Here is a 72,089-nt window from a genome sequence, read left to right as displayed (position 1 = left end):
TTTATATATCCAGCCTGTTAACTCGCTTGACAGTTAGTTACTTTTAATTCTGACCAAAGAATAGAGTGGATGTATTATTTATAAACGTATAAAAAGCTGTGCTGGCCCTGAGTTTCGCCACATACACACATATACACACAAAGACAGACATATAGGAACAAAAAAAAAAGGGTAAAAAGTGGAAAATAACAATTTGAAAGTCGAGCTTTTTTCGCCACTATTTTCTCTGGGTAAAAAATGCCATATTTATATTTGTCAGTTGTAAAAACAAAATTTATATATAAAAAAGGGAAAATGGTCTGTAATTATAATTGTTAATGAGCGACAATTTTTGCTTTTTTTTAGAGATGAAAATATTTTTTATAATTATTTCTAAATGTTCGTATAATTTGTAAAAATATGTGAAAAAACAAATAAAAGCATTTCATTTTAACAAAGAAAAATAAAAATAAATAAAGAAAATAATGAGAATGGAAAGAAATATAGATAAATATGTGAACAAATTAAAACAAATAAAAAAAATTAAAACAAATTAAAACAAATAAAAACAAATTAAAACAAATTAAAATGTAAATTAAAATATAAACAAATTAAACATGTAAATAACTAAGAAAATAAAAATTCGTCAGAGAAGTGAGAGAATAGTCAGGAAATTTTATCAAAATTATTGAAAAAATTAAAAAAATTTTAAAATTGATAAAAAAATTCTAAACTTTGGTGTCTATATTTGAAAATTTAATAATTTAATTCTTTGGAAACAATCATAAAATTATAACTTAAGAATTATTTTGTATATAATTTTATTTCAAAATTCCAAAAATTATTTAATTTTAGTAAATTTGCGTTTACAATTTTTATAATTAATTGGACTTTAAAAGGTTTCAAATTGAAGTTTCAGACAATTTGTATTAAAGTTTAATAATTTTACTTATTTATTTGGTAATTTTACTTAAAAATTCCAAAAATAATTTAATATTACTAGAGTTGCATTTACAATTTTTATAAATAATTAAATTTCCAAGTTTCAAATTAAAATTTTAGAAAAAAAACTTAGAAAATAAACAAATAAAAATAATTTCAGACAATTAAATTGTATTTGCTTCATATTGTACTACTATACTACTATACTACTATTACTATAGTACTACTAAAATTATTGATTCAAATTCAATTTAATTGACTCAAATCAAAATTATTTGATGCAAGTAAATATTTATTTCATTCAAGTAAATATTTGGTTGATTCAAGTAAATATTTACTTAATTCAAGTAAATATTTATATGATTCAAGTAAATATTTATTTAATTATTTGATTCAAGTAAATACTGATTTAATTCAAGGAAATATTTATTTAATAATAGACAAAAAATTTCTGATTTGAAACAAAAAGCAAATTTATTTGATTCAAGAAAATATTTATTTGATTCAAGTAAATATTTATTGAATTCAAATAAATATTTATATGATTCAAATAAATATTTATTTGATGCAAGTAAATACTGATTTAATTCAAGTAAATATTTATTTGATAATAGACAAAAAATTTCTGATTTGGAAAAAAACAAATTTATTTGATTCAAGAAAATATTTATTTGATTCAAGTAAATATTTATTGAATTCAAATAAATATTTATATGATTAAAGTAAATATTTACCTATTTAACCCAAATAAATATTTATTTGATTCAAGTAAATATTTATTGAATTCAAATAAATATTTATATGATTAAAGTAAATATTTACCTATTTAACCCAAATAAATATTTATTTGATTCAAGTTAATACTGAATTAATTCAAAGGAATATTTATTTAATAATAGACAACAAATTTCTGATTTGAAGCAAAAAATTTTTTTTTCAATGTATTCTTAAAAATTAATAAACAAAGAAAATTTAAGAAAAAATCAATAAAAAAATCCAGGAATTAATTAATAACAATAAACAGTCATTTTTTTATTTTTTACTATTAACTAACAAAACTAAGCTCGAGAAATTTTTAACCTATTGTTAGTGAACAAAATTTAAAATTTAATGAAAATTATTATTTTCTAAAAAATATGATTTTTCAAAACGCAATTTTTCAAAAATGCAATTATATTTCGAAACAATTTTTAAAAGTAATGAAATTAAGTTCTTTCAAATATAAAATTTATTTAAACGAAGTTTGACAAAAATTTTAATTCAATATTTTCGGAAGCCATAAAATTTTTATAAATAAAACATGTTTTGATTCTTCTGTTTGTCCATTAGGCGAAACAAGAGAATCAAAACATCTTTTATTTATAAAAATTTTAATTGTTTTAATTTTTTAAGTTATGTTAGCTTCAATTATCTGCAAAAAAAAATTATTAATTACAATGTTTGAAAACATGAATTCTTTTTCGGAATTTCAACATTAAATTATTCAAAACTTCAAATAATAATTTTTTTTAATTATTTAAAAACCAATTTTTCACTGAAATCGCAAATAATTTTGATGTAAAAACTTTTGAATTTTAATTATTTGTAAAAATTACAAAACTATGCAATTCTTCCAATTCTTCAAATATTTTCTAAAATTTTACCTGAAATTCTTTTTCAATGAATTTTCATTAAAAAAAAATTGTACAAGATTTCAATTATTTAAATAAAAAGATATAACAATAATTGATTATTTCTAAAAATTGCAACTGTAACTTCACTTTTTGGTTTTTTTTAATTTTTTGAAACTAATTAAATTAAGTTTTATCATAAATAATAATACAATTATTAATATATTATAGTTAATCTTTAACGTCCGAGATTTTTTATAAAACAAGATAAATAAAATTGTTAATATAATTATTCCTTATAAATTAATTACAAACATTATTAAATTAAATTATATATTATCTTAATTTTTATAATTTTCTATAATTTAGAAAAAAAAATACTTTTAAAAATAAATCAATCATTTTTAAATTCGTTTTTCCTGTTTCTTTTGAATTTTTTTTAATACGAGAGAAATTCTCTTACTAATTTAATAAAATCAATGTCACAATGGAATAGTAGATTCATTTATTTTTCTTTCATTGCATTATACTGGTTGGTTTCTGACTAATTTAGAGAGAGGGATAGAGAGAGAGAGAGGGTGAGAGGGTGAGAGGGAGGGAGGGCCAAAAAAAGAAAAATAGCCCAAAAAACGATGTGTGAAAAAACGTCTCTCTATTCAATCACTCTTGTCAGTTAATGCCAGTAAAAAAGAAAAAAAAACGAGAAAGGGGTTCAAATTGAAAATCTGTAATCTGATATATTATATCCTATATATATCTATATATACATTTAATTCTTTGTACCCATTTATATCTATATAAACAGTTATATATATCTATACGTACATTTATTTCTATTTTATACACATTTATTTCTATATTTTTTCATTTTAAATTTCGAAATTTATAATTATACAATTATACATATTTACATTTTTCCTCTTCTATAAATTTACATAATATTAAATTATTTTCCAATAAATTTTGAATTATTATTTAGCTAATTTCAATTGAACTAAATTCATTAAAATGAATTTTCGAATTAGAAAATAAATATCTTGAAAAAGGAAAAAAGTCTCGAACTTTATTCACATTCATTTAAAAAATTGAAATAAATTAAAATTGTAGTCGTTAATCACAGGAGGACAATTATTTTTGTTATACAAAGTTTTTTTCCATAAGGATTTGGTACTTAAAATCTATTGAGAATAATAGGTTTCAAGTAGTATAACCTAGTTTAGTCAGATAGACAAATGTTTGCTGTAACAAATACTTTGCCTGTTAAAATTTGATGAGTCTGTCCAATTATTTACTGCCTTGTATCCAATTATGAATCAGGAAAAATACTTTATTTTTATAATTTAACAGAAACAAATTTTTTTCAGTAGTATAACGAATTTTAGTCAGACATAATTTTTTTTTGGTTGTTAACATTTAATAACATACATAAATAAATGATTTTTAGTAGTAAGAACAATTTAAAGCAGACAAGTTTCTATTTTAATAAAAACAAAGGTTTCAATGACAGTTTATAAGTAGTATAAGCAAGTTTATAGTCAGACAAAATTTTTTTTAAGCAGTTAAAATTTGATAAGACAGGACAATTATTTTTTTCCTACTAAAATCCAAGGAAATCAGGCCAAATACTTTTTTTCCGATAATTTAGCGGACTGAAACAATTATTTTCAGGCCAAATACTTTTTTCCGATAATTTAGCGGACAAAAATTTTTTTAAGCAGTTAAAATTTAATAAGACACGACAATTAGTTTTTACAAAAATTAGTTCCTACTAAAATCCAATTGAATGAGACAAAATAAAATACTTTTTTCTAAAAATTTTTCAAAAACAAATTATTGTCAGTAGTACAACAAATTTTAGTCAGACATAAAATTGTTTTTGATTGTTAACATTTGATGACAGAAATAAATAAATGATTTTCTTCGATTAAGGACAATTTAAAGCAAGCTAATTTCTATTTTAATAAAAAAAATTATTTGAATAACAGTTTTTAAGTAGTACAACAAAGTTTATAGTCAGACAACAATTTTTTTTATCAGTTTAAAAAATTTGATGAGACAGGACTTTTATTTTTACTAATGAGAACAATTTAAGTCATCAAGTTTCTATTTTAAGGAAAAAATTGTTTAAACGACTGTTTTTAAGTAGTAGAACCAAGTTTAGAGTCAGACAATAATTTTTTTAGCAGTTTTTAAAATGTGTCGAGACAGGACAATTATTTTCAGTAGTAAAAACAATTGAAGTCGTCAAAAATCATTTAGTAAGGTTTCGTTACTTAAAATCTATATAGAATTTAACTCAAAAAATATTTAAAAAATTGTATTTTGAAGATAAAAAATGGTCTTTACTTTCTTTCTCAGAAATTAAAAAAATTAAATGAATTAAAAAACAAGTTTTTTTCCTTATAAATTCAACTTATTTTTGGGCTTAAAATCAAAATAAGGCAATTTTAGGTCTTGAAATTAGTTTCCTATACTGAGAAAGTTGGTAAATATTTGGACTAATGTAAATTGTTTTAGAGTCAAAATCAGGCATTAGACCAGACGTAAATTTTACAGTGAAATTTAAAAATACTAATTTTTTCAGTAGTATAATTAATTTTAGTCAGACATAAAATTTTTTTTTGTGTGTTTACATTTAAGGACATAAATAAATGAATGATTTTTGGTAGTAAGAACCATTTAAAACAGACAAATGTCTATTTTAAGAAAAAATTGTTTAAATGACATTTTTAAGTAGTAGAACCAAGTTTATAGTCAGACAAACAATTTTTTTAGCTGTTAAAATTTAATCAGACCGGAAAATTTTTTTTTCCTACTAAAATCCAACTAAATTAGACAGAATAATTTTTTCTGATAATTTTCCAGAAACAACTTATTTTCAGTAGTCCAACAAATTTTAGTCAGACAAAATTTTGTTGCTGTTAATTTTTTGAGGACTTTAAATAGATAAATGATTCTTAGTATTAAGAAAAATTTAAAGCAGACAAATTTCTATTTCAAGTTAAACAGTTTTTAAATTATATTTTTTAAGTAGTAGAACTAAGTTTCTAGTCAGACAATAATTTTTTTAGCTATTAAAATTTGATGGAACAGGACAATTATTTTTTATTTTTTTTTCTACTAAAATCCAATGAAATCAGACCAAATACTTTTTTCCGATAATTTCCCGGATAGAAACAAATTATTTTCAGTATGAAAAAACAGTTTCAGTCAGACAAATTTCTATTTTAAGAATAAATTTGTTTAAAATATTTTTTTTAAGTAGTAGAGCCAAGTTTCTAGTCAGACAATAATTTTTTTCAGCAATTTTAAAGTTTGTCGAGACAGGACTATTATTTTCAAGTAGTAAAAACATTTTAAGTCATCAAATTTCTTAATTATATAAATTTAAAAAAAAAAAAATTTTCCAATCAAATTTTTTTTCAATCAAATTTATTTTTCATCAAATTTCTTAATTATATAAATTTAAAAAAAAAAAAATTTTCCAATCAAATTTTTTTTCAATCAAATTTATTTTTCATCAAATTTCTTAATTATATAAATTTTTCAAATTATTTACAGTAGTACAATAAATTTTAGTCAGACATAAATTTTTTCGGTTGATAACAATTGATGATAGAAATAAATAAATGATTTTTAATAGTAAGTACAATTAAAAGTAGAAAAATTTCAATTTTAATAAAAAAATTATTTAAATTACAGTTTTTAAGTAGTACAACCAATTTTATAGTCAGACAACAATTTTTTTTATCAGTTTTAAAATTTGATGAGACAGGATTTTTATTTTTATAGTAATAAGAACAATTTAAGTCATCAAGTTTCTATTTTAAGGGAAAAATTGTTTAAACGACTGTTTTTAAGTAGTAGAACCAAGTTTATAGTCAGACAATAATTTTTTTTAGCAGTTTTAAAATGTTTTGAGACAGAACAATTATTTTCAGTAGTAAAAACAATTCAAGTCGTCAAAAATTAACTTCAAGTTTTGTTAACTACAAAAATGTGAAAAAATTGTATTTCGAAAGAAGAAAATGGTCTTTACTTTTTTACTCTCGTGTATTAAAAGAATAAAAATGAATTAAAAATTAAGTCGTTACTCGTAAATGGATAGTTTTCTTTAAAAAAAAGGCTTTTTTTTGAAAGGGTTCAGTATTTAGAAACTTTTTCGAACCCAGTTTTGAATTATAAACTGTAAAAACAAAGTCTTAAAGTACTTAAAACTAAAACGAATTTATTTTTTCAACTCATTTTTGGGCTTAAAATAAAAATAAGTCAATTTTAGGTCTTAAAATTAGTTTCCTACTGAGAAAGTTAGTAAATATTCGAACTGATGTTTTATAGTCAAAATCAGGCTTTAGACAAGAGGTAATTTTAACAGTGTATTTTTTAATCTAATGTGACAAAAATGTATAAAAAAAAATTCTCATTCTATTAAAATAAATATTAAATAAATATTACTTTAGTCCACTTTAGACTAAAACCGTTTAGATTAGAAACTTTTTTGACTTGAGAGTATTACTTTAAGTCCTATCGTTAAGACCAAAAACCTTTATAGTTTTAAATTTAAAAAGTAGGTTACATTTTAATTATTTTAATTTCAAGATAAAACCAGTTTCGAATTTTGTTTTTTCCTTATATAGATAGATACAATATACGTATAGTACAATATAAATCTATATACAGAAAAAACGTGCCTTCATTGAAAAGAAAAATTGCCGTCACCTCCCACTCTCGTGTTAATTGTCTCGAAGGAAATTAGTGAAAGGGGTTTAAAAAAAATTAGGAAACCACCCCAACTCTCTCTTTCTCTATATACATATATACTATATAGATAGAGAGATAGATAGCTATAACAATAAGATGCGGTGTCGAGATAATCTCCCGTCGTCTACTTTGGGTGCTGTCTTATCTGAAACCGGCCCTGATTAAAAGTACACGAGCAAAGTGGAGAAAGGACGCACGCGAGGCAACGGCGACGAAGGGGCATATAGACGCTAAGGGAGCAGAGGAAATTATTGGAAATGTATAGTATATACCATGAAAATAGAGAGAGAGAGGGGGGGGGTTGAAAGAAAATCTTTTGTGCGCACAATCGAGAATCATGCGCACGTGGTTTAGTCGTCTATGACATTAGAGGGGAGAAGAAACTCGAGGCATGCCATCAACCCCTGCACTTTGTGACGTAACTTGAGAGTGAGTGGGAGGGGGGCAAGGAGGGGGGGGGGGTAACATTCAGCCACTACATACAAGAAGGGTGAATGTTAAAGCGCAGGACCGTCTACAATCTTTCTTTCGCCTCGGGCAATTTTCCCGCGTACAATATACACCCCACTCTCAAACCTATTCCCATTATTCAAAACCTTCTCTCTCTCTCTCTCTTTCTCTCTCTTGCTCTCTCTTTTATTGTCTCTTTCTTACTCACCCACATTCGCTTATACTGAATCTCTCTCTTTTTCTTGTATTCTCTCTCTCTCTCTCTCTCTCTCTCTCTCTCTTTTTTTTTTCTCGCATAGTCTCTGCTTCTCTATTTCTCTCTCTCTCTCTCTCCTTTTCTCGCTTATTCTCTGTTTCTCTCTCTCTCTCTCCTTTTCTCACAAACTAGAGACTTTGCGAGAAAAAGGAGAGAGAGAGAGAGAGAATCTGTGCGTTTGTGAGAAAATGAGAGAGAAACAGAGAATACGCGAGAAAAGGAGAGAGAGAGAGAGAGAGACACATTCTCGTGTCTGTATCTTCTACAAAAATTCTTTCATCAAGCTCCAGTTGTAATTTCATCGCTTCAGGATTCTCTTGAGCAGAATCCTTCATCATCAATTGTAGATAGAATCTTCTCTCTTGCATGTAGAATTTCTTCATCGTCAATTGTATAGAAAATTCTTCAATGCATCTTTTCAAATCTTTTCTTATAATACACGCGTATAGTGAAAAATTCTTCGTTATGATTTTTGCTGCTGCTCCTGATTTTGTCTCTCTTTTTTTTTCTTTTTTTTTTTTTTTTTTGAAGGGAGGGGACAATAAAATTCTTTTATATATTATTATATAAGTGTAATGAATTAAAAAAGAAAAGTATTTTCTAAGAAATAAATTATGTAATTTTTATTTAGAAAAATAAATGAGAAAAAAATAATAATTAATTATTCATTTTCATTCATTCTGACCGCTCTCCGCTCTCCGCAGTTTGAAGTTAGTTTCTGTGTACATGCTTCTGTTTTTTTTTTCTTTAAAAAATATTGTTTGATAAATCGAAAATATGCAGGTATTTTTTCATAAATTATAAAATAAAATAATATTCGATATTATAAAATTTTTAAAGAATTATGATTAACAAATAAAAAGTACCATTATGTTTGCTATATATGCTTTTTACTATAAAAAATTTCGTTTAACTGATCTAAATTATTACCTGTACAAATTATTCTCCTTTTTATATTATAAAAAATACTAGAAAATTGTTAATTGTTTACAAATTTTTATTTAAAAGTAAAAAATATACCCATTTTATGCATGATTTTTATTTCTCAATAACAATATTGTTTAAAAACTTATTTTTATCTTTTGGAAAGAAAAACATTAGATATTCCCGTTTCTTAATATTTTTGTAGAAAATTCTCAAGCATAAGGAAATAATTTACATCAATTCTATTACTTAATTTCAATTGTATTAATAAAATTCAAAGTTATTTAAAAATAGAGGAAAAAAATGTTTATAAATTATATTTGTCAATTGGAAAATATCATTCAAAATGAAACAGAAAATTTTTGAATTTTTAGAAAATATTGAAAAAAATAATTTTTTTAATTGTAAAATTATTTGCAAACAATAGTTTCTTTTTTAAATATTTTAAATATTTATAATTATTATTATTTTTCCGTAGGCATTAAAATTCTTCAAAACATTCAAATTCAATCCGTTTTAAATTAATCAACTTTAAAAATATTGTTATAAAACATAAAGATAACGATTACTTCGAGTCGAAGACTCGGAGTGATCGTTATCTTTATGTTTTATAATAATTAAAAAGGATCGAGTGTTAAAATCATTATTTTATATTATAAGAATATTGTTACTGTAACTTTTTAAAAATTATTTTCATATTCTATTTTTATCTAAAATTTAAACTAAAATTCATTTTGTAGTCAATTTTTATTAGCAATTTCTACGAGAATTCAATTATTTTTTAAGCAATTTGATTAAAATTTTATTAAAAATAATTAAAATTCAGCAATGAGTTTTATTATATTTTTGAAAATAATTTAATTATTGAGAAGAAACTTATAAAAAATTTGTAAAAATTTGAATTCCTGGGAAATTTTTAATATTTATGAAAAAAATTTATTAAAATTGTTTTTAAATAATTGTATTCTTTTGGATAATTTTATTAAAATACCAGACATTGAAAATGATTGAAATGAGGAAAATTTTTTAAAATAATTGAAATTTTGACAAGAATTTAATTAAAATATTTGAAAATAATTGAATTTTGAAGAAGAATTTTTTTTATTTATGAAGATAATAATTTTTATTGAAGTAGTACGAGTCAATGCGAAGTCAGACAAATTTTTATTTGCAGGAAGGAAGTTTGAATCAAAAATTGATGTTTTTAAGTAGTAAAGACTATGTTCAGTCAGGCTAAATTATTTTCCGGGTAATAATTATCAAGCTTGTAAAATTTATTTGGAGTTATTTATTTAAGTAGTAGAAGTCAAGGCGAAGTCAGACAAATTTATATTTTTAGGAAGGAAGTTATTGATGTTTTTAAGTAGTAAAGACTAGTTCCGTCAGACTAAATTCTTTTTTTTTGGGTAATATTTATGAAACTCGGAAAATTTATTTGTAGTTATTTATTTAAGTAGTACAAGTCAATGTGAAGTCAGACAAATTTTCAGGAGGGAAGTTTTTAATAAAAATTCAATGTTTCTAACTCTAAGTATAGTAAAGACGAGTTCAGTGAGGCTGAATTAATTTTTCTGGTAATAATTATAAATGTTGTAAAGTTTATTTGCAGTTATTTATTTAAGTAGTATAAGTCAATGAGAAGTCGGGCAATTTTCTATTTTCAGGAAAAAATATTTCAATCTAAAATTAACAGATTCCAGTAATAAAATTTATGCTTGCGAAATTTATGTAAGTAGTACAAGTCAATGCAAAGTCAGACAAATTTCTATTTTCAGAGAAAAAGGTTTTAATCTATAATTGCGATGGATTCAAGTAGTAGAAACTACGTCAGTTAGGCTAAATTCTTTTTTCTGCTAATAATTATCGAGCTTGTAAGATTTATTTTAGTAGTACAAGTCAATCAAGTCAGACAAATTTCTACTTGCAGGAAAAAAGGTATCAATCAAAAATTTATTGATGGATTTAAGTACTAAAGTCTCGTTCAGTGAGACTGAATTCTTTTTTCTGATTACAAGCTTGATAGTTATTAACTTTGTAAAATTGTTTTAAGTAGTAAAAGTCAATGAGAAGTCAGACAATTTTCTATTTGCGCAAAAAAGGTTCCAATCAAGACTAATGGTTTTCAAGTGATAAAATCTAGTTCAGTCAGACGAAATTCTTTCTTCCGGCAATACTTGACAAGCTTGTAAAATTGTTTTAAGTAGTACAAGTCTATTGACTTGTACTACTAGAAACAATTTCACAAGCACGAATTTCTGTTTTCGGGACGTAAGCGTTCCATCAATTCTAATGGTTTCTAAGTAGTTAAATCTAGTCTAGTCAGACAAAATCCTTGCGCTTGTAGTGATTAAAAAGCTTGTAAAACAAAATTCTGTTTACAGAAAAAAGGCTTTCAAACGCAAAGCTGTTTGTTTTTTTAGTACACTGAGAAAACATTATACTTAATTCAAATAGAAAAATAATTTTAAGTGATTTTGTTTGATCGTTAAATTATAGATTAAAACCTTTTTTCTGAAAATAAAAATTTGTCTGACTTCTCATTGACTTGTACCACTTACATAAATTTCGCTAGCATAAATTTTATTACATGAATCCATTAATTTTAGATTGAAATCCTCTTTCCCGAAAATAGAAAATTGCCTTACTTCTCATTGACTTATACTCCTTAAATAAATAACTACAAAAAAATTTTCCGAGCTTCGTAATTATTACCCAAAAAAAAAGAATTTAGTCTGACGGAACTAGTTTTTACTACTTAAAAACATCAATTTTTGATCCAAAACTTCCTTTCTGAAAATATAAATTTAAATTTATTAAATTAATTATTAATTTAAATTTATTTTATTAAATAATTTTTTATAATTTTAATTATTAATTATTTAAAATATAAATTTTATTATAATTTGCCTCTCCTTGACTTCTACTACTTAAATAAATAACTCCAAATAAATTTTACAAGCTTGATAATTATTACCCGCAAAAGAATTTAGACTGACTAAACATAGTCTTTACTACTTAAAAACATCAATTTTTTATTCAAAACTTCCTTCCTCCAAATATAAATTCAATTATTTTCAAATATTTTCATAAAATTCTTGTCAAAATTTCAATTATTTTCAAAAATTTTCCTCATTTCAATAATTTTCAATGTCTGGTATTTTAATAAAATTACCCAAAAAAATACAATTATTATTTTTAATAAAATTTAAATCAAATTCCTTGAAAAATAATTGAATTCACATAGAATTTTCTAATAAAAATTGATTTAAATATGAATTTTAGTTTATTTTAGATAATAATAATAGAATATGAAAATAATTTTTAAAAAGTTACAATAACAATATTCGTATAATATAAAATAATGATTTTAACACTCGATCCTTTTTAATTATTATCAAACAGAAAGATAACTATCACTCCGAGTCTTCGACTTGAAGTAATCGTTATTTTTATGTTTTATAACAATATTTTTAAAATTGATTAATTAAAAACGGTTTGAATTTGAATGTTTTGAAGAATTTGAATTCTTACGGAAAAATAATAATAATTAAATATTTAAAATATTTTTAAAAAAAATTATTGTTTGCGAATAATTTTACAATTAAAGATATTCGTAAATAAATTTAACAGAATATTTTTTTCAATATTTTTTTCTTTATTTTCTAAAAATTCAAAAATTTTCAAGTTTATTTTCAAATAAATTTTTCAATTGACAAATAAAATTTATAAACATTATTCTCTTTTATATAAAAAAAAACTTTGAATTTTATTAAAGCAATTCAAATTAAGAAATAGAATTGTTGCAAATTATTTTCTTATGTTTGAGAATTTTCTACAAAAATATTAAGAAACGGGAATATCTAATGTTTTTCTTTTAAAAACCAAAAGATAAAAATGAGAGTTTTTAAACAATATTGTTATTGAGAAATAAAAATTATGCATAAAATGAGTATATTTCCTACTTTTTAATAAAAATTTGTTAACAATTAACAATTTTCAAATATTTTAAAATTTTAATAAAATTCTTGTCAAAATTTTAATTATTTTCAAAAATTTTCCTCATTTCATTTATTTTTAATGTCTACTATTTTAATAAAATTACTCAAAAAAATACAATTATCTAAAAACAATTTGAATACATTTGTTTCATAAATATTAAAAATTTCACATGAATTCAAATATTTACAAATTTTTTTTATAAACTTCTTGTCAATAATTCAATTATTTTCAAAAATATAATAAAACTCATCGCAGAATTTTATCTATTTTTAATGCAATTTTAATCAAAGTAGTATAAGTAGTATAAACTATTTGGGTCAGACAAATTTTTATTTAAAAACTATCAGGTTTTGAATTATTTTTTTAAGTAGTAGAAAAAATTTAAATCAGACATAAGAACAAATATTAATTTTCGAAACAGTAAATGATTTATCAGAAAAAAAAGAAGAAATTCTCCCACAAGAATTCTAGAGAATTCAATTATTATTTTTCAAGGAATTTGATTAAAATTGTATTAAAAATAATTGAAATTCTGCGATGAGTTTTATTTTTTTTTTTTTTTTGAAAATAATTGAATTATTGCCAAAAAGTTTATAAAAAAAATTTGTAAATATTTGAATTCCTGCGAAATTTTTAATATTTATGAAAAAAATGTATTAAAATTGTTTTCAAATAATTGTTTTCTTTTGGGTAATTTTATTAAAATATCAGAGATTGAAAATAATTGAAATGAGGAAATTTTTTGAAAATACTTGAAATTTTGACAAGAATTGTATTAAAATATTTGATAATAATTAAATTTTGAAGAAGAATTTTTTTTATTTTTGATGATAATAATTTTTATTGAAGTAGTACGAGTCAAGGCGAAGTCAGACAAATTTGTATTTTCAGGAAGGAAGTTTTGAATAAAAAATTGATGATTTTAAGTAGTAAAGACTATGTTTAGTCAGACTAAATTCTTTTTCGGGTAATAATTATCTTTTTTGTAAAATTTATTTGAAGTTATTTATTTAAGTAGTACAAGTCAAGGCGAAGTCAGACAAATTTATATTTTCAGGAAGGAAGTTTTGAATCAAAAATTGATGTTTTTAAGTAGTAAAGACTAGTTCCGTCAGACTAAATTCTTTTTTTTTGGTAATAATTATGAATTATAATTTTGAAACAGAAACAATTATTCCTTATATATTAAAGGAGAAAAAAGCTATCAATTTAAGTTAACAGTAGTATAAGTAGTATAAACCATTTGGGTCAGACAAATTTTTATTGAAAAACTATCAGGTTTCGAAATCTTTTTTCAATAGTAGAAAAAATTCAAGTCAGACGTAAGAACAAATATTAATTTTCGAAACAGTAAATGATCTACCAAAAAAAAAGAAGAAATTCTTCCACAAGAAAAAATAATAATAATAACAATTTTCCACATTTGTAACGGACAATTTATGTATGATGGCCATTATACCAGGGAGGTAATTGTGCAATGAATAATATGTGAAAAAGGAGGGGCGAGAAGGGTGCCTCAAGTAGCCCTTATAAATCCGTGCCTGGGTAAGACGAGGGTGAATGGCAAGCGGCCATCACACATCAAAACTTGTTCCCCACCCAAAATTTTCTCCATCCAAGTATAACTTCACCAATACAGACAATTTCATCTCCATACACTTGAATTTTATACACACATTGGATTCTATACACAAATATATACACACAACTTGTATATACACACGTATACAAGTATGTATGTGTACATTTACTATATATATATATACAGAACCAAAGTGGTGACGTTTCCTTGTTGGCCATGCGCTGGCACAGAGTTTTGCGCCGATTCCCATATAGTCAGAACAAAACTTGTGTGTTATCCGCATGCGGGCAGGTGGACTCGGGGAATCCCCGAGCATTGATGCCAGTCTGAATGGCTTGAGCATATCTCGCCACGTTGCTGGTGACGGCCGTGACGGCATTGGCGGAGATAGGAACGATCGGTGGGCGTTGCGTTTAGAGGGTTGTCGAGATACACTTTGCGGGAGATTTTCTTCTCAGTTGTGCAGTGGCAGCCGTTCAAAACACAACGGTCCTGTTCTCTCGCCCCTTTTTTCTCTCACAAAAAACTCTCTATCTTTCTTTTCGTTTCTCTTCATTCTCTCTCTCTCGATTTTTCTCTATATTTCTCTCTTTCACTCTCGGGTAATTTAATCGTTCGACAAAAATGTTTACTCGAGGAAAAAACAGTTCACATTGAAAAAAAAAGTTTACATTAAAAAAAAGTTCGCATTTAAAAAAAGTTCACATTAACAAAAAGTTTACATTAAAAAAAGTTTCCATTAAAAAAAATTCACATTAAAAAATGTTTACATTAAAAAAAGTTCTCATTAAACAAAGATAACAATAGTTAACATTAAAAAAAGTTCTCATTAAAAAAAGTTAACAATAAAAATAGTTAACATTAAAAATAGTTAACATTACAAAAAGTTAACATTAAAAATAGTTAACATTACAAAAAGTTAACATTACAAAAAGTTAACATTAAAAAAAAGTTTACACTAAAAACGTTTAAATTCTAAAAAAGATTGTATTTCAAAAACAAAGTTACATTTAAAGAAGTTCAATCTCCGGGAAAAGTTTACATTTAGAAAAAAATTACTCTTCGGGAAAAAGTTTACATTAAAAAAAGTTCACTCGCCGGGAAAAAAGAAGTTTACATTCAGAAACAGTGGACATTGGAAAAAAGTTTACACAGTAAAGTTTACATTGCAGAAAAAAGTTGACATTCCGAAAAGAAGTTTACATCTCGAAAAAATGTTTACAATCCGAGGAGAAGTTCATGCTGCGAAAAGAAGTTTTCACTACGAAAAGAAGTTTATGCCTCGTAAAGAAGTTTACATCACGAAGAGAGTTTAAATTCTGAGAAAAAAATTATCACTGCGAGGAAATTTACACTCCAATAAAATTTACAATAGAAAACGGTTTAAAACTGTTTAGAATTTAAAATAAAGTTTACGATTTAAGAAGAATTAACAATTCGGCAAAAATTTACCGGAACGATTTACAATTTGGAAAATTTGCATTTTCATATTATTTACTGGTAAATTTACAATTTGAAAAATTTACCATTTTAAAAAGTTTACAATCTGCAATAATTCACTAACAACAAAAACAATAATTCAACGAAATTTTCAATTTGAGAAAATTTACAAAACCAAAAAGAAAAAAGAGTTTCCAATTAAAATTGACAATCCAAAAAATTTTGAATCCAAAGCATAAAATAGTCTAAGAAATAATTTACAAGACGAAAAAATTTTAAATACAAAAAAATCCAAATCCAAAAACATTTACAATTAAAAAAATTTCAAATCGAATAAATTTCAAATCCATAAAATTTCGAATCGAAAAAAAAATTCCGAATCGGAAAAAGTTACAATCCAAAAAATTTCGAATCCAAAAAATTTCGAATCGGAAAAATTTACAATCCAAAAAAATTTGGAATCGGATAAATGTACAGTTTAAAAAATTTCGAATCGGAAAAATTTACAATCTAAAAAAAAGCGAATCTAAAAAATTGAAAAACTGAAAAAATTTCCAATAAAAATAAAGTTACAATTTAAAAAAATAATTAACAATCGAAAAAATTTGACAAATTTCAAATAATTCAAAATCGACTAAATTCTTAATATACAAAAAATAAAGAATTGAAGAAAAAAATTTTTTGGAATAAAAAAAAATTTGCCTTTTTTTTGCAAATTGGATACTTTTCTCTCTGTGATCATCTACAGGAGGGGGGGAGGATTTTTTTCGGTGACCCCCTTCCCCCTTATCCCCAAGGGGTGTGATAAAGGGTTAATTATAAAACCTTTTGATGTAGACAGAATGACGGGGTTCTTTGACAAAGTGAAACTAGTGACATTAACAGGAAGTGAAAATTCATATAAAGGAAATAATGTGAGAAATGTGACTCAACGCAAAATTGAGGGACCTTAAAATTTTCCAATTCCCCCCCCCAACAAAAAAATAATCGCGATTATGAAAAATTATTAATTTTCAAAAATTTTAATACCTAGTGGAAAATAAAAATTTATACGAGATTATATCAGTGAAATATTAAAAATGACGTAAATTTGGTAAATTCAAAAGTGTCACCTTCATGTTCTCTCCTTTTTTTTAATCGATTTTTTTCCGTTTTCATTTTTGTTTCGATCACAAAAAAATTTCGGATCAATTTGAGATTACTCGACGAAGAATGTCGAATGAGGGTAAAAAAAATAAACTTAAGTGTCGAGTAAGGAAATTAATATTTCGGACTAAAAAAATATTTGACGAATAGAAAAATATGTCGAATTTAAAAAATCCGAACAAAAAAAAATGTGGCGAATAAAAAAACGTGTCGAATAAAAAAAAGACGAACAAAAAACAACCGAAAAAAATGTGTTGAATAAAAAATCGTGTTTAATAAAAAAAACGTGTCAAATAAAAAGAAAGTCGAACAAAAAAATGTTTCGAATAAAAAAAAAGCCGAACAAAAAAATTTGTCGAATAAAAAATCGTGTCGAATAAAAAAAAACCCGAACAAAAAAATGTGTCTAATAAAAAATCGTGTAAAATAAATAAATATGTCGAATAGGAAAATGTGTCGAATAAAAAAATAAGTCGAACAAAAAAACGTGTCGAATAAAAAAATGTGTCGAATAAAAAAATAATTCGAACAAAAAAATGTGTCGAATAAAAAAATAACTAGAACAAAAAAATGTGTCGAATAAAAAAACGTGTCAAATAAAAAAAAATGTGTCGAATAAAAAAAATTAATATTTCAAAATAAATGAAGAAAAAAGCAAACGAAAAATCTAGAAGAGAGAAGAAAAACAATGTGAGAGGATAATTTTTGGATGCCTAAACATGAGAGAAGACGGTGTCTTTTTGGTGGCGGGTGTTTTTTTCCTTTTTCTCATGTGTCACGCGCTCGCCATATCATCCAGCACGCCTTCAAACAAGTTTCAACTTCCGGAATACTGTGCTTGGATACCGCGTATCGAGGGTGCAATAAATTGCATTTTCCACTCCCCAAGGAACCATTCCTTGAGAATGAACTTCACGCAAATCGCGAGCGACTACGTGACTACGTTGAACATTGCCTGCGAAACGTTCATGCCCCAAGAAGCAGAAGACGACGACGAAGAAGACGAGGAAAAACCGGAAACCAACGTCGACGAGTTTCTTCGACTCTGGAAATTACGATCCCTAAGAATAACCGGTTGCGATTTCACCAACTGGTCCCAAAATGCATTCGCCCGTTATCGTGATCTACGAAATCTAACAATCATTCACTCCCACCTGAAATACTCCATCCATGGTTATCAATTGGATAAACATTCATTTAAATCAATCCCCCAAATTGAGATCATCGATATCTCGTCAAATCGCTTAGAGAAATTGAATAGTGACACTTTTTGTTCTCTCACAAATCTTGTTGTTCTGAACATTTCGCGTAATAATTTTCCCACAATTCAAAACTTGGGTATAAGTGATTGCTCCCTTGATATAAAGACACTTGATCTCTCCCACAATCTTATAAAAACACTGCCTGTGAACGCCTTCTCGAAACTGAAACGTTTGAACGTACTCGATTTATCGGAAAACGAGATAAACGTAATTGTGGATAGAGCCTTTCACGGTCTGCGGTCCTTGAGGACTTTGGATCTATCGAACAATAGAATAAGTACCCTGCCCGCTCAAGTGTTCAAGGAGATGGTGAATTCACTGAAAGAATTGAAGATGGGCAATAATTCCATCAGCTATGTTCCAAATGGTTTGGTCGCGAATATGAATCAACTTGTCGCTTTGGATTTATCAAATAATCTCCTGACTAATAACGGTATCGAATCTTCGGCATTTTCGGGTTTGATCCGTTTGGTTCTACTCGATTTGTCGAATAATAAAATTGGAAAACTGGACTCCGGTCTGTTTAGAGATTTATATACTTTGCAGATTTTGAATCTACGGTACAATGATATTGGAGGGATACCTAGTGAAACATTTTCGGCAATGAGTAATCTGCATAGTCTCGAGATCTCCCACAATCGTCTCGAGTACCTTGATGCGCATTCACTGAGCGGTTTGTTTGCATTGTCCCTCTTGAATATGGATTTCAACCTGTTGGAGGACATTCATCCGGACGCTTTTCGCAATTGCTCGAGTATACAGGATCTTCACTTGTCGGGCAATATGTTTCAGAGTGTGCCACTTGCACTCAAGGATATGCGATTGTTGCGTACACTTGATCTGGGGGAGAATTCCATAAGGCAATTGGAAAAATTTAATCTCGAGGGTATGGCAAATTTGTATGGTCTAAGATTGATGGGCAATGAAATTGTGAATGTTAGTCAAGAGGCACTTGTCGAATTGCCAGCATTGCAGATTCTTAATCTTGCGAAAAATAAGATTGTCTTTGTTGAGGATGAGGCGTTTGGTAGTAATCCAGCATTGCAGGCTGTACGTTTGGATGGAAATTTTCTGCAGGATATAAGAAAGTCTTTTTTGAATGCAACGAATTTATTGTGGTTGAATATTTCCGATAATCTTGTCGAGAGTTTTGAGTACGATTTTTTTCCGGAACGACTACAATGGTTGGATTTGCATAAAAATTTACTGACCAAGCTGGGTAAGGCCCAGGTTTCACATCTCCAAACACTCGATTTGTCATTTAATAAATTAACCCGAATTCAAAAGACGAATTTACCAACTTCTTTGGAGTTGGTCTTCCTGAATGATAATTTGATAACAAGCATTGGGGCGCAGACTTTTTTCGCGATGGAGAATTTGACTAGAGTCGATCTCTACTCGAACCAAATAGTTCGTTTGGAGCTGTCCGCTTTTCAATTGGGTAAAACAAGGGAAAGAGTGCCTGAGTTCTACATTGGGGGGAATCCGTTTATTTGTGATTGTACCACAGAATGGTTGCAGAGGATAAATCAGTTCAACTTGGGACAGCATCCAAAGGTAATGGATCTGGAGTTGGTGTACTGTAAATTGCCGTACGATCGTCGACAATCGTTCATATCGCTTTTGGACGCAAAACCCTCGCAGTTTCTCTGCAGTTATAATACTCACTGTTTTGCTCTGTGTCATTGCTGTGAATTTGACGCTTGCGATTGTGAAATGACATGTCCGATGAATTGCAGTTGCTATCATGATGAATCGTGGTCGGCGAATGTTGTCGACTGTTCGAATTCGGCCTATCAAATAATACCGGGAAGAGTGCCGATGGATGCCACTGAGGTTTATTTGGATGGTAACAACTTTGGTGAGCTGAATTCGCATTCTTTTATTGGGAGAAAGAATCTTGAGATTCTCTATGCGAATAATAGTAATATAGAGGTTATCAGTAACAATACTTTCAGTGGTTTGAAACGACTAGTGACCCTTCATTTGGAGCATAATTGCCTGAGGAATTTTTACAGTGCGGTACTGGTTCCGATCGAAAATCTCAAAGAGCTGTATCTTCAGTACAATTTCCTGGAATATTTGGATGAAGCAACCTTTAAGACCCTAAGACACCTGGAGGTGTTGCATTTGAATAACAATCACCTGAAGAATTTTGCCCTTTGGCAATTGGGTGGTAATCCGTATTTAGTGGATCTGATGTTGTCGGGCAATCCATGGAATTGTGATTGTAATTATGTGGATAGGGCGGGCAATTGGATGTTTCAGAACAAAGAGAAGATTAGCGACTGGAGACAGATAACGTGCTCATTGGGAATTCCAATGATTACACTTGTTAATGGTTCGGTTGTCTATTGTGCTGCTTTAACTAACACATCATCAACGATCAAAGTACGTCCCTTTGGCGCTTATATGCCGCTAATTTTGGCAATTGGTGTTCTCGCGCTGATAATAATTGCTCTTATTTGTGGTGTATTGAGGCATAATCGTGTGATACGCGCGTGGACAACGAATCGCTATCGATTTCGTACGTGCTATAAAACGGCGGCATTTGAAGATCGTCAGAAGCCATTTGACGCATGCATTTCATATTCGGCGATTGATGAACAATTTGTATCGGGTGTATTGGTGCCGGGTTTAGAATCAACTTATAGATTGTGTTTACATTATCGTGATTTGGCCGATGGTAATAATGGTATGATGAGTGCAATTGCCGAGGCTGCTGAATCATCGAGACGAACAATATTGGTATTGTCGGATAATTTTTTGCAAAGCGAATGGATGAATTGTGAATTTAAAATTGCATTGAGAGAGGCAATTAAACGTAAGGAGAGTTCAATTATTTTATTATTGGTTGGCGATGAATGTCCAAGGGATTTGGATAGGGAATTGAAGAAAATTATTTCATCGCACACTGTTTTAGTGTGGGGGGAGAAATTATTTTGGCGTAAATTGAGATTCGCGATGCCTGATGTATTGACAATTCCGGCACTTGAGAGGCCACCGTTACTACCAACGCCGCCACCACCGCCTCAAATTCGTTGGGCATAGAGGAGAAAAGCAAGAGAGAGGAGAAAATAAAAGAAAATAACTTTTCAGCAGGTAATTTTCATCTTCTTTTATTTTTTTCTTTTTTTTTGCATGACATTTCTACTTAAGGGAGAGAGAGGAAAAAAAAGAGAGAGTGAGTAAGTGAGTGAGTGAAAAAAAAGTAGAGTAGAGAGAAAATTTTTCCCCCTTTTTAAAGAGTGCTAACGATGCATATTTCTGGGTTAACAAGTTGTAAAAAAATGCAAACTAAAAGGCCACTTTTTGTTTTCTTTTTCCTTTTTTTTTTATTTTCCCTTTTTACTATATGAAAATTCAAATCTTGAGACGAGAATTTTTCTGCTCGAGAAATGGTCGAAAGGATAAAATGTTACAAGAAATCTTTTTTTTCCCTCTTTTTGGTGTATTTCAAGGAAAATTTTGTTGCAATTAATTTTATGGATGGTAAAAGTCACTTGGAGAAAACGAACTCTCTTTTATAATTTAGTATTTCTTGTGAGTGTACCGAAACAATTTATTTAAGTACCTAGACTCTTAATTTCGAGAATAAAATATTTTTATTTATTTTATTTCCTTGATTTTAAAATTTTCTTAATCTTTAAAAAAATATTAGATTCAATTTTTTTCTATAATAAAATATAGCAAACTTACATATAGTAATAAAATAAGTAATAGAACAAAATTTACTTGCTTTTGGAAAGTATTTTCTAAAAAATACATTTTTTAGAATTAAATTAAATTTTTATGATAATAAGTTCGTATATCGTAATTTATTTTTAAAATATATTGTTTTAAAAAATATTTTTTATTTATTTCACGACTTACTATCATAAGATTTATTTTCATTTTAAACGGAAAAAATTTCTTCAAAATGATAAAAATTAAAATTAAAAAAAATTAAGAGTAATAGAATAAAATTTGCTTTTTTCTTCAAAAGAATATACTTTCCTTAATAATTATTTATAAAATTCTATATAATTATTATTTATGAAAATAATTAAATAAAAAGGAAAAATTCTTTCGAAATAATAGAAATAAATATTAAAAATAGGAAAATGAAGTAGGAATTAAATTTTCTTTCTTTTTAAAAGATTATATATTTTTTAAAAAATAATTTATTAGTTAATTAAGAAAATACCAATAAATCATAAATAATATACTATTTAAATTTATTATTCGGTTATATTTAAAATTTAAAGGAAACTAAGTAAATATAAGAAAATAAATAAAATTGGAATAAAACTACTCTTTTTCTAAAAAAAAATTTATTTAATAATAAATAATAAAATAAAAACAATGTTACAACTCAAAAAGTTCACGATTGAACGAATGTTTTTAATCTTTTATGAATTCATAAAAAAATGAAATACTCGCTTTTAAATTTTTTATGACTTTTTCATAGAAAAATTCTGTTAAAAAAAATTCATATAAAAGTACTAAAAAAAGATTCACGACAAACTATTGATAATTTATTTATATTTATTTAATTATTAAACGAGACAAATTTTTTTTAATTGCTACGAATTATAAGTTTTTATTTCGTGGAAATTTGAAAAAAAACATGTGTCTTATTAAAATTATTTTAAACAGTTTAATAATAAATTAATTGATTCGTTGATTGTATTTAATAATTTAGTGCAACTGATCTTATTTCCCCAAAGAAATTAACGTTGAATTTTTTATTAACTACAAAAGCAGAAATACTTTATTTCTGGATAAAAAAAACAAAAAATATTTAATAAAAATGTAAACAATAAATAAATAAAAAATAAATTGTACAAATAAATAACAAGAAATAAATAAAATAGCAGTAAAATAATAATAATGACAGTAAGAATACTAATAAATAAAAATACAGTTCAATTAAAAAAAAAATTGATTAATAACCTAATTATACTATAAGAAAATTTGCATATTTTAATATCTCGAAAAAAAATTGATGAAAGGCGCAATTTGTCTTTCAATTTTTTTTTCTTTTTCTCTTTTGGTTTTGGTGTATATGCGAGATTATTTAAATTCTGTTGAGAGGTGAAAAAGTACCCGGATTTGCTTCTTAAATTGCCTTTCTTGTGGAATAAGCCAAATCCGTAAGCGAGAGTTCAAATCTCCCCCCCTCCCCCTCCCTCTTTTCCTATGGTCCCATAAATCTTTGATGAATTTCACGAATAACCTGGGAGTATATATATAAACTCGTTGTTGACATGTTGAAATATTTATTTCTTGAAAAACCACCAACAAAAAATTCAAACACTAAAAGAAGTCGATTTTTGTTCAATATCAAATATTCAAACACTGCCAAAGTAGAGGAGAACGTTATTTTTATATATCATTTTAAATTCTGTCAAACTTTATCTTTTTCATCCTATACTCTTTTTCTTCTCTTTCCTTTTTCCACAATATATTTTGCTCTTTTATATTTATACCAAAAATTTTGTTTTTTTAGTTTTGAATTCTTAAATTCATAATTTATTTCTTATTTATTATGTTTGTGAATAAAAATAATAAACGTGAATTAAATTTTAGTTTTTTAATTTACAATTAAAAATAGTAAAGAAAATTTAAAAAATTCTAAACTAAACATAAAAATTGTAAAGGTAAATTTAAAAATTGCAAACTTTAAAAAAAAGTTTCGAAGTAAATTCAAAGAATTGTGAACAAAAATTAAAAAATTAGAAAAATGAAAAAACTCGTAAAACTAAAATTTTTCTATTTCCACATTTACATTTAACTAAAAGAAAGAAAGAAAGAAAGTAAAATTTTTTATTATTACGAAGTTACGTTTATATTAAAAAAAAAAAAAGAAATTATAGAGGAAAAAAAATTGCGCGCCTCTAAAAATTCTCTTTTTAATTTTTAATGGATATTGTTGGAAAATTTAAGTAGAATCGCTTTTCCCTAGTTAATTCTTTCAATCTTCATTTTTGCCAGTAATAAATTATTCTAAGACACTGTTCTCTCTTGAGAGCTTGCTGAGTGACTATTTTATCAAGAAAACTTTCACAGCTAAACTTTTTCAAAACTTTTCAGTCGAAAATTCTCATATAAGCCAATAATAAATTTATAATTCTTTAAAGCTATTAATTTTTATCTCCCTCGGGGAATGAAAAACATAATTATCAAAAGATTACCATATTTTTCAAAACTAAAAAATGAAAGAAAAAAAATAGAAACCTCCTAAAATAAAATATACCATAATTGTGTAAACTATTTATATTATATTGTTATTATATTATTATATTATTATTATTATATTATTATTATTATTATATTATTTATTATTATATTGTTATTATATTGTTCCGAAGAATTTTATTATTAATGAAAATAATTGAAATCTTCCAAAGAATTTTACTTTTTATGAATATAATTGAATTCTTGAGAAGAATTTTATTAAAATTTTTGAAAATAATTGTAATCTTCCGAAGAATTTTATTATATTTATAAAAAATAATTTAATTTTTGCTATATATTTTACTTTGAAAGGATTTCTTGATAAGAATTTGATTCAAATTTTTTTAAATAATTGAAATTCTGCAAAGAATTCAATTATTATTATTTTTTAAAAAATTGAATTTTTTATAAGAATTTGTTTCAAATTTTTGAAAATAATTGAAATCTTCGAAAGAATTTTAATTTTTATGAAGATAATTGAATTCTTGCGAAGAATTTTTTTGAAAATTTTTGAAAATAATTGAAATTCTCCGTAGAATTTTATTATTTAAGAAAATAGTTGAAATCTTCAAAAGAATATTATTTTTTATGAATACAATTGAATTTTTAGGAAGAATTTTATTAAAATTTTTGAAAATAATTTAAATCTTCAAAAAAATTTTACTTTTTATGAAAATAATTAGTGACTTACTTTTTGTTCTTGAATTAGTAAATGTTACTGATAAATTAGTAGAAAATATTAGTAATTATTAATAGAATTAGTTTTTTACTGAAAAAAAAATTTATTTGATTCAAATAACCGTTTAATTGACTATTAATCAAGTAAATATTTAATCAAATAATTTTTATTTGTGTCAATTAAATGGTTAAATTCATATTTGCTTCAAATACTGAAATTATTTGTTCAAGTACCATTTAATTGACTCTAATAAATATTATTTAATTCAAGAAAATATTTTCTTGATAATAGTCAATTAATCGGTTATTTGATTCAAATAAATTTCTTTAGTGTAGTTTATTAAATTAGTTAATCACTAATTCAAATTTAGAATGTATGTAAATTAATAAATATAGAAATATATAAAAATATGAATTTTGATTATTCACATAAATTAAAATCTGTACATTATTATTATAAATTCTATAATTTGTTATAGTTGTTACAAAGTTATAAAGTACAAACAGTATTTAAATCAATTTTTAAGGGTTCGTGAATTTATTTCAAGGGTCCAGTTTCATTGAAGGTAGAGATTATTTTTCAATACGTTTATTATACGGGCTTATAATCCGCTTAATCGAATTCAATCAAGTTTCATGGAAATCATACGAGTTATATAATATTACTATTACTACCTATATATATATATAAAACAGATAGAGAGGAGGGGGAGGGGGGTGCAGAGAAAGAGAGAAATAGCGTAGATCCGGTAACGTTTAATGGTGAGAAAAATTTAAATTATTCGAATAATTCATTTCATTTTGAATGAAATAAAGCGTTTATTATATTCTCTGTAAATTACTCGCCGAAGAGTTTGAAAAATTTTTTTTTTATATATATAAAAAAACGGAAAAAGTGTGGTAAGCGTTATCGACAGGTTTATATTTATATATACATATGCAAGTATGAATGTATATGTACGTACATGTTACTCATGTTTTTAATTACATTTTCTTTTATACGATATTTCCCGACGTTTCTATGACTAAGGAAATTGATTTCATTTTTTATTTTTCTCTCATATTATTTTGTCACGTGAATTCGAAAGTATATACGTATATATATATATGATCTGTGTGAAATGCAATAATTTACCTAGATTTATGATATTAAATTTTGCTTTTATTAAATTTAGTAATTAATTAATTGAATGGAAATTTTAATTTATTTCTTTATTTATTTATTCGTTAATTAATAAATTTAACATTCCATGTACTTATTTGTGAATTTATTTACTTACTCGATTATTAACTTATTGACTAATTTGTCTATTTATTTGTTTATTCACTTTATTTCCTTATTTATTTTCTATTTTTCTACCAGTTCAATTACTCACTCTTTTACGTATTTATTTATTTCATTATTTATTTATTTACCTATTTGTTTATTTATTTTTTTACCTATTTGCTTAATAATTTATTTATTCACTATTTATTTAATTATTATTACCTATTTGTTTATTTATTAATTTATTCACTACTTATTTAATTATTATTACCTATTTGTTTATTTATTTATTTACCTATTTCATTAATAATTTATTTATTTATTCACTATTTATTTAATTATTATTCCCTATTTGTTTATTTATTTAGGTATTTGCTTAATAATTTATTTACCTATTTGTTTATTTATTTTTTTACCTATTTGCTTAATAATTTATTTATTTATTCACTTCTTATTTAATTTTTATTACCTATTTGTTTCTTTATTTATTTACCTATTTGATTAATAATTTATTTATTTTTATTTATTCACTATTTAATTAATTATTATTCCCTATTTGTTTATTTATTTAGTTAATTTTTTTTACTTTTTATTTACATATTTAATTACACACTTTCTAATTTATTTATTCTTTTATTTATTTACCTATCTATTTTGTTTATTAATTTATTCTTTTTGTTCAGATATTCACTTAATGTTTGTTTTGTTTTTTTATTTACTAATTTAGTTACTTAATTTTTTAATTTTCTATTTTATTTATTTACCTATTTGTTTAATTAAAAATAAACGAAAAAATTCTCTAGACTGAAATATTGTAACAAAAATACAATCATCTGATATAAAAAAAAGATTTTCTCTAAATAGAAAAAATAAATTATAAAATGAAATAAAATATAATTTTTTCAGAGATATTATTATTATTATTATTATTATTATTATTATTATTATTATTATTATTATTATTATTATTATTATTATTATTATTATTATTATTTAATACAGTTCCTCTCGTATATTTTAATGAATAAACGTAATTTCCGGAATGAAATTGAATTACATATTTGTATATATATGCATTTTGAGAATATCTTTGTAAACATAAATTGTTCTATGGCTGTGTTGTGCTTAAAAGATTGAAAGCGGATATTGAAGATAAAATATTTGCACAACATGGAAATCAATTCTATAATGTTTCTATCTATATTTAATGTATACATTTCCTGTCTAATGTTCAGTGAAATTTATTTTCTAAATATAAAAATAATAATTTGAATATTTCACTATTTTTTAATTATCGATTTGTGTTTTTCTTTATTCCCACTCTGAAAATAAAATAAGAAACATCGAATGGTGTTGAAAAATTAATTTAATTTCTAAACTAAACGTATAATTTTAGAATTTTTTTTCTCAGTCGGCAATATTTGTTTTTTGGTCCACTTTGAACGAAAATTAAAAAAAGTGTTAATATTAACTTCAATAATAATAATAATAATTGTATTAATAATTTAATTTCAATATTACTTATTATACATAATTCAATTCCTTTCGGCCTTTGAACGAGATTTAATTTTAAATTAAATTAATAATTTAAATTTTAAATTAATAATAAAAATCATATTCTGAATATTAAATTTTTTTTCACAAAAGACGAAAATAAAATAAAAAAAGTTTCCACTTTTTTTGTTCTATTTTAGTCTTTTATTATTTTCATTTCAAAGTTGTAATATAAATATTTAAGTGTTTTTAAACATTTAGTAATTTTATTCCACTTTAAATGAAAATTAAAATAACGCATTTTTATTATTAACTTAATTTTAAAATATAATAAAAAATTTTATCAGTACTTTTAATTATTAGAAAAAAATTTTGTTAAGAGACGAAAATAAAATGGAACATTTTATAAATTTCATTGCAAACTTTTGAATTTGAATAATATAAAATTAATTGAGAATTTTTAATTATTCGGTAATTTTAATTTCACAGTTTTAATTGGAAATTAAAAAAATGCGTCTGGATTAAAAATTTTATTTTCAAAATAATAAAACTTTTTGTTTGGAGAAAAAAACTAGTAAAATTTTTTTTTTGTAATCAATTTCCTCCACAGTATAATAATTAATTCAAGCCAAACAAGGAATTGCAAAATCAACAAAAATTCTTTGAACGGATGTTATAACATCGCTTTTACGTCTATGTATGTATACATATATACATTTATATGGGCGATGGAAAGCAATTTTTTTTGCCACTGTTTTTTTTTTCTGTTTCCCCCTCTGAAAAGCGTGGACCAAAAAAAAGGAGTGTAAATACAAGTGAGAGAATTTTCATCTGCAATAGAGTCGGGCATTTTCTTTATTTTCTTTCCTCTTTTTTTTTTTTTTTTTTGTCCAACGCGTGGAATCTGCATTCGCGATTATATACTCGGAAATAATTCGAACTTGGAACTTTGTGACCGGCATTAATGAATGTTTTCTGCACATCTGAAAAGAAGGGAAAGAAAAAGGGGGGTGAGAAAGAAGGGAGGGAAAAGGAGAGAGAGAAAAAGAGTGAGAAAAAAGGGAGATGAAGAAAATGAGACACAAAGAGAAAGATTGTTTATCAATTGAAAAAAAATTATTTAAAACAACGTCATAACAATTATTGATGAAAATTTTATCAACAATTTTATAAACAAGTTAAGAATATTGACAACAATTTAAATTAAAAAAAAAATATTTCCTTCTTCCACCAATTTTTATTTTTCTGTTCTTTTAATAAATATTGTTAATCATTTAAATTACATAGTTTTCTCGAGAGTATCAAATTCATACTAAAGTGGATTAAATTGATGCAAAAAATTTAGATCAATTTTTAATTTGAGGCATAGTTTTGGTATCAATTCGTTTCAATTTGATACTTTTAACTCTACAGTAGGTATAGAAAAAAGAAAAAAGATTTGAAGAAGAAGAAGAAAATATTTTTTTCAACAATTAATTAATTAAATATAATGTATTTCATTCTTTCATTCTGTCTGTCCACACTTTGAAATTAGTTTTTGTGTAGGCTTTTGGTTTTTTTCTAAAAAAAATATAAATTTTTTTTTACAAATTTTCATTGAAAATGAAATTGAAACTTTGTAAATTTTTAGAAAATAAAGAAAAAAACTTCAAACCTTTTTAAAATTAAACAACATATAATAATTAAAGATGACAGAGTGATAAATAATTATTTTATATTATAAGAATATTATCAGTTCGTAGAAATTATTTTCAACATTTCAATTCAATTATTATTTTTTACATTTTTAAACTGAAATTCTTCTTTCAATCAACTATTTTTATTAATTTTCAAAAAAGTTCTTTGAGAATTTTTAATCCCTTTGATAGCAATTAAATTTTACGCGAAATTTTTATAATTCGAAAGTTCTTCAATAAAAAATATATTGAAAAATAAAAACTTGAAATAATTTAATAAAGAATTAAATTATACTTTTTCAAAAAAAATTAATTCTAGAGAAATTGTGAATTAAAATTATGAAAAATTATTATTTAAATACAAAAATAATGAATATATTAAACAATTGAATGTTTCTTAACATTATTCCCATAAAGAATTTTATTAATAAATTTTTAAATAATTGAATTCATTTGACAAATTTTACATAAATTTTAATTATAAGAATAATTACATTTTTTGAGGAATTCGATAAACATTATATTAAAAACAATTTAAATTGGGCTATGAGTTTTATTATTTATGAGAATAATTGAATTCCTAAAAAAATATTATTTATGAAAATAATTAAATTCCTAAAAAAATGTTATTATTTATGAAAGTAATTGAATTCCAAAAAAAATTTTATTATTTATGAAAATAATAATTGAATTTCTAAAAAAATTTTATTATTTATGAAAATAATTGAATCCCTAAACAAATTTTATTACTTATGAAAATAATTGAACTCATTTTATTAAAATTTTCTTAAATTATTGAATTCTTTTGAAAAATTTTATTAAAATTAAACTAATTTCAGAAAAGTTTGAATTATTAAAATTTTTTAAAAATCTAATTTTTTGAAAATAATTAAATTCACTTGAGAATTTTTATTAAAATTGAAAATAATTAAATTTCAGCGAGGACTTTGATTATTTTTGAAAATAATTGAATCCCTGTAAGAAGTTTTGTTATTTTTTTAAATAATGAAATTATCACGAAGAAATTTAGAGGAAATTGGAAAATTGTTTATAATTTTTATTGTTTATGAACATATATATGAATGTTTGTGTAGAATTTTATAAACATTTTTTTAAATAATTGAATTCTTTTGAAAAATTTCATTAAAATAGTAGTTATATAAAAAATCATTTTGAATTGAGGAAGAATTTTGTATTTAAAATAATTGAAAGTTTGCCAAAGAATTTTATTAAAATTTTTGAAAAAATTGAATTTTAGAAAAGAATTTTATTATTTATAAAGATATTTGAAATTTTGACGAGTATTTTTTTTTAAGTTTTAAACATAATTGAATTTCTGCAAATAATTTTATAACTTTGAAAAATAATTAAATTTCTGCAATAATTTGGAAATTTTCAGAAATTCAATTTTTTTTTTAAACTAAAATTCTTCTATAAATCTATTATTTTTAATAATTAATTAAATATACATTAAAAAATTTAAAATTGTAACGAATTTTAGAAAAATTTGAATTATTACAATTTTTTAAATATCTAAGTTCTTTAAAATTTTTTAATTAAAATTATTAAAAATTGAAATTTTATAAAATTTAAAATTAAAAACTTTTGAAAACTTTTTGAAACTTTTTTCTATTTATGAAAATTGAAATCGCAACTCTTTCAAAATTCCATTAATTTTGAAATATTTATGTAAAATTATTAATTATAATAATTTATTTATTTTATGATAGTTGTTCAAGATGTAAGTTATTTAAGAAGAAATTTTTGTCAGAAATTGAAAAAAAATTGAAGGTTTTTTATTTGAATTCGTGGTAATTTTATAGTTTAGAAAAAAAAAGATACAAAAATTCAGAATTTTTTCATGAAATCTAAAAAATTTAAATTTTGTCAGTATACTTTTAATAAAAATTCCTGACGTATACTCTGAATTCTCTATGTCAGAATATATAATAATTATAATTATAATAATATTTTTATATTATTAAAACTATATATTCCAATTCATATTATTTATTTTTATGAAAGAAAATTTGAATTAGACATTTTTACGTTCAATTATTTTTAAAATTGCTAATTTTATTTTAAAAAAATGAGTGCTGGTATCTACTATTTAAAAAAGTAAATAAAAAAGTTAGCCGCTCGAATTGTTGCTAGTATATTAATAATATTAGTAAAGAAAATCGAGTGTTAAAATAATAAAATATCTAATAGCGATGAATAAAAAAATAATTACTGGGTAAAATTACTAAAAGAAAAGAAAAATCGAGAAAATATGAAACAAAATAGCAAAGTATCGCTTACTCCAGAGGATAGAAAATATTTTTCGCATAAATTCCACTTTTTTTTTCTCCTTTTCTACAACACGCGCGAAGGATAATTAGCAAAGACATGTGTGTATTAACTTTAAGTGGCGGACATTGTCGGACACATAATAGACCGCAAAAGCAAGAATGGAAAAAAGAAGCAAAAAAAAAAAAAAAATAAATAAAGAGAGAGAGAGAGAGAAGGAAAGAGAAAAACTGAAAAAGACAGAACAAGAGAGTTAATCTCGTTGTCGAGAGTTACGTAAATGTTTAAATAAGGGATTATACCGAATAATCGGACAAGTCGCACACTTTAATTGGACACGTGACTGACTATACCATCAGTTTTGCTACGAGAGAGAGAGAGAGAGAGAGAGAGAGAGAGAGAGAGAGAGAGAGAGAGAGAGAGAGAGAGAGAGAGAGAGAGAGAGAGAGAGAGAGAGAGAGAGAGAGAGAAGAGTGAGTTTTGGGGGCTTAAAATAATATTTGATGGTATAATGTATATATATTCTATACTCTTTGAAGCAAATAAATGCAAAAAAAAGGATGGAAAAAAATATGAAGTGAATTCCAGATCGGCGTGCATGAATGCCATATGTTGCCAATGCAACACTCAATGGCTTGTAGGATCGATATTGCGAAACGACCGAACATCGGATGAATGCCCTGATAGCACAAAGCGCCCGTAAATGTCCCCCAGACATCTCTTTGGATGAATTCCAGGGACATTCAGGGGACGTTCTTTGATAGTACAAAGCGGCCGCGCGCGGCGACGACGGCTTCCCCCGTTATATATATGTATATGTATATATACAGACAGTTCTTTGGAAAAGCTGTATTCTGCGAGAGACTTTTGCAGGGACCAAAACTCTCCAGTTTCTATCTAGTCGAGGCGGTTCTTGATTTTTCTCAACTATAATTTCCTGCTTTACACAAAAGGTCCCAACGCATTCTCTCTTAGTCTCTCTTTTCCTTTCCCCTCTATCTCTCTCTCTCTCTCTCTCTCTCTCTCTCTCTCTCTTTCTCTTTCTCTCCAATTTTCTCTCTTTCTCTTTTTCCTTTTATCAGGCTTCAAATTCATTTACTAAAACCAACTATTTACTACTTTTATTAAGATTTTATTAGGATACTTTTTTTTAAGATTTTTAACACTGAAAAGTACTTTTTTCTTTTTACAGAGAGGTTTCTATATGTGACGCTCCACGAGAAAAGGGACCTTATGACAAGAGTAAATAAGGTCCTTTTTCTCATGGAGCGTCACATATACTTAGAGTTCACTGTAAAAAGAAAGGTACAAATTTAGTATACCAATTTTGATATTAAATCATAATTTGTTTTAATTTTATAAAATTAAAACAAATTACGATTTAATATCAAAATTATGTTACTAAATAGGTTGGCTATTATAATAGCGACATCAGCGTTAATTTAGAACCTTTTTTTTACAATGCTGCTACAGCTACAGATCAGGGAATTTAGAAAAAAGTCAAGGAGAGTAAAATTAGTCAGGGAAATAAGGAAAAAGTCAGGGATTTTTAATAAAAGTAGTGGAAAAAATTACATTTTTAAAATTTATAAGAAAAATCTAAATTTTCTTATCTCTATTGTTTGCCTCTCATAAACTATAAAATTACCACGAATTTTAACACAAAACCATCAATTTTTTTCTATTTCTGACGAAGCTGAAGTCCGCAACGTTTTAAAAAGCAAAAAATCAAAAAAGAATTTTTCTTTTTAAGTTAAATTTATCTCTAATTTTCGTGTTTGTTAATTTTTAAGAAATTAATTGTTACTTAAGAGACAATTATTTTAAAAAACATGATTTACAATCAAAAAAAAAAAAAAAGTCGCATTATTTATTTCGTTTTCGTTTTTAAAAACGTTGCGGTAATCAGCCTCATATTTTTGACAATAATTTCTTTTTAAATAATAATAATTCTTGGAGAACTATCATAAAATTATTACATAGAAATTATTTAATGAATAATTTTACTTAAACAGGTATTTCAAAATTTATTGATTTTTAAAAGAGTTACGCTTATAATTTTCATAAATAGATGAACTTCAAAAGGTTTCAATTTGAAATTTTTGAACTTAAATTTTTAAAAATTTTAATAATTCAAATTCTTCTGAAATTAGTTAAAATTTTGTAATACATATTTAATTAATTATTAAAAATAATGCATTTATAGAAGAATTTTAGATAAAAACATTAAAAAAAAATTGAATTTTTTGGAAAAGTTACAAATTAATGCAGAAATTCAATTATTTTCAAAATTAATAAAATTCTTCGTAGAAATTCAATTAGGTATGTTCAAAAATTAAAAAAAAAATTCTCGTCAAAATTTCAATTATATCTTTATAAATAATAAAATTCTTTTCTAAAATTCAATTATTTTCAAAAAATTGTTAATAAAATTCGTGGGAAAATTTGAATTATTTTCAACAAAAATTTTTCACAATTCAATGATTTTTGATATAACTATACTATTTTAATAAAATTTTCCAAAAGAATTCAATTATTTACAAAAAATGATAAAAAAAATCCAACGCAAACATTCAATTATTTTCATAAACAATAAAAATTACACACGATTTCAATTATTTTCCAATTTCTACTAAATTTCCTTCGTAATAATTCCATTATTTTAAAAAATAATCAAATTTCTCACAGGGATTTTATTAAAAATCTTCCCAAGAAAACAATTACTTTGCAAAATAATACAATTTTTAAGAGAAATTCAATTATATTAAAAAATTTTAAAACAAATTTTTACAGGGATTTAATTATTTTCGTAAATAATAAAATTCTTTTTATAAATTCCTCGAAAAATGTAATTATTCTTAAAAATTTTATTAAAATTAGTCAAAAGAATTTAATTATTCAAAAATTTTAGAAATAATTGAATTTTGAAAAGGTTTCAAAGTAAAATCTTTGAAAATCTGAATTATTCATACTTTTAACTAACAATTCTGTATAATTAATTTTTTTTTTATTATTTCAAGTTTTTATTTTCCAATAATATTTTTAATTGAATTCAATTATTTTTAATGCAATTGTAATCAAATTTCTTAAAGAAATTCAATTATTTTCAAAAATTTGTATTTAAATTCGTGGAAAAAATTTTAAAGAATTGAATGATTCTAATAAATAGCAAAATTCTTTGCGGGAATTAAATTATTTTCATGAATAATAAAATTCTTTAGATAAATTCAATTATATTCAATGTAATTTTAATAAAATTTCATGAAAAAATTCAATTATTTTCCAAAAATTTTTATTACATTCGTGGAAAAAATTTCTAAGAATTCAATTATTCTCATAAATATATAAAATTCTTTGCGGGAATTCAATTATTTTCAAAAATAATATTTTGACCGAAATTTAATTATATCAAATACATTTTTCATAAAACTTTTCTAACACAAAATCAATTATTTTTAATACAATTTTAAATTAATTCCCCGAAAAATGCAATTATTTATAAGGATTTTCTTAAAATCCTTCGAAAGAAATCAATTATTTTAAAAAATTTTGATCAAATCTTTATAAAATAAGAATTCAATTTTTAGAAATATTCAATTATTATTTATTATAAAATTATTATATAAAAAATTCTGAGAATTACTTTATTAAAAAAATGTTTCATTTATTACAGTTTTTGAAAAATCAATTATTTTCAATAAAAATTTTGCTAAATTTAAATTTAAAAAAAAATATTGAATTCTATACATCAAAAATTTATAACTTTAGTAGAAAATTTAAAATATATTATTTATTATAATTATTTATATAAATAATGAGAATTATAATATTAATGATATTAATAATAGGTATTAATAATTTTTCAAAGTAAATTAGATTTATGGAACAGATATAATTTTAAAAATTTCGAAATAAGATACTACGAATTATTTGATTTTAATATAAAATAGCTATTATATGCTTAAATTATTGGAACTCGTATATCAGCTGAATATATTTATTTTCAGTTATTTAATTTAATATTAACGAGGAAATTAATTATCACAAATAAATAATATATCTACCGAGGAAATAATTGAAATTAAATACGTTATATATATGTGTATAACAAACAGTATCAAATTAACAATAAATTCAATTTTATTTAAATACCAATATAAAATTATATGAAATAATGTATCATAAATTTATAATAAACAAGATAGTATAAAATAATTAATTGAAAGGGTAACAATATATTTTAAATTTGTTATTAAAAAATACGTAAAAATACAAAATAAGGAAATAAATATCTAATTATAAAAATATTTGTAAATTTTATGAATTTAATAAATGAAAATAAATAAATTCATTAAATAAAAGTAAGTTATTATATATGTAAATATAATAAATTTAAAAAAAGTAAAAAATAAAAAAATATAAAAGTTAAAAAAGAATAACAGAACAATAAAAAACAAACAAAAATAGTTTATTCAATTTATTTATACAATTTCGAAAATATCTACAAAATGATAGATACCAACTAAAGAATTAATTTCCATCGTGTGTACGATATATATCCAATTTTTTTTTTCATTTTTCGCCCTTTTAAAAGCAGGAACTTTTTAAAAACAATAATGTTGGTTTGAAAACGAAGAGAAAACACGAAGTGTATATAGTTATAAAAGGGACACAAAAACATTCTGTCATGTTGATGGTAAAATCAAATGTGATAAAGTTTATTGACATTGGCGTTTATATCAACAATGAAAGGTGAAAGGTTTTGCTTTGTCACTATGACAATGGAGCTATTTTTAATGACAAAAAACTTGTCGACACAAAATTATTTATTTATGTGCTTTTACAAACAAAACAAAACAAAAAATAACAAAAAAAAAGAAACGAGTCAAAGAGAAAAGACCGTATATCACAATATTATTGTGTGTACATTTCTATTACTGTTTTTTTCTGTTATTTTTAGATTTTCTCACAACATCGAAAACTTTCTCAAACACAATAAATTTTTCCAAAAAAAAAATAAATAAAATAAAATATTTTCACCATTCAATGTAATAACAATAATTTATTTGTCATACATTTTATACATTTCTTTACCATTAACTATACTTTTTACCATCAATAACAGAAGAATAAATTCTCACCCTATTTTTGAATTCAGATAAAAAATTTTATTCTCATCGAAAATATAGGAAAAAAAATTTTATTCTGTTTTTGAATTCTGATAAAAAAAAAATTTTTCTTATCGAAAATATAGGAAAAAAAATTTTACTCTTTCTTTGAATTCGGATAAATAATTTTTTTCTTGTCAAAAATATAAGAGAAATTTTACTTATTTTTCACTTTTTGAAATCGGATAAAATTTTTTTACTTCTATCAAAAAATAGGAAAAGAAATTTGACTCACAATTTGAATTTATGGGTAAAAAAAAATTTTGAAAAAGAATTTTTTTATTCAGATTGGGGAAAAAGTGAAAAATAAACTTTAATATCAAGTAAAAAATTTGTTTGCTTTTATTAAATTTTCCTGACATAAATAAATTATGGGAAGGAAAAAAAATTAACGTTGTTTAATGTTGTTCCTTCAACATGCTATGAATATTTGTGCGCACTAGATGCGAAAATTAATTATCGAGCTTCTCGTAATGCATATATACCCACACATACATTGTTTGTGCGCATTATCAACAAACATGTCAAAAATTATTTTTTCAACTCCTACGGAAAATTTTTTAATCAAAAAACATAAATTCTCCGTGCTTTTTTTTCCTTTTTTTATAATATTAGTAAAAGGAGAATAAACAATAAAATCTGAGTTGAGCGAATAAAATTTTTTTTTAAACAGAGCAAATAATTGAGATTCTTTTTCTTTTTTTATGTTATTTTATGATAGAATGTAGTAATTTTGAAAAACATTGGAAAATAAGGAGGAAATTGAAATATGGAAAAAGTTTTGGTTTGAATAAATAGAGGAGATAATTTTTTTAAGGGAATTAAACATTAAATTCGAAAAGTATACTTTACTGCGGAGAATATTTTTGTAGTTTTAAATTTTAATTTTCAATTGTTAATTTATTAATTTTTTAATTTCCATTTTTCATTTTAATTGTTAAATTTCGAATTTCATATTCCAATTTTCTGATTCTCAAATTTCTATTTCCAAATGTCAATTATCAAATTTTTAATTTCAATTCTCCACTTTCAATTTTCAATTTTTAAATTCCAATTTTCAATTCCAGTTGTTAATTTTCTAATTTTTAATTTCAATTTTCCATTTTCAATTTTTATGTCTCAAATTCTAAATATCAATTTTCAAATTTCTAATTCTAAATGTCAATTATCAAATTTTTAATTTCAATTTTTAATTCTCCATTTCTCAAATTTTCAATTCCAGTTGTTAATTTTCAAATTTTCAAATTTTCAATTATCAATTTTCAATTATTAAATTTCGAATTCTAAATTCTAAATTCTAATTTTCAATTTTTCATTTCTCAAATTTCGAATTCCAAATGTCAATTATCAAATTTTTAATTTCAATTTTTAATTCTCCATTTCTCAAATTTTCAATTCCAGTTGTTAATTTTCAAATTTTCAAATTTTCAATTATCAATTTTCAATTATTAAATTTCGAATTCTAAATTCTAAATTCTAATTTTCAATTTTTCATTTCTCAAATTTCGAATTCCAAATGTCAATTATCAAATTTTTAATTTCAATTTTCGATTTTCAATTTTTAATTTTCAATTTTCCAAGTTTTAAATTCCAGTTGTCAATTAAAATTTTTTTATTTCAATTTTCCATTTTCTATTTTCAATTTTTAAATATTAAATTTCAATTTTCCATTTTCAAATTTCAAATTTCGAATTTAAATTTTGAATTCTAAATTCCACTTTTTAATTTTCCATTATTTAAATTTCAAATTATAATTATCAATTTTTAAATTTCGAATTCTAAATTCTTATTTTTAATTTTCCATTTCTCAAATTTCGAATTTTAAATTCTAATTTTTAATTTTCCATTTCTCAAATTTCGAATTCCAAATGTCAATTATAAAATTTTTAATTTCAATTTTCAATTTTTAAATCTCAAATTCTAAATTCCAATTTTCGTTTTCTCAAATTTCAATTACCAAATTTTTAATTTCAATTTTCAGTTCTCCATTTTTAATTTTCAATTTTAAAATTATGAATTCTAAATTCTAATTTTCAATTTTCCATTTCTCAAATTTCGATTTCCGAATGTCAATTATCAAATTTTTAATTTCAATTTTCAATTTTTAATTTTCCATTTTCAATGTTTAAATCTCAAATTCTAAATTCCAATTTTGGTTTTCTTAAATTTCGATTTCCAAATTTCAATTATCAAATTTTTAATTTCAATTTTCAATTCTCCATTTTTAATTTTTAAATCTCAAATTCTAAATTCCAATTTTCGTTTTCTCAAATTTCGATTTAAAAATGTCTATTTTCAAATTTCAATTTTCAATTTTTTAATTTTGAATTCCAAATACCAATTTTCAATTTCCCATTTTCCATTTCTCAAATTTCGAATTTCAAATGTCAATTTTCAAATATTAAATTTCAAACTTTAAATTTTAATTTTCAATTTTTAAATTTTGAATTCTAAATTCCAATTTTCAATTCTCCATTTCTCAAATTTCGAATTCCAAATGTCAATTTTCAAATATTAAATTTCAATTTTCCATTTTCAATTCTTAAATTTCAAATCCTATATTCCAATTTTCAATCTTCCATTTCTCAATTTTCGATTTTCAAATCTAGATTAGATAATTGACCAAATTATTTACCAAAAATAGCTACGATTTTATAAAATTAAAAAAATATATCAAAAACCGTTTTATTATAAAAAAACCAATAAAAAAACAGTGAGAAAAATAATAAAACAAAAAATAGTACCAAAAACAGTAAAAAAGAATATTATACAGCTAATAAAATAAAATAATACAAAATAAAATTAGCCGCAATAAAATATAAAATAATATGAAATATTATACAGCTAATAAAATATACAACGAAATGAAATACCAAAAATAGTGATACTAAAAGAAAATATATATAATAAGAAAGAAAGAAACAAGTGACAGGTTAAAATTATTGTATGAATGAGATGAGTATACGGTATAAAAAAAAGTGAGAGAGAGAGAAAGAGTGAAAGAGAGAGAAAAAATAGAAAATTGCGAAAGAGAAAAAAATATAATTTGCCCCGAGGTGCTTTAGAACTTTTCTCTTTCATTCTTCGTTGAAATATCATTCGTAATTCGTAATGTTTCTACAGTATAGTATAGTAGTATTCTGTTTCAATATTCTAACCGTATCCTGCTAGAAGTTCCTCTCCTGGAAGTAAATTCCTATGAGGAACTCATTCCAAATTCATACATAAATTCCATATCCACCATCTTTTGTGAAATGTAAAAGAATGTGTAAGGATTTTAAATGAGTTCACAAAAAGGACGAAGTACTTTAAAAAAAAACTCATATAATATTATGTAAAAATTAAAACATATTATTTTGCCTAGTTAAATGAGAAGTCAGTTTCTTTATTCTGCTGAATTTGGGTGAAATTTATTTATTTACATATTTTTCTGTATTTCTATTATACTTATATATTTTTATAAATATTTCTTGTAAATATTTTTTAATAAGTATTATTTATAATTATTTTCATATATTTGCTTTTTTATATTTTTTTATATTTATTTGCATTGAAAGTTTAAACTTTATTTTCTAAATTTAAATTAGTAGAAATTATTTTATTCGACATTTCCCCTATTTCCTGAGAGAATTTTCTCTTTGTCCCAGAATTTTGTTGAAAAAATATTCTGATTTACTGTAAAAATTATTAAATACACACAGTTCAATTTATAAAAATTGTTACTTTAACTTATCAAAAATTATTTTCAAGATCACAATTCCCCCAAAGATTTAAATTTTCAAATACAATTTTTTAACTAAAATTCTTCTGTAAACGAAATATTAATTATTTGAAAAATTTTTCAATTAAATATGTATTCAATGATTCAAGTAATTTTAATGAAATTTCATTAAATAGGTTAATTAATAAATAAGCAAATAAATATGTAAATAATAATAAATAACTAAAAAGCTTAAGTAATAAATAAATTAATTAATTATAAAATAATAATAATAATAAATTAATTATCAAATAAATATATCTAGAAGTTATTTAATTATTACTGAAATAAATTAGTAAATGATTCAATAAACAAATTAATTAATATTAATTTAATTTAACTAATTATAAAATAATAAATAATAATAATAATAATAATAATAAATTAATTATCAAATAAATATATCTAGAAGTTAATTAATTAATACTGAAATAAATTAGTAAGTGATTCAATAAACAAATGAATTAAATAAAAAAAATCGATTCACTCGAATCCACTCTATAAAATACTCGGGAAATAATAATTATTTATTTATAACGAAACTTATCACTATATTCCGATAAAAAGGAGAAATTTTCTCGATGCATACAATTAATAAATTATATATTAGAGTCTACTGTATCGGTTCTAAATTTACACTCCTCCCCCCTTACCTCCCCCTGTCCCCCTTCAAAAAACCACAATGTAACGTCTCAAATCACTGAACTATATAGAAAACGTGATTTAAATGTAAAATGAAGTTTAAAATGGAAAATGTTAAACGACACGCGGTGGTTGACGTTTGAAATCTGAATATTCACGTCGAGTCGAAACCAATTTGAAAATAAAATTTTTCAGAACGCGAGATTTTTATATAAATATATAAATATGCCTATATATATAGAGAGATAGACGGCGAAAAAAAAAGAGTCAAGTAAAAGAAAAAAAAAAATGCACCTGGTGTTTTGCCTTTTAGTCTACTATACACAATTCACTGAAATGCATTATTTGACACTGTTACAATATTAACGAAAGGAAAAAAATATATTTTTTCCGTTTCAAAAACGCCGCTGGCAACATGAAAAATTTTTAGAACATAAAAAAGAATAAGTAATCTCGAAAAAAATTAATCTGCGCAATAGAAAAAAGAAAAATAATTTTTATTAATTTTTTGCTTCTAAAATTAAACTCATAATGATTGTGATTTCTTCATGTTTCTATAAATAATTAAAAATAATCCAGTGACAAAATTATTATTATTTTATATAAAAATATTGTTATTCTAATTTCTTTAAAATTATTTTCATCATTTAAATTCAATTATCACTGTTTTCTAGAATTTTTAACTAAAATTCTTCTTTAAATCAATTATAAATTATTTTTAATACCTAATTTTTGAAAAAGTTCTTTGAGAATTTTTAAATATCTATTCGATATCAATTCAATTGCCAAGAATTTTATATATTTATGAAAATAATTATTGAATTCTTACAAATTTTTTCGACGAATTTAATAAAAATTTTTGAAAAATAATTAAAATTTTTTTTACCGATTTTTTATTAAAATTGCATTGAAAATAATTGAGTTCAATGAAAAATATTAAAATATTTGAAATTAAAAACTTGAAATAATTAAAAAAAAAATTCAATTAAACTGTTCCAAAAAAATTAATTCTACAGAATTGTTAGTTAAAAGTCTGAAAACTTCTAATTTTCAAATATTTTAATTTAAAAACCTTTTCAAAATTCAATTATTTCTAAAAATTCATAATATAATGCTTTAAATATTCAATTATTATATAAAATTTTACACGAAATTAATTTTGAAATAAATTATTAATAGAAAATTCTACGAGAATCCATTTATTTAAATACAAAAATAAATAATTTATTGAATGAATGTTGAATGTTTCTTAAAATTGGATTTTTATGAAAAATTTTATTAATAACTTTTGAAAATAATAATTAATTTCTCTTGAGGAATTGAATTAAAATTTTACAGAAATTTATTGAATTAAAGAATTTCATCACAATTTTTAAAAATAGTTGAAAACTTTTGACGAGTTATATTAAAATTTTTAAAAATCAATTGAATTCATGAGAAAAATTTAAATAATAATTTATGGAAATAATTACATTCATGCGAAGAATTTTATTAAATTTTGTTTAATTAATTGAAAGTTTGACAAGAATTTTATAAAAATTTTTATAAATAATTGACTTTTTAAGAAGAATTTCGCTACCTATTTATAAAAGTAACTTAATTCTTGACGAGAATTTTTCAAATATTTTCATAATAATTTAAATTCTGTTTTCGTAGAAATGTATCAAAAAATTTTTTGCAATAATTAAATTTTGTAATAAATTTTATGAAAATAGTAAATATTAAAAATAATTCAATAGCGAAAAACTTTTGGAAATAATTGAAAGTTTTTAAAGAATTTTATTTAAATTTTTGATAAAAAATTTTGCTACATACCTATTTATTAAAAAAAATTGAATTCTTGACGAGATATTCGTTAAAATTTTTGAAAATAATTGAATTTCTACAAAGAATTTTATTACTTTTGAAAATAATTGAATTCTTTTTTTCTTTTCCTGGTAAAGGCAAAATTAAAATCTAATAGCGAAAAGAAAAGAAAATTCGCAGTGATTTGTAAATATTTAATATTGATACGAAATTTACAGCGTGAATATTTTTTTGTGCCAGGAAGTTAAACTATATTAAACAAAAAATATTCTACAATATTTTTTGTTACCGGGAAAAAATAAATCCCACTGGCTAAAAGCTTAAAATAAAAGAAAGGAAATGCTTAAAAACACAAATAGAAAAATAAAAAGAAAACAAAAATCATAAAGAAAAAGAAAAACTTTAAAATGATAAACGTAAATAATTAATAAATACGCGAATAGAAAAATTTTAATTTTTCTTTATGAATTAAAGAAATAATTATTCTGATTAGGGAAAACGAATGTTAAAGAAAAAAAGTTTTCTTTTTAAACATAAAAAAAAAGTTTTTCAAGGTAAAACGAAGTCCTCTCAAAATTTCACGTTTAATTTTCAATTTACTTTTCAGGGAAGTAATTAATTTTCATTACTTTTTGAAATCTTATTCAAAGCATATTTTTTGTTTGCGTGAATATTTTTCTTTAAGGAATTTCTTTGAGAAAAAAGACCAAGAGAAATATTTCTTTTCTGTTAATAATAACGAACCTTACGAGAATAAAAAAAAGGAGGAAATATAATTATTTTAGTAAAATTGCTGGCCTATTGTGTCTCTAACGTTGAAAGATGGTTCGCTAAACTGAACCATTTTCGCCCCCTCCCCAATTTTTCTCTCTTTTTTATTTTTGCCCCTTTATTACTTAGAAAAGGCATTCATCTTCTCCAAATAAAGCCTTCTTGGTATAATACGATCGCATTAAAAGCTCTTCTATTGAACAAAATACTTAGGGCGAGATTTTAATGATGACTTATTGGGATTATCACGTTAAAATTTCCCTGCATTATGGGAGTAAATATATATAAAGAGAGAGAGTAATATTTTTTAATGAATATTCCCGCCTACTTGTACAAAGATTTCAATATAAAAATAAATATATATGTATTTTATTTATGTACTCTTTAAACGAGAAAAATGTAGTTCGTCGACACACGAAAACATTTTCAAATAAAATTCTCTGAATACTCTCCCTTTTTTTCTCTCTGCAACTCTCTCTCTCTCTCTCTATTTCTCTCTTTCTCTCTTTCTCTAAAAAAGAAATATTTTAAATGAACAAGAATTTTTTTTTATTTAAATTAGTCTGCTACCGTTTGATAGTGAAAAGAGAGGAAAAAAGAATTTCAAATTCGCTCACACAAAAAAAGAGAATTTTTCTCTATTGATAAAATATTGTTTCAAGAAAAAATTTCTTTGTAGAAGACAAAAAAAGTGATAATTAATTAATAGGGTTGAGACTGGTCATTAGGGAATTTTATCAAAAGCATTAAAAATCCTAAAATTATTGCACAAAAATTATTCAATAATTTTCAAAAATAATAAAATTTTTCGAAGGAATTTAATTATTTTCAAATATTTTAATAAAATGCTTTCCAAGAATTTTTCCAAAATAATAATATTCAATTATTTTCAATTTTAATAAAATTTCTTGAATGATCATTTTAATGAAATTCCACTCGAACGAAATTCAATTATTATCAAAACATTTAATAAAATTCTTGCAAAGAATTCAATTATTTTGAGAAATAAGAACATTTTTCGCACGAATTTTTTTTTCCAATGCAATTTTAATAAAATTTCTAGGACCAATTCAGTTATTTCAATAAAATGCTTCCCAAAAATTCAATTATTATTTTCTAAAATAAAAAAATTCAATTACTTTCAATTTTATTAAAATGTCTTGAATGAATTCAATTATTTTTAATCATTTTAATGAAATTCCTTTCAAAGCAATTCAATTATTATCAAACAGGTTTATAATATTCTTCATAAAAATTTAATTATTTTAAGAAATCATAAACTTTTTGTCAGACATTTAATTATTATGAAAACATTTAATAAAATTCTTTTTAAACATTCAATTATTTTGAGATACAAAAAAAATTTTTCGCAGGAATTTTTTTTTCAATGTGATTTTAATAAAATTTCTTGTAACAATTCATTTATTTTAATAAAATACTTCCTAAGAATTTTTCCAAAATAATAAACTTCAATTATTTTCAATTTTAAAAAAATTTATAGAATGAATTCAACAATTTTCAATTTTAATAAAATTTATTGAATGAATTCAATTATTTTCAATTTTAATAAAATTTATTGAATGATGATTTTAATGAAATTCCACTCCAAAGAAATTCAATTATCATCTAAACGTTTAATAAGATTCTTCCTAAGAATTCAATTATTTTGAGAAATCATAAAATTTTTGTCAGACAATGAATTGTATTCAAAAATTTTAATAAAATTCTGTATAAGAATTGAATTATTTTCAAAAATAATAAAAAATTTTGCTAGAATTTGATTTTTCAATACAATTTTGTTAAAATTTTTTGGACCAATGAAATGATTTTAAAAATTTTAATAAATTCCTTCTAGAAACTGTACTTATTATGAAAAAATTATCTAAAATTCATAGCTACACCTTAATTACTTTCATAAACAATATAATTTTTTCACGAATTCAATTATTTTCAAAAATAATCAAATTCTTCGTAGAAATTTATTTATTTTCAATTTAAATAAATGTCTTGAATGAATTCGATTTTTTTAAAAATAATTTTAATGATATTCCTTTCGTAACTATTCAATTATTGTCATAAAATTTTATAAAATTCTTCCTAAGAATTCAATTATTTTGAGAAATAATAAAATACTTTGTAGGAATTTATTTGTTCAATGCAATTTTAATCAAATTTCTTAGACCAATTCAATTATTTTGAAAATTTTAATTTTCTTTTGGAAAAATAAATTATTACGAAAACATTTATTAAAATTCATAGCTAGACGATAATTATTTTCATAACGAATGAATTCAATTTTTTTTTTAAATTTTATTTGAATTCCTTTCAAAACATTATTATCAAAACATTTTATAATATTCTTCCTAAAAATTCAATTATTTTGAGAAATCATAAAATTTTTGTCAGACATTCAATTGTATTATAAAAATTTTAAAAAAATTCTGTATAAGAATTGAATTATTTTTAAAAATAATAAAATATTTTGCTAAAATTTGTTTTTTCAATACAATATTGATAAAATTTCTTGGACTAACTAAATGATTTTAAAAATTTTAATAAATTCCTTCTAGAAACTGTACTTATTATGAAAAAATTATCTAAAATTCATAGCTACACCTTAATTACTTTCATAAACAATATAATTTTTTCACGAATTCAATTATTTTCAAAAATAATCAAATTCTTCGTTAAAATTCAATTATTTTCAATTTTAATAAATGTCTTGAATGAATTCGATTATTTTTAATAATTTTAATGAAATTCCTTTCGAAACTATTCAATTATATTATCATAACATTTTATAAAATTCTTCCGAAGAATTTAATTATTTTGAGAAATAATAAAATATTTTGTAGGAATTTATTTTTGTTCAATGTAATTTTAATCAAATTTCTTAAACCAATTTAAATTATATTGAAAATTTTAATTTTCTTTTGGAAAAATAAATTATTACGAAAACATTTATTAAAATTCATAGCTAGACGATAATTATTTTCATAACGAATGAATTCAATTTTTTTTTTTTTTGAAATTGTATTTGAATTCCTTTGAAAACAGTTCAATTGTTATCAAAACATTTTATAATATTCTTCCTAAAAATTCAATTATTTTGCGAAATAAATAAATAAATAAATCCAATTATATTTAAAAATTTTAATATACAATTCTGTAAGAATTGAATTATTTTCAAAAATAATAAAATATTTTGCTAGAATATTTATATTTTTTCTTAGAATTAAAAAGAGCAGTAGCTAATAAAAAAATATTATTAAGGCAACACAATTATTTTCTATGTGAAATTTTTCGTTTTTCCTTCTATTTTTCTTTATATAAATAAATAATCTGTTGTGAGATTGTAATTGGACGTGAAACATTTTCTTTGTATTGAGAAAAGAAATAAAAGAAATAAATAATAATTCGAACAGCGGGTAAAATATTGTATTAAATAAATATTTTTTTTTGTATGCCCGTAATCACTAAATAAATAATAGTAGAAGCAAAATTAGAAATAAAAATATAAATAAAGTAAAAAGAAATAAATTGTAATAATAAAAGAATAAAAAGAATATAAAGAAAATAATAATAATAATCGAGAGATTCTTTGTAAAAGTATATGAAAATATTTTTATATTTAAACAAAGATGCATAAATTATTTTTTACTTTATTTATTGTGAATTAATAATTAATGGCACTAAATTATAATTATTTAGTGAATATAATAATTTATTTAATAATTTATTTTTCATTTGAGAAAAAAAACCCTCTTTTGTTGAAACTATGAAAATATTTTTGTAATTAAAAAAGAAGCAGGTGAATTTACATATAAAGTTGAGGGTGAAAAAAAAAAGAATTTACTTTTATGAAAGAAAATTATGAGCGAACGCGGCGGAATTTTGTTATATTCAAAAGAAAAAAGTTGTTCTACCAACTAAAAATATCATCAAGTAATTTGTAGTCTTATAGTTAGTTTGAAATCCTATTTCTCTACACTGTGTATGCTAATTAAGTAATTAGCGCGCCAGGCACTGTTGAAAAGGACATTGTTGGGGTGAAGCTTTCTCTCTCTCTCTCTCTCTCTCTCTTGATGTAATTTTTGCGACAAGTAAATAAGGGCTGCAGCGGTTTTGGTCCCTGTAATTCAACAGCAGCCCTCAAATCTGCCCTTTACTCGATTGCCCAATGTTGCCTGCGCATTTCACGCACCCATTACTTTCTCTCTCTCTCTCTCCTCCCATTTATAGTATATGAGTCACACAAATTCATTCAATCACTATACAAGTGTAAATGTAATTCACTGAATTCATATACGAATACGACATACGAATATTGTGGGGTTGGCGAATGATGATACTTTTTGGAAAATGAGCAAATCACAAAGAATCGATTATATCTGTACGTATATGTACCATAGTTCGTTGAATAAAATTATCGTAAATCGAATGATTTTAATCAAATTTTCAAAATTATGAGTGCACGATATTTATGTGCATTTTTCACCAGTTGGGAGTATAGATCATTTTTATGTAGTTTCGCTTGAGTGTTTCAATTTATTGCGTTGAATTTATCAAGCTTTTTTTTAACTATAATAATAATTGAGTTAAAACTTGACAATTTTTCCTTTTTGTTATTTGTTATTTTATTTTTTTGTCGATTCAGGGAAAAGTCAGGAAAACAAGGGAAGAGTCAGGGATTTTTTTTAAAAGTACTGGAAAAAATGAAATATTTAGAATTAAAAAAATTAAAAAAACTATCTTTTTTGGAATTTTCGATTAAAATTTTTTAAAATTCAAATTCTCTAAAACTTCAATTCGAAACTATTTTAAAATTCAACTATTTTTAAAAACTGTAAACGCAACTCTAGTAAAATTAAATTATTTTTGTAATTTTTAAAGTAAAATTATCAAATAATTATAAGTAAAATTATTAATTTCCAGTTGAAATTTTCAAAAAACTTCAAATTTTTAAACTTTTGAAATTAATAATTATAAAACGTGCTGCCGCAACTTTTGTAAAATTATATTCAAGATTTCATCAATTCAATTATTTTCTATAATTTCTTACTAAAATTCTTTTCTGTATCAAATTATTACCTATTTTAACCAATTTTTGCGAAAGTTCTTTAAAAATTCAATTATTCAAAGAAAAAAAGTTCTTCTAGGAAGAATTTGATTATTTTCGAAAATAATTGAATTCTTGAGAAAAATTATATTCGTTATGAAAATAATTAACCTCTAGTTATAAATTTTAGTAAATTTTTTCATAATCAGTGAAGTTTCTAGAAGAAATTTATTAAAATTTTTAAAATCATTTAATTGGTCCAAGAAATTTTATCAAAATTGTATTGAAAAAACAAATTTTAGCAAAATAATTTATTATTTTTGAAAATAATTCAATTCTTATACAGAATTTTACATTAAAATTTTTAAATATAATTGAATTTCTGACAAAAATTTTATGATTTCGCAAAATAATAGAATTTTTAGGAAGAATATTATAAAATGTTTTGATAATAATTGAACTGTTTTAAAAGGAATTCAAATACAGTTTTAAAAAATAATTAAATTCATTCGTTATGAAAATAATTATCGTCTAGCTATGAATTTTAATAAATGTTTTCGTAATAATTTATTTTTCCAAAAGAAAATTAAAATTTTCAATATAATTTGAATTGGTTTAAGAAATTTGATTAAAATTACATTGAACAAAAATAAATTCCTACAAAATATTTTATTATTTCTCAAAATAATTGAATTCTTAGAAAGAATTTTATAAAATGTTATGATAATATAATTGAATAGTTCCGAAAGGAATTTCATTAAAATTATTTTAAAAAATCAAATTCATTAAAGGCATTTATTAAAATTGAAAATAATTAAGTTTCTACAAAGAATTTGATAATTTTTGAAAATAATTGAATTTGTGAAAAAATTATATTGTTTATGAAAGTAATTAACGTGTAGCTATGAATTTTAATCAATTTTTTCGAAATAATTGAATTTTGTAGAACAAAATTATTAAAATTTTTAAAATCATTTCATTGGTCCAAGAAATTTTAACAAAATTGTATTGAAAAATCAAATTCTAGCAAAATGTTTTATTATTTTTTAAAATAATTCAATTCTTATACAGAATTTTATTAAAATTTTTGAATACAATTGAATGTCTGACAAAAATTTTATGATTTCTCAAAATAATTGAATTTTTAGGAAGAATATTATAAAATGTTTTGATAATAATGTTTCGAAAGGAATTCAAATAAAATTTTAAAAAATTATTGAATTCATTTGTTATAAAAATAATTATCGTCTAGCTATGAATTTTAATAAATTTTTTCGTAATAACTGATTTTTCCAAAAGAAATTTATTAAAATTCTCAAAATAATTGAATTGGTCTAAGAAATTTGATTAAAATTGCATTGAACAAATAAATTCATACAAAATATTTTATTATTTCTCAAAATAATTGAATTCTTAGGAAGAATTTTATTAAATGTTTTGATAGTAATTGAATAGTTTCGAAAGGAATTTCATTAAAATTATTAAAAAAAATCGAATTTATTTAAGACATTTATTAAAATTGAAAATAATTGAATTTTAACGAAGAATTTGATTATTTTTAAAAATAATTGAATTCGTGAAAAAATTATATTGTTTATGAAAGTAATTAACCTTTAGCTATGAATTTTAGTCAATTCTTTCATAATAAGTGAAGTTTCTAGAACGAATTTATTAAAATTTTTAAAATCAATTAGTTAGTCCAAGAAATTTTATCAAAATTGTATTGAAAAAACAAATTTTAGCAAAATATTTTATTATTTTTGAAAATAATTCAATTCTTATACAGAATTTTATAAAAAATTTTGAATATAATTGAATGTCTGCCAAAAATTTTATGATTTTTTAAAATAATTAAATTTTTATAAAGAATATTATAAACTGTTTTGATAATAATTGAATTGCTTTGAAAGGAACTTCATTAAAATGATTAAAAATAATTGAATTCATTCAAGACATTTTAATAAAATTGAAAGTAATTGAATTTTATTATTTTGGAAAATAATAATTGAATTCTTGGGAAGCATTTTATTAAAATAACTGAATTGGTCCTTGAAATTTTATTTATATTACATTGAAAAAAAAAAATTCGTGCGAAAAATGTTCTTATTTCTCTAAATAATTGAATTCTTAGGAAGAATCTTATTAAATGTTTTGATAATAATTGAATTTCTTTGGAGTGGAATTTCATTAAAATGATTATTTGAGAAATTTTATTAAAATTAAAAATAATTGCATTTATTCAAGAAATTTTATTAAAATTGAAAATAATTGAATTCATTTAATAAATTTTTTTAAAATTGAAAATAATTGAATTTTATTATTTTGGAAAAATTCTTAAGAAGCAATTTATTAAAATAATTAAATTGGTCCAAGAAATTTTATTAAAATTACATTGAAAAAAAAAGTTTCTTATTTCTCAAAACTGGTCATTTAAGAAAATTAATTAAAATTGAAAATAATTGAATTCATTCAAGAAATTTTATTAAAATTGAAAATACATGAATTTTATTATTTTGGAATAATTCCTGGGAATCATTTTATTAAAATACTCGAAGATAATTGAATTCCGGCGAAAAATTTTATTATTTTTGAAAATTATTGAATTCTGTCAGTAAATTTATCCTACAATTAAAAAAAAAAAATTTTTTTTGGAATTAAATTATAATTGTATTGTAAACATGTGAAATATTATAAATAATCAAAATTTAGTTAAATTATTATTTCCCTAGGTATTAATATCGTGACAATAGATAAAAAAAATTAAAGTATAGAAAATAATAAGATTGAAATTGAAACAATTATTTTGGCTGTCAATAAAAAAATTAATGTTTAATAGTAAAATAAATGATCCACTAATGAGTAATTTTGACAAAATAATTAAATTTCAAAAAGAGAATATGTATACATTTTCAGTGAAAGGCAAATTAACCTTTGAATTCGTTAAATTCAAAGCGAGAAGTCCGTCACTAATATGCAAATTAGTGAAAATTTTAGTATATATGTTTAAATTTTCGGAAGAGAGCGTGTCACTTATTCTTGATATAATTAATTAATTTCACAATTAATGTTTAATAAAGTCTTCTATTTTTTTCATCACTCTCGCACGGATGCGGGAAATTTTAATTATGTCGTAAATATTCAGCAATTTTTTCTTTTTTTTTTTTACTGTACCGCCTCAAAGAGATAGAAATTGGATTAAAAGTTCTTTTTTTTAAACTTTTTTTAAACAGGAAAATAAAATTGTGATAACGTTCATATAAAGAGTTCATATAAAATGTGTAGGAGAGAGAGAGAGAAGAGAGTCTTGTCGCATCGAGAAAACTCACTTTTGATTAAAAATTAAAAAACTTGTGAGGAACATATTAAAAAGTGTCCTAGGTTCATCACTTGGTGAATAAAAATAGAGAGAGAGAGAGAGAGGGAGAGAAAAGGCGACGACGAAATGTTCCATAAATTGTGCTTGTCGGCCTTGGTGTGGTGAGGAAAAAAAAAATTTTTTTTTCTCTCTCTCTTTTTTTTCTAGCCGAGACCCGTATTGTCCTTTCATAACCCCGTAAAGTTTAATGGAGTATCATCGTTCTTGAGTTCTTTGACGCACAGATTTGTTACTTCCCGCAAAGGGGACGCCCTCTCTCACGTGTTTTATCCGCAAGCGTCGCGTCATACCTGCTGCAGTGCATGTGAATATTTAAACTTTCTTCTTGCTTTGGGGGTTCATGTTTCAAGAAACTTTTATCTCGCATGAAAACAAGATGACAATAATATTTCTTAATACACAAGTGTCGCTAACGTGCTTTGTGTGTCGAGACTCGAAAATTGCACAAGGGACAATTCTTAACTTTTTTTTTTTTTGTCTGTGGAATTTTGTATTATGATGATAAAAAAGAAAAGAGATGAAAACAACAACAAAAAAAAGAAAGAAAAGAAAATCGCGTCTAGCTTTTGTGCGAATACAATTCCCTCTAGTCTGGTATTTGTAGTAATCAGGTGAAATTAAATATCCCTTGGGAGAAGAGAGAATAGAAATTTTTATTTTTATTTATTCTGTAAACAGGTGTATTATTAAGAAGATAGAAAATCTTTTTATGAAAGAAATATTCAATTTTCTTTTGGATAAGAATTATTATTACTGGCTATTAAATTTTATAATTAATTTGTAATTTAATAACTGATTCTATTAACTCATGATTAATTTTACTAACTCATCATTCAAAATTAAAAATAATAAATTATTTATGCAAAGTAAATAATTGAATATAATAAATAATTTTGTAATATTTATAATACTGTTAATAAGTATATAATTTATTATTAAAAAGAATTAAATTTTTATAGTAATTTAATTAAAATCGAATTAAAAATAATTGAATTCTGAAGGTGAATTTATTAAAATTTTTGAAAATAATTGAAAATTTTCAATGATCCGAAAGTTCTGAACGTTCAAATGAACGAAATTTATTTTCTTCTTCTTCAAATTAAATTTTTATTATAATATTTTGTGTCACTGTGAATAAAATTAATTATAAAGATTCTAAATATAATATTTATGTTTTAAATTTTTATTGCAATCAGTAATTTATAAAATTATTTCTCCTAATAAATGAATGTTTCAGAAGAATTTTATTAAAAATTCTGATAATAATTGAATTGTTTTGAAAGGAATTCTACTAAATATTTTTAAAATAATTGAATTCAATCAATAAATATTTATTAAAATTAAAAATAATTGAATTTTTGTACGGAATTCGACTATATTTGAAAATAATTGAATTCTTGAGAGAAATTAAAAGTTTTGAATATAATTGAATTTTTGCAAAAATATTTATTATTTCTCAAAATAAATGAATTTTTAGAAACCATTTTCTAATAAATTTTTTGATAATAATTTAATTGTTTTAAAAGGAATTCTACTAAAATGTTTAAAAATAATTACTAGGTATAAAAAATTATACTATTATAATTGAAGTAACACTGTAAATTTTATTAAAATTAAAAATAATTTAATTTCTGGGAGGAATTTGATTATGAAAATGATTAACGTCTAGCTGAAACTTTAGTGATTAAATTGTTTTGAAAGGAATTTCATTAAAATGTAAAAAAAATTGTTGAATTCATTCAAAAAGTTTCACTAAAATTGAAAATAATTGAATTTATTCAAATAATTTTATGAAAATTTCATAAATATTTTTGAATATAATTGAATTTCTTGTAAAAAATTTATGATTTTTTAAAGTAATTGTTTCCTTGAGAAAAATTTTAATAAAATGTTTTCATAATAATTGAATTATTTTCAAAGGAATTTAACTAAAACTTTTAAAAATAATTGAATTCACTCAAGAAGTTTTATTGAAATTGAAAATAATTGAATTTCTACGAGGAATTTGATTATTTTTGAAAATGATTTGAACTCTTGCGAAAAATTATATTAGTTATGAAAATAATTAACGTCTAGCTATGAATTTTAGTAAATTTTTTCGAAATAATTGAATTTTCTAGAAGAAATTTATTAAAATTTTCAAAATTATTGAATTGGTCAAAAAAATTTTATTAAAATTGCATAGAAAAAAAAATAAATTCCATCAAAATATTTTATTATTTTTGAAATAATTGAATTCTTAGGAAAAATTTTATTAAAATTTTTTATAGTAAAAAATCATTTTTTATTTTTTATTTAATTTTTATTTTTAATCATCAAAATGATAAAAAATTATTAAATCCATTCAAAAAGTTTCACTAAAATTGAAAAAAATTGAATTTCATTATGTTTGATAATAATTGAATTTCTTCGAAAAAATTTATTATTTTTCAAAGCAATTATTTTCTTGAAAAAAATTTTAATAACATTTCTTATAATAATTGAATTGTTTTGAAAGAAATTTTACTAAAACTTTAAAAAATAATTGAATTCATTCAAGAAATATTATTGAAGTTGAAAATAATTGAAATTCTACGAGGAATTCAATTATTTTTAAAAATAATTTAATTCTTAGTTAACATTACATTATAATTTTTAAAAATAATATATAATAATATATTATTATATACCTTCGGATTTCTGCGAAGAATTTTATTATTTCTCAAAATAATTTAATTCAATCAAGAAATTTTATTAGAATTGAAAATAATTAAATTTGATTGTTTTGAAAGTAATTGAATTCATTCAAGAAATTTTATTACAATTGAAAATAATTGAATTTCTGAAAGGAATTTGATTATTTTAGAAAATAATTAAATTCTTTCGAATAATTTTATTTAAAGTTCTGAAAATAATAAATAATAATTAATTAGTTAATAAGTGTATTTAAAAAATTTGTTAATCCGAAATTATTTAAAAATTGTGGACAATATTTGTAAATTAAAGAAATTTAATAATAATAGTAGCAATAATAATGGTAACAATAGTAATAGTAACAATAATAATAATAATAATAACAATAGTAATAATAACGTAATATTAATGCTTATTATAATAATTTTTATTTATTATACAATTATAATATTCGATTATCGTAAAATGTAATTTCAATTCTTCAACACAGTGACACTGAAAAAATGATGAAAATCAATTTTATGTTTCAGACGCTGTATCGTAAATCACTGCCTTCTTCCGGACAGGATCGACTCACACGAACGAATGTATAGGAATTGTTCTTTGACTCGCGAATCAAGGAAAAAAAGAAATTTTTTGAAACGGAGTTGTTGTTATATAAAGATATAAATATATATATATTAAAAATAAAAAAAATAAAAAAAAATAAATAGCACTCCGTAATATTTTTGAAAACATAAAATTAAATAAAAAAAACAAATAAAAAATACTTAACGAAACGTTTTTACATTAAAAACTTTTTTGCTACTAGCATTGATCACGAATTTTCAACATTCAAGCTTTTGTCAACATTTTTACAAATTACATTGTATAACAAAAAAAAAAACAAAAAATAAAAAAAAAATGATCTTACCAATGTTTCATATGGAGTATAACTTCGAAGGGAAAAAAAAATTATAAATATATAAAATGCTCGCATTTGATAAGCAGTTTGAAATTACTGGTGTTTTTTTTATTTATCATTATTAATACTTTTTTCTCGTTTTTTTTCTTTTTTTTTTTTTTTTTTGCTTCATTTAAACCAAGTACTTTTTCCCTGGGTATATAGGAGCTTTTCCCCTTGGATAGTAAACAACAACCGCCATTAATTTGAAGCCAGAAGATACTTTCGTAAATTTGCTCTGGAAACGGAAGCACGTATTCCGTCACGTTACAGATCAAGCACGAACCGAGGGATGTTTTCAAATATAAGACACGAAATTTCTTCACTGGACTTTTATTAATTACTTTTTTCGAAATTAACTTTCTAATTGCGTTTTTTTCTTGCGTCCCCGTAGGAAAAAAAGGAAATTTTTTTTTCTAATTTTCTTTTAATATTGCCTTACAAAAAAATATTTATTTGATTTAACAAAAATGATCTTTTATGACAATTTCTTTCATTTCAGTTTTTATATTAAAAAAATTAAAGATTATGGACTTAAGTTCTTTTTAAAATATTTTTTCAATTATATAACTTTTGACATTTATAATATTAATTGATATTACTGTTCAAAAGTAATTACTAAAATTTATTAATATTTATTAATTAATTATTAATTACTATATTTATTAATAAATACTTATTAATTAGTATAAGAATTAATTAGTCTAATAATAATTCGTATAATTATTAAATAGCAAATAGTAATCAGTATTCTTATTAATTAGAAACTTTTTAATTATTTTATTTATTAATTAACATCATTATTAATTCGTATTATAGTTAATTTATTATTTTTAATTTGATAATTAAATAATTAATAATTATAATAATATTTCTAAATGTAATTCTTAAAAAATACGATTACATTTCAAAAGAGTTTTTTGAATTAATATAATTAAATTTTTTGGAAATAATTGAAAGCTTAGGTAACATATTATTAAAATTTGTGAATATAATTGTAATTTATTTGATCATATTTCATAATATAATAAAATTTTATTATTTTTCAAAATAATTGAATTCTTAGAAAGAATTTTATTAAATGTTTTAAAATTTCATTAAAATTGAAAATAATTGAATTCTTTGAAAGTGTTTTATCAAAATAATTGAATTTAATTAGTAATTAATTTTTCAAAGTAACTTTTTCCTTGAGAAAAATTTAATAAAATTTTCAAAATTATTCAATTAGCTCAAAAAAAATCCAGCAAAATATTTTATTATTTTTCAAAATAATTGAATTCTTAGGAAGAATTTTATTAAATCTTTTCAAATTTCATTAAAATTAAAAATAATAAAATTCTTGGGAAGCATTTTATTAAAATATTTGAAAATAATTGAATTCCTGCAAAAACTTTTTATTTTTGAAAACAATTTTTTTCTTTCAAAGAATTTTATTACAATTTTTGAAAATAGTTGAAAATTTTTGAAGAATTTTATCAAAATTAAAAAAAATTATTGAAACCTCTGTCCCCTCGTAAACTTTTATTTAAATTATATTGAAAATAATTCAATTCCTGTGAGAAATTTGATTATTTTTGAATATAATTGAATTCCTACTGTGAATTCGTTAAAATTTTAGAAAATAATTGAATTTTTTTGGAGAATTTTATTAAAATTTATGAAAATACAAAGAATTTTTTTGGAAATTGAATTATAGTTGTATTGAAAGTAATATTGAAATCTTATAAAGATTTTTATTAAAATTTTTGAATATTTTTCGAAATATAATTCTTAAAAAATTCAAATACATTTTATAAAATTTTTTAAAAATAATAGAATTATATTTTTTTAAAAATTTAATTTATTTTAAAGCAATGTGACAAAAATTTTAATTGTTTCAATATTTAAAATTATTTTCGGAAATTCAATTATAAAAAAATTTGAATTACAAATTTTTAAAAATCTCATTTTTTCAGAATTTTTAAATAAAATTTTTATTTTTAAAAAGTTGTACGAGTATTTGATTATTTAAATAATTTAATAATTTTCAATACTTTGAATAAAATTTTCAAAATTATGTCTCCATTCTGTGAAAATTCTGTTACAGTGAAAATTCTAGTAAAATTAATTTGACTAAAACACTAATTACTCTATTTACAAATTAATCGTTAAATTTTCGACATGTAAATTTGAGTTGTAAAACAAAAGACTTAATAAACCCTTACTTCATGTGAGGATAGAATATTTCGATTATTACTATATAATTTTTATTTTATTTTTTATAATTAACAATTTTGTTATTAATAATTTACCTGAATAATAATCAACAATATTACAAATTAATAAAGTTTCAAAACTTTTTAACGTTTAAATGAATGAAATATTTTCGAAAATAACCGAATTAAAAAGAAATAAAAAACGTAAATAATTTTATTAAAAATTAATAATCAAACAAATATTTATGTTTCAAATTAATTAATTCCTAAATGTATTTATCACTTGAAATCCTAAATCATTCTATCAATAAACTATTAAATTTCTTTATTAATAATTTATTAAATTTCTTCATTTATGAATTAAAAGACTTCTTAAATTATAAATTAAAAAAAATTTTTATTTACAAATTTAAAAAAAATTATAGATAAATTAATTAAAATATTTTTATTCGGAAATTAAAAAACAGTTTTAAGAAAAAAAAATATTTTTATCAATTATGAAAATAGGTAAATAAATATTTTTACTAATAAAAAAGTTAATGCGCAAATTTTATAGAGTTTAGCGAAATTTAAAAGTTCGCATTTTTATCATCGAATAACTTTGGAATTGTATCGGTGGGGCTCTTAAAATAATAATTCTTAAATTATAATTGAAAAAACAGAAAACGATAAATTATTACTTGATTTGAGTTCATTTAAAAAAAGAAATAATTAATAAACTCTAAACTGTAATTATAATAATAAACTTTGTATAGAAAAATGCGAATATACGTGAATAATGGTTTTCCCAACTCTCAAGGTAAGTGGAACAAATAATTTTTAACTATTATTCGCCTCTATTAAAAGTTTCATGTTCAATTTATCTGAGCCATAAATTTCCTACTGTGAAACTTTTAAGGTCCATTATTTTAATTATAAAATAATAACTCGCGAGGTTTTACGCAGAAATATGTATATATATAGAAGAATATATATTTTTCTATTGTCTTCTTCTACATATTTTTTTTAATTCTCTTTTTTATTTTATTAATTGTATTTCAATTATTTATATTTCATTAAAATGAATAATTTGTATATTTATTTCATTTTATATATTTTTGTTTTATTTTATTTCATATTTTTATTTTATATACATAAAAAATATAAAAAATATAAAAAAATATAAAAATATATAAAAATATATAAAAATATATAAAAATATAAAAAATCTATAAAAAAAATATATTTTTATTTTATGTATAAAAAAATAAAAGTATTTAAAATAGTATATAAAATCACACACGCATATTTTATATAGTTTCAATGTTCATTAACTCGATATCTATTTGATTAGTGAAGCGATGTGAAATTTACCGTACACACTGACAGATCAAAGGAACTAATTATTTTTTTAATTTACGCGACTGGCAAGGCAAGTGAAATGTAAATTTGTCTACCTGCATTGGGCAAACCGATTAAAAGGCATGTGACCCACATTCCAATGAATCGTTTTAATTTACTTTCATTTCGGTTTACTCGCAGGGCACAATTTGTTTTTTTTTTTTTTTTTTTTTATTTATTTCCCTTCTCGAAAACGTTACAAATTAAAACAAACGACAAGTCGTGTGTGTGTTTGTTTATGTGTGTGTGTGGACAAGAAAGAAAAGGAAGCTCTTCCAAGTGCTCCATTCGTCTTTGCCAAGAAAAAAAGAAAAAAGAAGAAAAAAAAAGAAAAACATCTTTGAAAAAAAAAATTCCCGACTAAATCTCGTTTTATCTCCTCCCAACTGTTCTGAAATTGTATATACGAAACTTGACAAATTGCTGTACCTATTATTCAAGAACAAATTCTGAATAAGTTATTTTTAAGTATACAATTTTTTTTCCTTGGTAAAATGAATTAAAAGTTTTCGTTTTTCATTTATATTTTAATTTTTATCAATTTTCTTTATTTTCTTTTGTATTTTTAATTTAATTTAATTTTAATTACGATTTCGAATTCAAATAAATTAATTTTAACTCGTTTTAATTTTCTTCTCATTATTCAGTGAAAAAACTTGTTTAGTCAGACAAAATAAAATCCAAGTAAAAAAATGCAAAATTTAATATCGGACAAGTACAAAAAATTCGAAAAACTGATTCAAAAAGACAAAAATTAAAAAAAAATGGAAAATCAAAAATAATAATTAGAAATTAAATAATGAAAATAATAAAAAACTGAAATAAAAGAATATAAGTAACAGAAGTGAAACAAACCCTTTTTAGTCAGACAACTAGAATTATAAAAAATAGTTTAATAAATCCTAAATTTAGCAATAATTATAAGAATCATAAGTGGAAAACACCATTTTTAGTCAGACAAGTAGAATTATAAGAAATAATTAAGAGCTGTGATTTAAATAAATTAAATAACAAAAAAAAATATTCATATAAAAACATAAGTGAAAACACCCTTTTTAGTCAAACAATTATAAAAAACAATTTTAAAAATAAAAAAAAATAAAAAATATAGAAATATAAGAGAAAACCCCTTTTTATATAGTCAGACAACTAGAATTATAAGAAATAATTTTAAAAATTTTTAAATAAAAAATATATCAATATAAGAAATATGAGGGAAAAAATAATTTAAAAACCCAAAAAAGAAATAAAAAATATATCAATAAAAGTAAGAAATATTTAAGTAAAAAAAGCTTTCCTAGTCAGCCAAAGAAAATTTAAGTAAACGAATCAAAAAATTCTAATTCAAAGAGAGAAAAATTAAAAATAAAAATTAAAAAATTGAAAATAAAAAAGAAAGAAAAATAAAAATTAAACTACTATTATTTTCTTGTATTGAAAAATTTTTTTTCTTAACAATTTAACTAAGCATTTTATAAAATTAATAAAAACAGAAAATTTAAAAAGTGCGAGTGAAGAAAAAAAATATTTAATTGATTTTAATTTATATCTAATTGAAAAATTTTAATAAAGTTTAATTAATTAATTAACTATAATAATTTCTTATTTTTCGAACAGGTATTTCCACAGGAATTAAGACAATTAAAAAGATTTAAATTTAAACCTTTTTCAAATTATACAACTTATAAAAGTATTTGTTATAAAACATGAAGATATTGATTGCTCCGAGTCGAAGACTCGGAGTGATCGATTTCTTCATGTTTTATAATAATTAAAGATGACCGAAGAAAAAATTATTATTTTATAAATCATAGGAATATTGTTACTGTAATTTCATCAAAATTAGTTTCATCATTTTAGTTATCAATTATTATTCTCTCAAATTTTAATTTATATTTTATGAAAATAATAATTAAATTCATTAAAAAAAATTTATTATTTATGAAAATAATTGAATTTCTGTGAAATTTTTATTATTTATGAAAATAATTAAATGTTTGCCTTTGCATAAAATTTTATTAAAATCTTTCTTAAATAATTGGATTCTTTTTGGGAAATTTTATTAAAATAGTAGATATTGAAAATCATTGAAATTAGAATATTGTTTGAAAATAATTGAAATTAGAACAAGAATTTAAATTAGAAAATTTTTAAATTCTATTATTTTTAAACTTGTTAATTTCATTTTAAAAAAAAGTCAGTAAGAAGTTAGCCGCGCGAATTATTGCTAGTTATTTTAATATAATTAATAAATTTTTAATTAAAAAAAAAATGTTTCAAATAATGCGAGTGGAGAAACGAAAATTGAAGAAATAAAATTTTCCAATAAATCTAAAATTTTAAATTAACAAAAATTGATTTATTTTAAAAATTAAAAAATTTTAATAGAAGTGAATAATTTTAATCTTATTAAGAAATTTTAAATTTAGAAAAGTTTGGAAAAAATGCGAGTGAAGAAAAAAAGAAAAATTAATAATGAAATAAAACTTTTCAGTAAATTTAAAAATTCGAACGTTAAGAATTTAATCATTTTTAATTGAATCAATAAGTTTTCATTAACAAATTTTCACTTTTTGAGAATAATTCTCCGACTATATTAAAATTTTGCGTCATAAATAACTTTTCTTTCTTGGGTTAAAAAATTTTGTTCTACCGCAGCTCGAGTTTCTTTTTATCAAAAAATAATTCGACAAACCCTTGGGGGAATTCTGTTTTCACGTCTCAATATCTATTTTCTGCGATAAGGATTCCAAAAAAAAATATCGAAATGACATCATCGAAGAGAGTGAAATTGATAAGGAAAAAAGAGATGCTAGTGAAGAGGAGAAAAAAGAAAGAAAGCGAGAGAGAGAGAGAGAGAGAGAAGGGAAAATAATAATGAAATAAAACTTTCCAGACGCGATGCTTGTATCTCATGGAATTTTTATGATACACTGTATTATTGAAGGAAAGATAGAAGTTAGTTGGGAGAATAACTTGGGTAATGTCGCATAAAGTCTTCATATGAATCATTTTTATCGCGTTAGCAGGTACATCAGAATTTTTACTGCAGTTTAAGAAATATCACGAAAAAGCTCTCGAAGAATAAGATGGGAGAGTGAAAGAGAAGAAAAAAAAAGCAGAAATGTCTTTATTGAAGTGAAACCACTGTTATACTGTGGTAATATATATGTATATAGGTACATATAGACAATATATATTCTAAGTGGAAAAACCATTTAAATCTAAGTAAAATAAATCCTCCTCGAGATAAAACAAAAAGATTTACATTTTTCGTCAGAGAAAAAAAGAGAAAATAAAAAATGAATGAACTTGTTTTAAATATCAAACCAAGAGAAATTATAAACAGAAATGATAAATGAAAATATTGAATAAAAACTTTACTCCCTAAATAAATACAAATAAATAAATATAAATATAAATATAAATATAAATAAAATATAAATATAAATAAAATATAAATATAAATATTAAAAATTATAAAAAAGAATAACTACGTGTAAAATTTACGTGGGTAAAGTTCACAACGTTTATGATCAACGATTGAAAGAAAAAAAGTATTTTTCTTGGTAAAAACAATAAAACCTTTTTATTTACAAATTTTTTTAATCACAACAATTTTTTATACTAAAGTAATATACAAATTTTAATAAAAACATTTTTTTTTTCAAAATCGTTGATTATAAACTTCCAGAACTTCATCAGAGTCAAAATTTAACAAATAATAATTTTTAAATGAAGTGAATAATAATTGCAGAAATAGAAGACAAAACTAAATAATTAAAATTTAAGCAAAAATAAAATTCGAACAGAAAAAATACAAAAATCTTAATCGAAGAAAAAATTTTTATTTATAAATTAAAAAAAAACAAAAATATAATTCCGACAAATAAAATAATAAAAAATAATAATAATGAAGGGACACAAAAATAAAAATATGAAAAATATAAGTGAAAAACCTCTTCTATAGTCAGGCAAAAAATACATTAAGTAGAGAAAGTTCAAAATGCTAATTTAAGGGCATTTGAACCATGATGACGTCACAGATTTAAAACTAATGCTTTGCACAAACTGTGACGTCATCAAGGTTCAAATCCCCTTAAGGAAAGAAAATTTTATTAAATACAAAATAAAAAAGAAATAAAAATAAAGCAAGGAAATAAAGAACAAAAATATAAGAATAGTAAATATATATATAAGTAAAAAAACCTTCTTTAGTCAGACAAAAAAAAATTTAATGAGAAAAAGTTAAAAACACTAATTCAAGGAAAGAAAATTTGTTTAAAAATGATATAAAAGAGAAATAAAAATAAAAGGACGAAAATAAAAGAACAAAAATAAAATAATATTAAAAATATAAGTGAAAAAACCTTCTTTAGTCAGACGAATAAAATACTATTAAGAAACTTCAAAAAATTTACTAAAAGAAGTTAAAAATTAAAAAACAGAAAAACAAAAATAAAAATTCGAAAATAAAGATCTTTAATATAAAATCAGAAATATGGTAATATAAAAAAATAAGTGAAAAAACCTGTTTTTAGTCAGACAAGTAAAATTAAAAGGAAGAAATTTTTTTTTAAAATGTAAGTGAAAAAAACTTATTTAGTCAGACAAATATAATTGAAGTAAAGTTAATATGGATAACTAATTCAAAGGAAGACAAATTTAAAAACATTTTAAGTGAAAAAATCTTGTTTAGTCAGACACATAAAATTCAAGTATAAAAAAATACGAAAAGGAAATTTCAAAGAAGGAGAACTTATAAAAAAATTAAAATCATTTAAATCAAAGTAAAAAAAATCCTTCTCGAGAAATAAAAATAAACTACGAATGTAAATATATAAAATAAATAAATGAATAAATAAAATAAATGAATAATAACAGAGAAATTTTTTAAAAGTCGACATAAATCAACGCCATACAAACCAAGGTGAAATAGAAATAAATAAAATGAATATAAATTTCAAGTAGAAAAAACCATTTCAGTCAGACAACATCTGTATTAGAAATTTATTTTATAAAATTTTTTATTTAAAAAAAAATAATACAAAAATTTTAAAGTAAAACATCCATCAAAATCGAACTTTTATTCATATATATATGCATACAAATTCAAAGAACTAAAAATAAAAAACAAAATATACTGTCGACCTAAAAAATACTTTAAATTGCCGACACACATATATTCAGAAGTCAAACACAATTATAAAAATTGAAATGTTCATTATGGAAAAATTAATTCCAACAAAAGTCATTATAAATTCCCTATGGAAGAAAAATAAAAATGCGAACACAAAAAATAGATGAAAAAATAATTTAAAACTGCAGAAATAAAAGAGAGGAAAAAAAAGCAAACGAAAAATTTTTTTTTTAAAAGAAAAAAATGACAGGGATTACAGTGGATTTTCTATTACTAGTAGAAAAAAAGGATTTTGATTATAAAAAAGAGAATTCCGATTAAAAGGGTGATTTAATTTCATTTATTATTATTACTTATTTAAATAATAAATGGAAATTTTTTTTTAATTATTATTACCGCTAAAGTAAACAAATTGTTCATAATTTTTTTTAGTTTTATATTGAAGAAATTTTTTTTTTGTAAAATAATATTTAAAAAATATTGTAAAAGAGGTTTTAAAAATAGTTTGATTTTCGAAAAATTAGAACAAAATTTTTTATACAAAACGAGAATTGTCTCTAAATTTTTGAAATATTTGAAAAAATTTGAAAAGTCAGTGAAAAAAACTTGTTTAGTTAGACAAATAAAATAAAAGTGTAAAAAGTGTTAACAGGTAATTGAAAGAAGGACAGAAAAGAACTAAAAAGAAAATAAATATAGAAACGAATATAAAAATCGAAAATTAAGAACAAGGATGTAGGAATGTAAGGAATATAATTAAAAAATTTTTTTTTAGTCGTACAAATAAAATTCAAGTACAAAAAAATTAAAAAACTGATTTAAAAAGGCAAAAATTAAAGAAAAATGTAAAATCGAAAATAATAATAATAGTAATAATAATAATAGTAATAATAGTAATAATAATAATAATAGTATAATATATAATAATAATAATATAATAATTTATATTAATTATATTTTGTAAAATAATTTTGGCAAAATTACTAGTCAAAATCCTCCATCCGCCAATTAGCAGACAATCGAAATTTCGAGTTTTTCGAAGTTGGAGCTTCAAAAAATTCAATTGTTAATAAACAATTTATTTTGTTATTGCCAATTGTTTATTATATGTTTATCTACAAGAAATTACTTTTGTAAAATAATTTTGGCGAAATTACTAGTGAAAATCCTCCATCCGCCAATTAGCAGACAATCGAAATTTCGAGTTTTTCGAAGTTAGGAGCTTCAGAAAATTCAATTGTTAATAAACAGTTGATTTTGTTGTTGCCAATTGTTCATTATATGTAAATTTACAAGAAATTACTTTTGTAAAATAATTTTGGCAAAATTACTAGTCAAAATCCTCCATCCGCCAATTAGCAGACAATCGAAATTTCGAGTTTTTGAAGCTAAGAGCTTTAAAAAATTCAATTGTTAATAAACAATTTATTTTGTTGTTGCCAATTGTTTATTATATGTAAATTTACAAGAAATTACTTTTGTAAAATAATTTTGGCAAAATTACTAGTCAAAATCCTTTATCCGCCAATTAGCAGACAATCGAAATTTCGAGTTTTTGAAGTTAGGATCTTCAAAAAATTCAATTGTTAATAAACAGTTGATTTTCTTGTTGCCAATTGTTTATTATATGTAAATTTACAAGAAATTACTTTTGTAAAATAATTTTGGCAAAATTACTAGTCAAAATACTCCATCCGCCAATTAGCAGACAATCGAAATTTCGAGTTTTTCGAAGTTAGGAGCTTTAAAAAATTCAATTGTTAATAAACAATTTATTTTGTTGTTGCCAATTGTTCATTATATGTTTATTTAGAAGAAATTACTTTTGTAAACTAATTTTGGCGAAATTACTAGTCAAAATCCTCCATCCGCCAATTAGCAGACAATCGAAATTTCGAGTTTTGAAGCTAAGAGCTTTAAAAAATTCAATTGTTAATAAACAATTTATTTTGTTGTTGCCAATTGTTTATTATATGTAAATTTACAAGAAATTACTTTTGTAAAATAATTTTGGCAAAATTACTAGTCAAAATCCTCCATCCGCCAATTAGCAGACAATCGAAATTTCGAGTTTTTGAAGCTAAGAGCTTTAAAAAATTCAATTGTTAATAAACAATTTATTTTGTTGTTGCCAATTGTTTATTATATGTAAATTTACAAGAAATTACTTTTGTAAAATAATTTTGGCAAAATTACTAGTCAAAATCCTTTATCCGCCAATTAGCAGACAATCGAAATTTCGAGTTTTTGAAGTTAGGAGCTTCAAAAAATTCAATTGTTAATAAACAGTTGATTTTCTTGTTGCCAATTGTTTATTATATGTAAATTTACAAGAAATTACTTTTGTAAAATAATTTTGGCAAAATTACTAGTCAAAATACTGCATCCGCCAATTAGCAGACAATCGAAATTTCGAGTTTTTCGAAGTTAGGAGCTTTAAAAAATTCAATTGTTAATAAACAATTTATTTTGTTGTTGCCAATTGTTCATTATATGTTTATCTACAAGAAATTACTTTTGTAAAATAATTTTGGCAAAATTACTAGTCAAAATACTCCATCCGCCAATTAGCAGACAATCGAAATTTCGAGTTTTTGAAGTTAGGAGCTTCAAAAAATTCAATTGTTAATAAACAGTTGATTTTGTTGTTGCCAATTGTTCATTATATGTAAATTTACAAAAAATTACTTTTGTAAAATAATTTTGGCAAAATTACTAGTCAAAATCCTCCATCCGCCAATTAGCAGACAATCGAAATTTCGAGTTTTTCGAAGTTAGGAGCTTCAAAAAATTCAATTGTTAATAAACAATTGATTTTGTTGTTGCCAATTGTTCATTATATGTTTATTTAGAAGAAATTACTTTTGTAAAATAATTTTGGCAAAATTACTAGTCAAAATCCTCCATCCGCCAATTAGCAGACAATCGAAATTTCGAGTTTTTGAAGCTAAGAGCTTTAAAAAATTCAATTGTTAATAAACAATTTATTTTGTTGTTGCCAATTGTTTATTATATGTAAATTTACAAGAAATTACTTTTGTAAAATAATTTTGGCAAAATTACTAGTCAAAATCCTTTATCCGCCAATTAGCAGACAATCGAAATTTCGAGTTTTTGAAGTTAGGAGCTTCAAAAAATTCAATTGTTAATAAACAGTTGATTTTCTTGTTGCCAATTGTTTATTATATGTAAATTTACAAGAAATTACTTTTGTAAAATAATTTTGGCAAAATTACTAGTCAAAATACTCCATCCGCCAATTAGCAGACAATCGAAATTTCGAGTTTTTCGAAGTTAGGAGCTTTAAAAAATTCAATTGTTAATAAACAATTTATTTTGTTGTTGCCAATTGTTCATTATATGTTTATTTAGAAGAAATTACTTTTGTAAACTAATTTTGGCGAAATTACTAGTCAAAATCCTCCATCCGCCAATTAGCAGACAATCGAAATTTCGAGTTTTTGAAGCTAAGAGCTTTAAAAAATTCAATTGTTAATAAACAATTTATTTTGTTGTTGCCAATTGTTTATTATATGTAAATTTACAAGAAATTACTTTTGTAAAATAATTTTGGCAAAATTACTAGTCAAAATCCTCCATCCGCCAATTAGCAGACAATCGAAATTTCGAGTTTTTGAAGCTAAGAGCTTTAAAAAATTCAATTGTTAATAAACAATTTATTTTGTTGTTGCCAATTGTTTATTATATGTTTATCTACAAGAAATTACTTTTGTAAAATAATTTTGGCGAAATTACTAGTGAAAATCCTCCATCCGCCAATTAGCAGACAATCGAAATTTCGAGTTTTTGAAGTTAGGAGCTTCAAAAAATTCAATTGTTAATAAACAGTTGATTTTGTTGTTGCCAATTGTTCATTATATGTAAATTTACAAGAAATTACTTTTGTAAAATAATTTTGGCGAAATTACTAGTGAAAATCCTCCATCCGCCAATTAGCAGACAATCGAAATTTCGAGTTTTTGAAGTTAGGTGCTTCAAAAAATTCAATTGTTAATAAACAGTTGATTTTGTTGTTGCCAATTGTTTATTATATGTGAATTTACAAGAAATTACTTTTGTAAAATAATTTTGGCAAAATTACTAGTCAAAATCCTCCATCCGCCAATTAGCAGACAATCGAAATTTCGAGTTTTTCGAAGTTAGGAGCTTCAAAAAATTCAATTGTTAATAAACAGTTGATTTTGTTGTTGCCAATTGTTCATTATATGTTTATTTAGAAGAAATTACTTTCGTAAACTAATTTTGGCGAAATTACTAGTCAAAATACTCCATCCGCTAATTAGCAGACAATCGAAATTTCGAGTTTTTGAAGTTAGGAGCTTCAAAAAATTCAATTGTTAATAAACAGTTGATTTTGTTGTTGCCAATTGTTCATTATATGTAAATTTACAAGAAATTACTTTTGTAAAATAATTTTGGAAAATTTACTAGTCAAAATACTCCATCCGCCAATTAGCAGACAATCGAAATTTCGAGTTTTTCGAAGTTGGAGCTTCAAAAAATTCAATTGTTAGCAAGCAATTGATTTTGTTGTTGCCAATTGTTCATTATATGTTTATTTAGAAGAAATTACTTTTGTAAACTAATTTTGGCGAAATTACTAGTCAAAATCCTCCATCCGCCAATTAGCAGACAATCGAAATTTCGAGTTTTTCGAAGTTGGAGCTTCAAAAAATTCAATTGTTAGCAAGCAATTGATTTTGTTGTTACCAAACGTTTATTATATGTAAATTTACAAGAAATTACTTTTGTAAAATAATTTTGGCGAAATTACTAGTCAAAATCCTCCATCCGCCAATTAGCAGACAATCGAAATTTCGAGTTTTTCGAAGTTAGGAGCTTCAAAAAATTCAATTGTTAATAAACAGTTGATTTTGTTGTTGCCAATTGTTTATTATATGTAAATTTACAAGAAATTACTTTTGTAAAATATTTTTGGCGAAATTACTAGTGAAAATCCTCCATCCGCCAATTAGCAGACAATCGAAATTTCGAGTTTTTCGAAGTTAGGAGCTTCAAAAAATTCAATTGTTAATAAACAGTTGATTTTGTTGTTGCCAATTGTTCATTATATGTTTATTTAGAAGAAATTACTTTTGTAAAATAATTTTGGCGAAATTACTAGTGAAAATCCTCCATCCGCCAATTAGCAGACAATCGAAATTTCGAGTTTTTGAAGCTAAGAGCTTTAAAAAATTCAATTGTTAATAAACAGTTGATTTTGTTGTTGCCAATTGTTCATTATATGTAAATTTACAAGAAATTACTTTTGTAAAATAATTTTGGCAAAATTACTAGTGAAAATCCTTTATCCGCCAATTAGCAGACAATCGAAATTTCGAGTTTTTGAAGTTAGGAGCTTCAAAAAATTCAATTGTTAATAAACAGTTGATTTTGTTGTTGCCAATTGTTTATTATATGTGAATTTACAAGAAATTACTTTTGTAAAATAATTTTGGCAAAATTACTAGTCAAAATCCTCCATCCGCCAATTAGCAGACAATCGAAATTTCGAGTTTTTCGAAGTTAGGAGCTTCAAAAAATTCAATTGTTAATAAACAGTTGATTTTGTTGTTGCCAATTGTTCATTATATGTGAATTTACAAGAAATTACTTTTGTAAAATAATTTTGGCAAAATTACTAGTCAAAATCCTCCATCCGCCAATTAGCAGACAATCGAAATTTCGAGTTTTTGAAGCTAAGAGCTTTAAAAAATTCAATTGTTAATAAACAATTGATTTTGTTGTTGCCAATTGTTTATTATATGTAATTTACAAGAAATTACTTTTGTAAAATAATTTTGGCAAAATTACTAGTGAAAATCCTTCATCCGCCAATTAGCAGACAATCGAAATTTCGAGTTTTTGAAGTTAGGAGCTTCAAAAAATTCAATTGTTAATAAACAGTTGATTTTCTTGTTGCCAATTGTTTATTATATGTAAATTTACAAGAAATTACTTTTGTAAAATAATTTTGGCAAAATTACTAGTCAAAATACTCCATCCGCCAATTAGCAGACAATCGAAATTTCGAGTTTTTCGAAGTTAGGAGCTTTAAAAAATTCAATTGTTAATAAACAATTTATTTTGTTGTTGCCAATTGTTCATTATATGTTTATTTAGAAGAAATTACTTTTGTAAACTAATTTTGGCGAAATTACTAGTCAAAATCCTCCATCCGCCAATTAGCAGACAATCGAAATTTCGAGTTTTTGAAGCTAGAGCTTTAAAAAATTCAATTGTTAATAAACAATTTATTTTGTTGTTGCCAATTGTTTATTATATGTAATTTACAAGAAATTACTTTTGTAAAATAATTTTGGCAAAATTACTAGTCAAAATCCTCCATCCGCCAATTAGCAGACAATCGAAATTTCGAGTTTTTGAAGCTAAGAGCTTAAAAAATTCAATTGTTAATAAACAATTTATTTTGTTGTTGCCAATTGTTTATTATATGTTTATCTACAAGAAATTACTTTTGTAAAATAATTTTGGCGAAATTACTAGTGAAAATCCTCCATCCGCCAATTAGCAGACAATCGAAATTTCGAGTTTTTGAAGTTAGGAGCTTCAAAAAATTCAATTGTTAATAAACAGTTGATTTTGTTGTTGCCAATTGTTCATTATATGTAAATTTACAAGAAATTACTTTTGTAAAATAATTTTGGCGAAATTACTAGTCAAAATACTCCATCCGCCAATTAGCAGACAATCGAAATTTCGAGTTTTTGAAGTTAGGAGCTTCAAAAAATTTAATTGTTAATAAACAGTTGATTTTGTTGTTGCCAATTGTTCATTATATGTGAATTTACAAGAAATTACTTTTGTAAAATAATTTTGGAAAATTTACTAGTCAAAATACTCCATCCGCCAATTAGCAGACAATTGAAATTTCGAGTTTTTCGAAGTTAGGAGCTTTAAAAAATTCAATTGTTAATAAACAATTTATTTTGTTGTTGCCAATTGTTTATTATATGTTTATCTACAAGAAATTACTTTTGTAAAATAATTTTGGCGAAATTACTAGTGAAAATCCTCCATCCGCCAATTAGCAGACAATCGAAATTTCGAGTTTTTGAAGTTAGGTGCTTCAAAAAATTCAATTGTTAATAAACAGTTGATTTTGTTGTTGCCAATTGTTTATTATATGTGAATTTACAAGAAATTACTTTTGTAAAATA

The 72,089-nt window shown here is 22.7% G+C and overlaps 1 protein-coding gene across 1 annotated transcript; it reads left to right on the top strand.

Annotated features, from left to right (window-relative positions):
• The first annotated feature begins 17,660 nt into the window (after positions 1–17,660).
• On the top strand, positions 17,661–56,168 carry LOC122510622 (toll-like receptor 6). The gene is made up of 2 exons (XM_043625395.1): positions 17,661–21,453; positions 55,760–56,168. The coding sequence occupies exon 1, from the start codon at positions 17,809–17,811 to the stop codon at positions 21,400–21,402; it is 3,594 nt and encodes a 1,197-aa protein (XP_043481330.1). The 5' UTR covers positions 17,661–17,808; the 3' UTR covers positions 21,403–21,453; positions 55,760–56,168.
• The last annotated feature ends 15,921 nt before the right edge of the window (positions 56,169–72,089 follow it).

The sequence above is a fragment of the Leptopilina heterotoma genome, unplaced genomic scaffold (assembly GCF_015476425.1).
Source record: "Leptopilina heterotoma isolate Lh14 unplaced genomic scaffold, ASM1547642v1 Lhet_71, whole genome shotgun sequence".
Classification (NCBI taxonomy): Eukaryota; Metazoa; Arthropoda; class Insecta; order Hymenoptera; family Figitidae; genus Leptopilina; species Leptopilina heterotoma.
The sequence above is the reverse complement of the archived record's forward strand: the minus strand, read 5'-3'. Positions and strand labels throughout refer to the sequence as shown.

Bases quoted from the DNA above. Each gene is read 5' to 3' on its own strand.
- LOC122510622 (XM_043625395.1), top strand. From the start codon at position 17,809: ATGAGAGAAGACGGTGTCTTTTTGGTGGCGGGTGTTTTTTTCCTTTTT.